This window comes from Triticum aestivum, chromosome 2B, assembly GCF_018294505.1.
Source record: "Triticum aestivum cultivar Chinese Spring chromosome 2B, IWGSC CS RefSeq v2.1, whole genome shotgun sequence".
Lineage (NCBI taxonomy): Eukaryota > Viridiplantae > Streptophyta > Magnoliopsida > Poales > Poaceae > Triticum > Triticum aestivum.
In genome coordinates this window covers 685,801,388-685,873,476 of record NC_057798.1, presented here as the reverse complement: position 1 = coordinate 685,873,476, position 72,089 = coordinate 685,801,388, and the positions used below count along the sequence as shown (strand labels likewise).

At 46.2% G+C, this 72,089-nt stretch overlaps 2 protein-coding genes across 5 annotated transcripts; both read left to right on the top strand.

Annotated features, from left to right (window-relative positions):
• The first annotated feature begins 28,590 nt into the window (after positions 1 to 28,590).
• On the top strand, positions 28,591 to 31,390 carry LOC123046717 (ubiquitin). Of its 4 annotated transcripts, none has more exons than XR_006422570.1 (4): positions 28,591 to 28,744; positions 29,167 to 30,024; positions 30,842 to 30,905; positions 31,147 to 31,390. XR_006422570.1 is itself a non-coding variant. In XM_044470140.1 (4 exons), the coding sequence occupies exons 1-4, from the start codon at positions 28,642 to 28,644 to the stop codon at positions 31,148 to 31,150; spliced, it is 303 nt and encodes a 100-aa protein (XP_044326075.1). In that variant the 5' UTR covers positions 28,591 to 28,641; the 3' UTR covers positions 31,151 to 31,390. The 4 variants fall into 4 exon arrangements, 1 of the variants encoding a protein (XP_044326075.1); XM_044470140.1 differs by having other exon boundaries at positions 29,167 to 29,298; XR_006422571.1 differs by lacking the exon at positions 30,842 to 30,905.
• Positions 31,391 to 50,506: 19,116 nt separating this feature from the next.
• LOC123039392 (ubiquitin-like) lies at positions 50,507 to 55,158 on the top strand. Its single transcript, XM_044462586.1, has 4 exons — positions 50,507 to 50,637; positions 50,993 to 51,203; positions 54,778 to 54,844; positions 55,111 to 55,158. Exons 1-4 carry the CDS (start codon positions 50,535 to 50,537, stop codon positions 55,156 to 55,158), a joined length of 429 nt encoding a protein of 142 aa, XP_044318521.1. The 5' UTR covers positions 50,507 to 50,534.
• Positions 55,159 to 72,089: the final 16,931 nt, after the last annotated feature.

Below are 72,089 nucleotides of genomic sequence, written 5' to 3'. Positions count from 1 at the left end.
AGGATCTATCACACCCGATCATCATGTGGTGCTTCGAAACGATGAACTTTAGCAACGGTGCACGGTTAGGGGGAACACTTTCTTGAAATTATTATAAGGGATCATCTTATTTACTACCGCCGTTCTAAGTAAACAAGATGCATAAAACATAATAAACATCACATGCAATTATATAGTAGTGACATGATATGGCCAATATCATATAGCTCCTTCGATCTCCATCTTCGAGGCTCCATGATCATCTTCGTCACCGGCATGACAGCATGATCTCCATCATCATGATCTCCATCATTGTGTCTTCATGAAGTTGTCACGCCAATGACTACTTCTACTTCTATGGCTAACGCATTTACCAATAAAGTAAAGTAATTTACATGGCGTTCTTCAATGACACGCAGGTCATACAAAAAATAAAGACAACTCCTATGGCTCCTGCCAGTTGTCATACTCATCGACATGCAAGTCGTGATTTCTATTACAAGAACATGATCTCATACATCACAATATATCATTCATCATTCATCACAACTTCTGGCCATATCACATCACATGACAATTGCTGCAAAAACAAGTTAGACGTCCTCTAATTGTTGTTGCATCTTTTACGTGGCTGTAATTGGGTTCTAGCAAGAACGTTTTCTTACCTACGAATAACCACAACATGATTTTTGTCAACTTCTATTTACCCTTCATAAGGACCCTTTTCGTCGAATCCGCTCCAACTAAAGTAGGAGAGACAGACACCCGCTAGCCACATTATGCAACTAGTGCATGTCAGTCGATGGAACCTGTCTCACGTAAGCGTACGTGTAAGGTCGGTCCGGGCCGCTTCATCCCACAATACCGCTGAAGCAAGAAAAGACTAGTAGCGGCAAGCATGTTGACAAGATCTACGCCCACAACAAAATTGTGTTCTACTCATGCAATAGAGAACTACGCATAGACCTAGCTCATGATGCCACTGTTGGGGAACGTTGCAGAAAATAAAAAATTTCCTACAATTTCACCAAGATCCATCTATGAGTTCATCTAAGCAACGAGTGAAAGGAGAGATGCATATACATACCACTTTGTAGATCGCGAGCGGAAGCGTTAAAAAGAACGGGGTTGAAGTAGTCGTTCTCGTCGTGATCCTATCACCGGAGATCCTAGCGCCGAACGGACGGCACCTCCGCGTTCAACACACGTACGGTCAGCGTGACGTCTCCTCCTTCTTGATCCAGCAAGGGGGAAGGAGAGGTTGATGATGATCCAGCAGCACAACGGCATGGTGGTGGATGCAGCAGAACTCCGGCAGGGATTCGCCAAGCTGCTGCGGGAGGAGGACGAGGTGTAGCAGGGGAGGGAGGCGCCAAGACACAAGGGTGCGGCTGCCCTCCCCCCTGCCCTCCTTTATATAGGCCCCCAGGGGGGGCGCCGGCCCTTGTAGATCCAATCTCCCAAGGGGGCGGCGGCCAGGGGGGTGGAGTTCCCCCCAAGGCAAGTGGTGCGCCCCCCCCCACCTAGGGTTTCCAACCCTAGGCGCAGAGGGGGCCCAAGGGGGGGGCGCACCAGCCCACTAGGGGCTGGTTACCCTCACACTTCAGCCCACGGGGCCCTCCGAGATAGGTGGCCCCACCCGGTGGACCCCCGGGACCCTTCCGGTGGTCCCGGTACAATACCGGGTGACCCCGAAACTTTCCCGATGACCGAAATAGCACTTCCTATATAGTTTTCTTTACCTCCGGACCATTCCGGAACTCCTCGTGACGTCCGGGATCTCATCCAGGACTCCGAACAACATTCGGTTTGCTGCATACTCATATTCATACAACCCTAGCGTCACCGAACCTTAAGTGTGTAGACCCTACGGGTTCGGGAGACATGTAGACATGACCGAGACGGCTCTCTGGTCAATAACCAATAGCGGGATCTGGATACCCATGTTGGCTCCCACATACTCCTCGATGATCTCATCGGATGAACCACGATGTCGAGGATTCAAGCAACCCCGTATACTATTCCCTTTGTCAGACAGTATGTTACTTGCCCGAGACTCGATCGTCGGTATCCCAATACCTCGTTCAGTCTCGTTTCCGGCAAGTCACTTTACTCGTACCGTAATGCATGATCCCGTGACCAGACACTTGGTCACTTTGAGCTCATTATGATGATGCACTACCGAGTGGGCCTAGTGATACCTCTCCGTTATACGGAGTGACAAATCCTAGTCTCGACCCGTGTCAACCCAATAGACACTTTCGGAGATACCTGTAGTGCACCTTTATAGTCACCCAGTTACGTTGTGACGTTTGGTACACCCAAAGCACTCCTACGGCATCCGGGAGTTACACGATCTCATGGTCTAAGGAAGAGATACTTAACATTGGAAAAGCTCTAGCAAAACGAACTACACGATCTTGTGCTATGCTTAGGATTGGGTCTTGTCCATCACATCATTCTCCTAATGATGTGATCCCGTTATCAACGACATCTAATTTCCATATCAGGAAACCATGACTATCTGTTGATCAACGAGCTAGTCAACTAGAGGCTTACTAGGGACATATTATGGTCTATGTATTCACACGTGTATTACGATTTCCGGATAATACAATTATAGCATGAATAAAGACAATTATCATGAACAAGGAAATATAAATCCTTTTATTATTGCCTCTAGGGCATATTTCCAACACCTTGTGGGGGGGGCACACCAGCCCACCCGGGGCTGGTCCCCTCCCACACTTGGCCCATGCAGTCCTCCGGGGATGGTGGCCCCACTTAGTGGACCCCCGGGACCCTCCCGGTGCTCCCGGTACGTTACCGATAAAACCCGAAACTTTTCCGGTGACCAAAACATGACTTCCCATATATAAATCTTTACCTCCGGACCATTCCAGAACTCCTCGTGACGTTCGGGATCTCATCTGGGACTCCGAACAACATTCGGTAACCACATACAGACTTCCTTTATAACCCTAGCGTCATCGAACCTTAAGTGTGTAGACCCTACGGGTTCGGGAACCATGCAGACATGACCGAGACGTTCTCCGGTCAATAACCAACAACGGGATCTGGATACCCATGTTGGCTCCCACATGTTCCACGATGATCTCATTGGATGAACCACGATGTTGAGGATTCAATCAATCCCGTATACAATTCCCTTTGTATAGCGGTATTGTACTTGCCCGAGATTCGATCGTCGGTATGCCGATTCCTTGTTCAATCTCGTTACCGGCAAGTCTCTTTACTCGTTCCGTAACACATCATCCCGTGATCAACCCCTTGGTCACATTGTGCACATTATGATGATGTCCTACCGAGTGGGCCCAGAGATACCTCTCCGTTTACATGGAGTGACAAATCCCAGTCTCGATTCGTGCCAACCCAACAGACACTTTTGGAGACACTCGTAGTGCACCCTTATAGCCACCCAGTTACGTTGTGACGTTTGGTGCACCCAAAGCATTCCTACGGTATCCGGGAGTTGCACAATCTCATGGTCTAAGGAAATGATACTTGACATTTGAAAAGCTTTAGCATACAAACTACGATCTTTGTGCTAGGCTTAGGATTGGGTCTTGTCCATCACATCATTCTCCTAATGATGTGATCCCGTTATCAATGACATCCAATGTCCATGGTCAGGAAACCGTAACCATCTATTGATCAACGAGCTAGTCAACTAGAGGCTTACTAGGGACATGGTGTTGCCTATGTACCCACACATGTATCTAAGTTTCCTTTCAATACAATTATAGCATGGATAATAAATGATTATCATGAAGAAGGAAATATAATAATAGCTAATTTATTATTGCCTCTAGGGCATATTTCCAACAGTCTCCCACTTGCACTAGAGTCAATAATCTAGTTCACATCGCCATGTGATTAACACTGATAGGTCACATTGCCATGTGATCAACATCCAAAGAGTTTACTAGTTTCACTAAACTAGTTCACATCACCATGTGATTAAGACTCAATGAGTTCTGGGGTTTTATCATGTTTTTCTTGTGAGAGGGGTTTTAGTCAACGGGTCTGCAACATCCAGATCCGTATGTACTTTGCAAATCTCTAGGTCATACCGTAAATGCTACTTCCACGCTCCACTTGGAGCTATTCCAAATGGTTGCTCCACTATATGTATCCGGTTTGCTACTCAGAGTCATTCAGATAGGTGTTAAAGCTTGCATCGACGTAACCCTTTACGCCGAACTCTTTATCACCTCCATAATCGAGAAACATTTCCTTATTCCTCTAAGGATATTTTGACCGCTGTCCAATGATCGTTCCTGGATCATTCTTGTACCCCTTGACTGACTCATGGCAAGGCACACTTCCGGTGCGGTACACAGCATAGCATACTATAGAGCCTACGTCTGAAGCATAGGGGATGACCTTTGTCCTTTCTCTCTCTTCTGCCGGGGTCAAGCTTTAACTCTTAACTTCATACCTTACTACTTAGGCAAGAACTCCTTCTTTGACTGATCCATCTTGAACACCTTCAAGATCATGTCAAGGTATGTGCTCATTTGAAAGTACCATTGAGCGGTTTTTGATCTATCCTCATAGATCTTGAAGCTCAATGTTCAAGTAGCTTAATCCAGGTTTTCCATTGAAAAACACCTTTCAAACAACCCTATATGCCTTCCAGAAATTCTACATCATTTCTGATCAACAATATGTCAACAACATATACTCATCAGAAATCCTATAGTGCTCCCACTCACTTCTTTGGAAATACAAGTTTCTCATAAACTTTGTATAGACCCAAAATCTTTGATCATCTCATCAAAGCGCACATTCCAACTCCGAGATGCTTACTCCAGTCCTTAGAAGGATTGTTGGAGCTTTGCATACTTGTTAGCGTCTTTCAGGATTGTCAAAAACCTTCTGGTTGTATCACATACAACCTTTCCTCAAGAAAACTGTCAAGGAAACAATGTTTTGACATCCTATAATGCAGTAACTGCTAATCCAATTCCAACAGACTCTTAGCATCGCTACGAGTGAGAAAGCCTCACCGTAGTCAACTCCTTGAACTTGTCAGAAACCAACTTTAACGACAAGTCGAGCTTTCTTAATGGTGATACTTACCATCATTGTCTGTCTTCCCTATAAAATCCATCTTTATCCAATGGCCTTACGACCATCAAGTATTTCTTCCAAAGTCATGGATCCTCTCTCGGATTTTATGGCCTCGAGCCATTCGTCGGAATCCGGGCCCACCATCGCTTCTCCATAGCTCGTAGGTTCATTGTTGTCTAGCAACATGACCTCTAAGACAGGATTGCATACCACTCTGAAGTAGTATGCATCCTTGTCGACCTACAAGGTTCGGTAGTGACTTGATCCGAAGCATCATGATCACTATCATCAGCTTCCGCTTCAATTGGTGTAGGTGCCACATGAACAACTTCCTGTGCCCTGCTACACACTGTTGAAGTGATGGTTCAATAACCTCATCAAGTCTCCACCATCCTCCTACTCAATTCTTTCGAGAGAAACTTTTCCTCGAAAAAAAGACCCGTTTTTATAAACAATTACTTTTGCTTCCGAATCTGAGATAGGAGGTATACCCAACCATTTTGGGTATCCCTATGAAGATGTATTTATCCGCTTTGGGTTCAAGCTTATCTACCTGAAACTTTTTCACATAAGCGTCGCAGCCCCAAACTTTTAAGAAATGACAACTTAGGTTTCTCCAAACCATAGTTCAAATGGTGTCGTCTCAACGGAATTACGTGGTGCCCTATTAAAGTGAGTGCGGTTGTCTCTAATGCCTAGCCCATGAACGATAGTGGTAATTCGATAAGAGACATCATGGTACACACCATATATATATCCAATAGGGTGCAACTATGATGTTCGGACACACCATCACACTATGGTGTTCCAGGCGGTATTAATTGTGAAACAATTTCCACAATGTCTTAATTGCGTGCCAAAGCACGTAACTCAGATACTCATCTCTGTGATCATATCATAGACATTTTATCCTCTTGTCACGATGATCTTCAACTTCACCCTGAAATTACTTGAACCATTCAATAATTCAGACTTGTGTTTCATCAAGTAAATATACTCAGTATCTACTTAAATCATCCGTGAAGTAAGAACATAACGATATTCACTGCATGCCTCAACACTCATTGGACTGCACACCTCAAAATGTGTTACTTCCAACAAGTTGCTATCTTGTTCCATTTTACTGAAAACGAGGCTTTTCAGTCATCTTGCCCATGTGGTATGATTTGCATTTCTCAAGCGATTCAAAATCAAGTGAGTCCAAACGATCCATCTGCATGGAGTTTCTTCATGCGTATACACAAATAGACATGGCTCGCATGTCTCAAACTTTTCAAAAACGAGTGAGTCCAAAGATCCATCAACATGGAGCTTCTTCATGCGTTTTATACCAATATGACTTACATGGTAGTGCCACAAGTAAGTGGTACTATCATTACTATCTTATATCTTTTGGCATGAAAATGTGTATCACTACGATCGAGATTCAATGAACCATTCTTTTAGGTGCAAGACCATTGAAGGTATTATTCAAATAAATAGAGTAACCATTATTCTCCTTACATGAATAACCGTATTGCGATAGACATAATCCAATCATGTCTATGCTCAACGCAAACACCAAATAACAATTATTTAGTTTTAACACCAATCTCGATGGTAGACGGAGCAGGCGATGCTTGATCACATCAACCTTGGAAACACTTCCAACACACATCGTCATCTCACCTTTAGCTAGTCTCCGTTTATTCTGTAGCTCTTTTATTTCGAGTTACTAATACTTAGCAACCGAATCGGTATCTAATACCCTGGTGCTACTTGGAGTACTAGTAAAGTACACATTAACATAATGTATATCCAATATACTTCTATCGACCTTGCCAGCCTTCTTATCTACCAAGTATCTAGGGTAATCCTGCTCCAGTGGTTGTTCCCCTTATTACAGAAGCACTTAGTCTCGGGTTTAGGTTCAACCTTGGGTTTCTTCACTGGAGCAGCAGCTGATTTGCCGTTTCATGAAGTATCCCTTCTTGCCCTTGCCCTTCTTGAAACTAGTGGTTTCACCAACCATCAATAATTGATGCTCCTTCTTGATTTCTACTTTCGCGGTGTCAAACATTGTGAATACCTCAAGGATCATCATATCTATCCCTGATATGTTATAGTTCATCACGAAGCTCTAGCAGCTTGGTGGCAATGACTTTGGAGAAACATCACTATCTCATCTGGAAGATCAACTTGTCGTGGTTCTAAGTCTGACAATAGAATGGGGGGTAAGTATGGAAAGGCAAGGTCCTAGCTATGGAGTAGTTGTACACACAGGTGTTTAGCGAGTTCAGGCCCTTCTCGGAGGAAGTAACAGCCCTACGTCTCGGAGCCCGGAGGCGGTCGACTGATCTCTGTGTATATGAGTTACAGGGGTGCGAACCCTTCTACCAGTGGAGGGGGTGGCTTATATAGAGGACGCCAGGACCCCAGCCAGCCCACGTAGAGGAGGGTTAAAGTACATTAAGGTCGGGCGTTACTGGTAACGCCCTACATAAAGTGTCATCATGACCATTAAGACTACTTAATTACAGACCGTTTGGATACAGCATAGATCCTGAACTTTTGATGGTCGAGTGCGTCTTCATGGTCGAGTGTCTTCTAGCCGGTCAAGTGGAGTCTCCGTTGGTCGAGTGGAGCTTCTCTTGGTCGACTGGAAGGTAGCTTCATCTGATGATGTGCTTGGGTATGGTATCCTAGATAGGTCCATGACCCTACCCTAGGTACATAACCTCATCATTAGCCCCCGAATGGATCGAGGTTCGAGTGAGGAAGGAGTTGACGATTTTCTCCGACTTATTTACTGTACTTTGATTATGTCGTATCTTGGATCGACGATTCTTCTTTCGGCGTTGGCGTCGACTTTTACTTCAGTCGCCTTGATCCATTCTTATCTTTTGTCGAGTGAACTTTTGAACTCTGGTGAACTTCCGAGCGACGGATCGCGGGAAGGATATCGTCTGACAGATTGATCTGCTGTTAGCGGATTTTGCGGGATCTGAAATTTGGGAAGCGCGCGAAGCGGGGCGATCCGCGGCAATCGGGCGGGATAAGGCATGGACGCCTCGATTTCCGCGCCGCCTTTTTCGCCACGTATCGTACGTGTGCGACTGTTTTGGGATGTGACAGATCTGCTCGGACCCACTCGTCAGCCACTCGGAAGCGCCCTTATATAAAGCGTCGGGGAAGAGTTTTTGAACAGTGCCTCCCCATTCTCCTCTCTTCCCTCTCTGCCTTCGCCCACGGCGCCTGCTCCTACCTCCGCCTTATCCACCTCTCGAGAGCTTCGCCGGTGATAATGGTGAACGAGAAGACGGCGGCTCTAGAGCGCGCGAAGAAGGCGACGGCGATGGGGCAAGCGAAGGGGAGACCGTCCAGTCGGGGCGGATCTTCGTCGAGGTCCCGCCTGCCGAAGGGTTGGGTCCAAGGGGATTGGATCCGCTCGACCATCACTGAGAAGGACCTCAACGACCTGGCCAATGAGGGACTGATCCCCCACGGGTCAGCGAGGCTCCCGGGGTCCGAGTGTCAACCGCAGCCGCAGGAGGGTGAGTGCGTTCTCTTAGCCACTCAGGTAGATCGTGGTTTTTCTCTGCCGCTGAGTGTGTTCTTCCGTGGGTTTCTGAATTTCTTTGGGGCGTAACTCCACCATTTCAATCCCAATTCCATCGCCTATCTTGCTGCCTTTGTGTCCATGTGCGAGAACTTCCTGGGTTGTCGACCGCACTGGGGTCTCTTCAAGCATATATTCACCTGTCGGTCGCAGACAGTAAAAAAGGCGAGTCCGGGTGATGAGAGGACCAAGGTTATTCAGATGTGCGGGGGTCTTGGGATTCAGTTGAGGAATAAGAGCACTTTCTCGGCCATGACCCTTCCTGAGTCGGTCAGAGGGTGGCAGTCGACTTGGTTCTACTGCCAAGACGAGTCGATGCCGGGGCAGTCGACTGGTCTCCCTCCGTTCTCCATGGACCGAGTGGACAAACCGTCTTCTCTGAAGGTGCTTCCTGAGGAGAAAGCCGAGGTAAAAATGTTGGTGGAGCGCATGGTCCAACTCGTTCGGGACGGAGTGACGGGCATGGATCTTCTGGAAGTCTTCCTTAGGCGGCGCATCCAACCGCTCCAGTACCGAGGCCACCCGATGTGGCTGTACTGCGGTACTGAAGACACCACTCGAGTCCATCCAGAGGCAGTCGATGATGCCACGCTGGAGAGGTGGGTGACCGCCATCACAGGGAACAAGGATAACCCACAAGGAGCGAGGAGGATCCCGCCACTCGACTGTACCTATACGCCGGACAAGGTATGGCCGCTTATCTCCGAGTGTAATTTTGTCTTATCCATTCTGCTTTGCCGCGAATTGGTCGATTGATCTTTGTTGTCTGACAGGCCACCACTGAATTGTACTCGATGCCCAATGGGGCGCAGACGCCGACTGAGGAGGAGGAAGGAAGCGGGGGCGAAAGCCCGGAGGAGTGGGATTCGGATGCTGACGATGACGACGAGGGTGATGACTCTGGTGAGGAGGAAGAAGAAGAGGAGGAGGAGGAAGTTGCACCTCCCTGCTCGGAAAGACGCTCGAAGCTTGCCCATGATCCAGCGACTGAGCGGGGTAAGGGGGTCGCAACCGCTTCCCAGTCGACCAAGCGCCCTCGGACCACTTCTCCGGCACCGACTGAGAAGGCTCCGAAGCAATCTCGAGTGGCCCCGTCGAAGCCTGCAAAGGTCTTGCCGAAGATGAAGATGGTGATCCCCACTATCTCAGGGTAATGGTAGTTTTGAGCTTTCCTTGTTTCATGAATTTGTTCTTGGTCGACTCATGGGCCAATCGACTGACTTTTGGAACTGCAGCGCTGCTACTTCCGACACTTCGGCGAGAGCCAAAGACCACGAGATGGAGGATGCTGCAACCTCGAACCCTGGTATGACTCCTGCGTTGCCGTTTTCAGTCGACTGACTCATTGTCTCTAATTTTGATTCTTTCTGCAGTTTCATCTAACATTGTTATTGACCTTCCTGATGACGACGACGAAGAACCACCACGGCCGAGGCAAGAAAACGTCTGCTGGCAAGGCGACTCAGGATGTGCCGGCACCCGAGACGTTGGTCATGGAGGGAGACAATGTCACTCGACCCACCGTAACCTTCATGGTGCCGTTGATGAGTGCTCGCCCTTCGTCGTCGAGTGCTGCTCAACCCTCGCTTTTCTCCACCTACCCCGTTCCAGAAGACCAAGCCAGTGCTGCTAAAGAAGCGATACGCCAGGCGGGGGTCATGATGGAGCAAGTGAAGGCAATTCGAGAAGCCAGCCAGGCAGCCTATGACGCCAGTTTGGCACTCCAGAGTAATGTTCAGGTCAGTCTCACTGCCTGTTCTTCTTTCTGAAATTCCTAGAGTCTATCCTACACCCACTGGGTGTGTGTCGATTGAAATTCCGGGTTAGTGGGGGCACGCTGAGTGCACCCACTGGGTGTAGTCCCCAAGGCTATGGTGGACTGCTGGCAGTCGACCATAGTCTTTATGCTTTGAGTTTTTCTTTACTCGACAAGGTCGAATAGATTCATAGACCGGTGGGGGCACGCTGAGTCCACCCACTAGGTGTAGTCCCCGAGACTGTGGTCAACTGCTGGCAGTCGACTATAGTCTAAAGAACATTGCCTCTTTTTTTTTGTTGGTCGACTGGTCGACTCTTGATGAAACTAGTGGGGGCACGCTGAGTGCACCCACTGAGTGTAGTCTCCGAGACTATGGTCAAATGTTTGCATTCGACCGTAGTCTTAGAAATGCTATGATTTTTCTTTACTCACTCGGAAGTGAATTGTCTTTGACGTCTGTCGATTGATTCTTCATAGAAATCATGTGACCTTGCGGCTCGTTATACTGAGTTGGAGAACAAACACATTCAGCTCGAGCTCGATCTGAAACTGGCCCAAGAGAACTTGACGAAGGCGAAGGAGGAAGCTAAAGGTATGCTTGGTGAGGCCTTTGACGACTGCCTTTGCCTCTCACTTGTTTCCGAATCTAATCTCACTGTAACTTTGTAGGCAAAGTGAGGGACGCCCTGAAGAAACAAGAGCTCGACTTGGCTGAGATGCAAAAAACCGCTTTAGAGAAGACCAGGCTAGCGGATGAGAAGCTGGCTTCAGTGACTAAGCTTGAAGAAGAAAACACCAATCTGAAAGCTGCTCTTGATGCTGCCAACCAGGAGGTCACTCGACTGAAAAGCGACAAGACCACCCTGAATGACAAGGCCAGCGAGTTGAAGAGAAAGAAGGATGATCTAGAGGCTTATCTCGATGGACTCACCAAGAAGTTGTTCCTCATGCTTGAAGGTAATCCTTTGTATCAAACAAATATTTTAATTGTAACCTCTGACTGTTTGTCTTGACTCGGTGGTTGTGCTTGCAGAATTTTGTAAGAACTTTGAAGAGGAGACTGGTCGACTGGAAGTAAACCTGGACCCCATCAACTCTCCTGTGAAAGATGAAGTCGCCATGAACGTGCTCCGACTTGAATCTCGTGTTGCTGCCGTCATCGATTATCTCGCAAGGCTGAAGGTCGCAACTTCCCGCATCGACACAACACACTGGCCAAGAGAGACACTCCAGAACGACCTCGAGTCTCTGATGACTCGACTGAACGAGGTCCCAAGTCGAGTGCAGGAGTGGAAGAAGTCTTCGGCTAGGTGCGGCGTGGATGTTGCTCTGTCTCTGGTCCGCGTTCACTGCAAGGATGCACGAGAGTACAAGGTGGTGGCTCTCAGGGTGGCCAACACCAAGAAGCACGATTTCAGATCTTTCATGGAGACCTTCATTGCCGCTGCCACTCGGATTGCAGATGGAATTGATCTGGACGAGTTTGTGGCACCTTCCAGCCCTCCACAGGAGGGGTAAAAAACTTCTGAGCTTGATACTTTAAATTTGCCTCGGTATGCCGAGTGAGTTTTGTAACCGACAAACCTTAATAGGCCTAGCGCCTGAGCACTTTCGGTTCCGCTAGGTGTTATCCGAACTTGGGTTCGTCGCTGAATATGTTTGCATTTGGTTTGAGGCATCTTTTGCAGGTTAAAGCGAAGCGCTTATTGCCATCGACTTGTCCCCCAATTCACTTAGGCGAGCACTGGGCTGCAGCTAAGCCCCCGAGTGGGAGGTCTGCTCTCCACTCGGTAGGATTTCAGAAACTTAGGCGAGCACTGGGCCGCAGCTAAGCCCCCGAGTGGGAGGTCTGCTCTCCACTCGGTAGGATTTCAGACACTTAGGCGAGCACTGGGCTGCAGCTAAGCCCCCGAGTGGGAGGTCTGCTCTCCACTCGGTAGGATTTCAGACACTTAGGCGAGCACTGGGCTGCAGCTAAGCCCCCGAGTGGGAGGTCTGCTCTCCACTCGGTAGGATTTTTGAATTGGTGGCGTAGATCAGAAGGAGAGGGTAGCAGTCGACCTGCACCTCATCCTCCTTGCAGAACGCATGTTGTACTTGTACTTAGGCGAGTTCTTGGACTGCAGCTAAGCCTCCGAGTGGAAGGCTGGCTTACCACTCGGTAGAATTTTATTTATCTTAGGCGAGTACTTGGACTGCAACTAAGCCTCCGAGTGGGAGGCTGGCTTACCACTCGGTAGGATTTTATTTATCTTAGGCGAGTACTTGGACTGCAACTAAGCCTCCGAGTGGAAGGCTGGCTTACAACTCGGTAGGATTTTATTTATCTTAGGCGAGTACTTGGACTGCAGCTAAGCCTCCGAGTGGAAGGCTGGCTTACCACTCGGTAGGATTTTATTTATCTTAGGCGAGTACTTGGACTGCAGCTAAGCCTCCAAGTGGAAGGCTGGCTTACCACTCGGTAGGATTTTATTTATCTTAGGCGAAACGGATTTCGTAGCTAAGCCTTCGTGTGGGAGACTGTCTCGCCACTCGGTTAGGATTTTTTTTACAGACTTGGGCGAATCGGATTCGCAGTCAAGCCACCCACTGGGGGATTGTTTTATATGGACAAAAGCAATAACAATCACTGGGAAAACTATAAAGCTCTTGTCTTTGATAAATAAACTACAGGAGTACTTTTATTACAACTCATCCGAGTGAATACTTAAGTGTAAAAGGGGCGGAGAAGCTCCGCGTTCCAAGCTCGGGGCTCGTCGATCTGATGCTCGACATTGTAAAGACGGTATGCTCCATTGTGAAGAACCTTAGTGACGATGAAGGGACCTTCCCAAGAAGGAGCAAGCTTGTGTGGTTTCTGCTGGTCCACTCGGAGAACTAAATCTCCTTCCTGGAAGGCTCGACTCTTCACGTTTTTGGCGTGGAAGCGACGCAAGTCTTGTTGATAAATGGTCGATCTGATCAGAGCCATCTCTCTTTCTTCCTCTAAAAGGTCGACTGCGTCCTGCCGCGCTTGTTCTGCTTCAGCTTCGGTGTAGAGCTCGACTCGGGGAGCGTTGTGGAGAAGATCACTCGGCAAGACTGCTTCAGCTCCATAGACCAAGAAGAATGGAGTTCTTCCAGTTGACCGGTTGGGTGTGGTCCTTAACCCCCAAAGCACCGAGGGAAGTTCGTCAACCCATGCACCCGCCGCATGCTTGAGATCACGCATCAAACGGGGCTTCAACCCTTTGAGAATCAAACCGTTGGCTCGTTCTGCCTGTCCATTCGACTGTGGATGGGCGACTGAAGCATAGTCGACTCGTGTGCCTTGAGATGTGCAGAAAGCTCTGAATTCTTCAGAATCGAAGTTTGACCCTTTATCAGTGATGATGCTGTGCGGGACTCCATATCTGAATATCAGTTCTCGGATGAAGCTGACAGCGGTGCCAGCATCGAGGTTCTTGATGGGTTTGGCCTCAATCCACTTGGTAAACTTGTCGACTGCTACCAGTACATGTGTGAAACCGCTCCTTCCTGTTCTAAACGGGCCAACCATATCCAAACCCCATACAGAAAAGGGCCAGACAAGTGGTATGGTCTTTAAGGCTGAGGCGGGCTTGTGTGACATATTGGAGTAAAATTGACATCCCTCACACTTGTCGACTATCTCCTTCGCCATTTCATTCGCTCTGGGCCAATAAAAACTAGCTCGGTATGCTTTGGCCACGATGGTCCGAGAAGACGCATGATGGCCAAAGGTCCCCGAGTGGATGTCGTTGAGAATCATTCGACCTTCCTCCGGTGTTATACATTTCTGGCTGACTCCAGTCGCACTTTCTCTGTATAACTGACCTCTCATGACGGTGAAGGCTTTGGACCGGCGGACGATCTCTTGGGCTTCTTCTTCATTCTCGGGGAGTTCCTTCCTCAAAATATAGGCGATATAGGGCACTGTCCAATCGAGAGTGATGACCAAAATTTCCATGATTAAGTCGACCACCGCTGGGACCTCGACTTCAGTCGGATCTGTGGCGCTTTTAGGCTGCGGGGCTTCTTCAGTGAAAGGATCCTCTTGAACCGATGGTGTTTAGACATGTTCCAAAAACACGCCACTCGGAATGGCTTCCCTCTTGGAACCTATCTTCGCCAAGTCATCGGCTGCTTGATTTTTCAGTCGAGGAACGTGATGGAGTTCTAACCCTTCGAATTTCCTTTCAAGCTTCCACACTGCATTGCAGTATCCAGTCATGGCTGGGCTTCTAACGTCCCACTCCTTCATCACCTGATTGACCACCAAATCTGAGTCGCCGTAAACCATAAGGCGACGGATGCCGAGTGAAATGGCCATGCGCAACCCATACAACAGTGCTTCATATTCTGCTTCATTGTTGGAGGAATCAAAGTGGATCTGGAGCACATATCTGAGCTTATCTCCTCAGGGAGAAACCAAAACTACCCCAGCACCAGAACCATTTAACATCTTAGAGCCATCAAAGAACATGGTCCAATGCTTCGAGTGAACTTGAGTCGGCTGCTGCTGTTCAATCCACTCGGCAAGGAAATCTGCTATAGCCTGGGACTTAATGGCTTTCTTTGCCTCGAATTTGATATCAAGGGGAAGGAGTTCAATCGCCCATTTAGCCACTCGACCAGTTGCATCTCTGTTGTGCAGAATCTCTGACAATGGTGCGTCGCTGACGATTGTAATGTCATGATCAGAGAAATAATGGGCAACCTTCTTCATGATCATGTAGATCCCATATACGAGCTTCTGATAATGAGGATATCTTTGCTTCGATGGGGTCAACACTTCAGAGAGATAATACACTGGGCGCTGAACTTTGAAGGTTTTCCCTTCTTCTTACCGCTCGACCGTAAGTACTGTACTGACGACTTGTCCTGTAGCTGCAATATAAAGCAACAGAGGATCTTTGCTGATTGGAGCAGCAAGCACCGGCTGGGTGGAGAGCAGAGTTTTTAACTCGGCAAACGCTGCATCAGCTTCTGGAGTCCACTCGAACTTGTCTGCCTTCTTCATCAGTCGGTAAAGGGGAAACGCCTTTTCACCGAGGCGAGAGATGAATCGACTTAACGCGGCCAAGCATCCAGTAAGCTTCTGGACATCGTGCACACGCACGGGGCGTTTCATTCGGAGTATGGTGCCAACTTTTTCTGTGTTAGCATCGATTCCTCGTTCGGAAACGAGAAAACCGAGTAACTTCCCGCCAGGTACTCCGAATGTGCACTTTGAAGGATTGAGCTTGATATCATACCTCCTGAGATTGGCAAATGTTTCAGCTAAGTCAGTCAACAGGTCGGAACCCTTTCGTGACTTGACCACGATATCATCCATGTATGCTTCCACATTCCGACTGATTTGAGTGAGTAAACACTTTTGAATCATTCTCATGAACGTGGCTCCAGCATTCTTGAGGCCGAATGGCATGGTGATATAGCAGAAGCACCCGAATGGGGTGATGAAAGTTGTTTTGATTTCGTCGGGCCCATACAGACGGATCTGATGATACCCGGAATAAGCGTCTAGAAAAGACAATCTCTCACACCCTGCGGTCGAGTCGACAATTTGGTCGATGCGAGGGAGAGGAAAATGATCTTTCGGGCAGGCCCGATTGATATGTTTGAAATCAATGCACATACGAAGGGAATTGTCCTTTTTGGGAACCATAACGACATTGGCGAGCCACTCGGAGTGGTATATATCTCGGATGAACTCTGCTGCAAGGAGTCGAGCCACCTCTTCGCCAATGGCTTTTTTCTTCTGAACGGCGGATCGTCGAAGATGTTCTTTAACAGGTTTTGCCTTTGAATCGACTCTAAGGTGATGCTCAGCCAGTCCCCTGGGAACACCTGGCATGTCAGCTAGCTTCCATGCGAAGATGTCCCAGTTCTCACGGAGGAACTGGGTGAGCGCTTCTTCCTATTTAGAGTCGAGTGTAGTGGAAATATGGGTCGGAGCTGCATTGGGGTCAGTCGGGTGGATGTGAACTAGCTTCGTCTCCCCAGACGACTGAAATGCTGACTCTGTGGCGAGCTTCTTGGCCCGCAGTAAATCACTCGGATATGCGTTCTTCTTGTATCCTTCCAGCTCTATTACTGTTATCTGGTCATCCGCAATCTTTGAGCCTTTCTGGAAATACTCTTCTGCTTTCTTCCGGTTACCAGTGACAGTGATCACACCTTTGGGGCCAGGCATCTTTAACTTGAGGTACACGTAACATGGTCGAGCCATGAAGCGGGCGTAGGCTGGTCTTCCCAAGATAGCGTGGTAGGCGCTTTGGAAATCCACGATTTCAAATGTCAGCTTCTCTTTGCGGAAATGCTTCGAGTCGCCGAACACCACATCCAGAGCTATTTGGCCGAGTGACTCAGCCTTCTTTCCTGGGATGACTCCGTGAAAACTCATGTTGCTGGAACTGAGCCTGGACATCGGAATGCCCACTCCCTTGAGCGTCTCTGCATACAGTATGTTCAACCCGCTGCCGCCATCCATCAATACATTCGTCAGTCGAGTGCCTTCGACGACCGGGTCGACCACCAGTGCTTGCCTCCTAGGGGTGGCAATATGAGTAGGATGGTCCGACTGGTCGAAAGTAATGGGAGTTTGCGACCATCTCAGATAGTTTGGTGTTGCCGGTGCGACCATATTGACTTCACGGTTGATCACTTTCAGTCGACTTTTGCTCTCTACATCAGCAAAAATCATCAGAGTGGAGTTGACATGAGGGTACTCTCCATCACTGTCCTGCTTGTCCTCAGCCTTGTCCGACTCCTTCTCTTTGTCCTTCGGCTATTTCCCTTGGAACTGCTGGATTAAGAGTCGGCACTAGCGAGTGGTATGTTTTGGGTAGATGAAGTTACCCTCTTCGTCTTTCTTCGTGTGGATATGACACGGCAGGTCCATCACATCATTACCCTCCTTATCTTTTACCTTCTTGGGGTTCCAAGATCCTCTGGGCTTCCCTTTAAATTTGCCCTGTGTCATGGCTAGAGCCTCTCCAGGAGTTGCTAGCTCGGCCTTCCGCTTTTGCTTTTGACTGGAGTTTCCTTTATCCGACTGACTCGGTTTGTACTTGCCGCTCCAGAGTCGGTCCTATTCTTCGCCGTTGGCATACTTGGTGGCTATTTCCATCATCCGACTCAGGGCCATGTCTCCAGTTCGACCAAACTTCAGGCTCAACTCTCTGTTCTTGACGCCATCTTTGAAGGTGCAAACCGCTTGATGGTCCGACACATTCTCTACAGTGTGATGCAAAGTGATCCACCTCTAGATGTAATCCCTCAGTGTTTCACTCGACTTTTGTACACAAACTTGTAGCTCAGTCAATCCAGCAGGTCGCTTGCAAGTTCCCTCAAACGTCCTGACGAACACTCGAGAAAGATCTTCCCAGGTGTAAATGCTGCTGGGAGCCAACTAATTCAACCATGCCCTGGCTGAACCCTCTAGCATAAGTGGCAAATGTTTCATGGCCACCTCATCATTACCGCCACCAATCTGAACAGCCACTCGGTAGTCTTCGAGCCAAGTTTCAGGCTTAGACTCTCCGGTGAACTTACTCACCCCAGTCACCAACCTGAAGTTGGGGGGTATCACTGCGGCTCTGATCGCTCTGCTAAAACATTCTGGACCTGAAACATGGACTCGGCTGCTTGTGGGCACATCTTTGTCATGACCACCTCTATGAGCTCTGTTTCGGTCAACTAAACCTTGCACGATGATGGATCTCGCGTCAAAGTCTGGCTCTCTGGGGTCGACTGGAGCTCTCCGCCCAACACTGAGCTGACGTATGTCATCTTGCTGCCGATGGGCGTTAGACCCACTTCTCGGAGGAGGAGTGGGCCTTCGACGCCTGTCATCACGATCAAATCGGTCATCATAGTGGTCTCACCGGCCTTCACGTCCTATGCACCTCGGAGGCGACCTTGGACTATGAGCCGACTGAACAGTATTCGCAGCGACAGATCGACTGTGAATCCTGTTACGTGACTGTGACACAGCTGAATTCTGATCTCCTGCTGCCCGGAGCAAATCTCTGATCTGCATCAAGCCTCTTCCAGCCTCTGACCGAGAGGGCTGAATTGACTCCGCTATGCGGGCTGCAGCTGCCAAATTCTGAATTGGGGTTCGATATACCTGAGTTGGTTGCAGAAAGAGCTGACGTCGATTGGAGTTAGTCGCTCGTTGACGCGCGCGCTCGTCGAGTGCTTGCTGAAGGTTCTCCAGTCGAGTGCGTTCAGCCAGGTTGGCTAAATGCGCCTCTTCCAGGGCACAAGCCTCAGGTGTTTCTCCTGCTATGGGAGTATGCAGGGCATCCATGTTCCGGCGGTAGAGTTCTTCTCTCTGCTGGGAAGTGAGCGGCTCGGGTTGGTACTCTTCATGGGCTTGAGCGGGGTTGTCCTCGTCGTCCATCCCATCGCCGCGGGGGAAACCGGGAGGACTACGGGGCCTGTTGACCATCAGGACCTCCGCCGCTGGGTCACTGCTATCACACTCGGATGCAGTCCCTATGGAGCCAGTCGAACAGGCTGTAGAGAGATTCGTCGGGCTCAATTGCCGCGACTTGGGTGGTGGCGGATTGGCGAGCCACTGCGTGCCTCACCCATCGCTGGAGCCTCGACCGACCAGAGCGCTTGCGTTGGTGGGAGACAGGGAGGGAGGACGGCGCAGGAGTCGATCGGTATGGAGTCGACGGCTGTCGCAGCAAGACGCCGCGGACACACGCCCGAAAGTGCGTAGTCCCGCGGACGGGGAGCGCGTCGATGTCGAGTGGTGCCTCCTGGAGCCAAGCGGAGTCGTCGGCGATGAAAATGAGCGCACCGAGACGGATCTCGTGGCCCTCGACCAGTGCTCCGCCGGAAACCATGATGAAGGCGATCGGACAAATTGCAACTTCTCCAAAAAAAGTCGCTAAGACACCTGCCCCATGGTGGGCGCCAACTGTCGTGGTTCTAAGTCTGACAGTAGAATGGGGGGTAAGTATGGAAAGGCAAGGTCCTAGCTATGGAGTAGTTGTACACACGGGTGTTTAGCGAGTTCAGGCCCTTCTCGGAGGAAGTAACAGCCCTACGTCTCGGAGCCCAGAGGCGGTCGACTGATCTCTGTGTATATGAGTTACAGGGGTGCGAACCCTTCTACCAGTGGAGGGGGTGGCTTATATAGAGGACGCCAGGACCCCAGCCAGCCCACGTAGAGGAGGGTTAAAGTACATTAAGGTCGGGCGTTACTGGTAACGCCCTACATAAAGTGTCATCATGACTATTAAGACTACTTAATTACAGACCGTTTGGATACAGCATAGATCCTGAACTTCTGATGGATGAGTGCGTCTTCATGGTCGAGTGTCTTCTAGCCGGTCGAGTGGAGTCTCCCTTGGTCGAGTGGAGCTTCTCTTGGTCGACTGGAAGGTAGCTTCGTCTGATGATGTCCTTGGGTATGGTATCCTAGATAGGTCCATGACCCTACCCTAGGTACATAACCTCATCACAAATCCCACTCGATTCAAGTGATTGTTGCACTCAGACAATCTGAGCACAAGCTCAATGATTGAGCTTTTCTCCCTTAGTTTGCAGGCTAAGAAAATCATCGGAGGTCTTATACCTCTTGACATGGGCACGAGTCTGAAATCCCAATTTCAGCCCTCGAAACATCTCATATGTTCCGCGATGTTTCAAAAACGTCTTTGGTGCCTCAACTCTAAACCGTTTAACTGAACTATCACGTAGTTATCAAAACGTGTATGTCCGATGTTCGCAACATCCACAGATGACGTTTGGGGTTCTGCACACTGAGCGGTGCATTAAAGACATAAGCTTTCCACTGATCGCATAATCGCTACTGTCAACTTTCAACTATATTTTCTCTAGGAACATATCTAAAATAGTAGAACTAAAGCGCGAGCTTTTACATAATTTGCAAAGGGCTTTTGACTATGTTCAGGATAATTAAGTTCATCTAATGAACTCCCACTCAGATAGACATCCCTCTAGTCATCTAAGTGATTACATGATCCGACACTAGGCCGTGTCCGATCATCACGTGAGACGGACTAGTCATCATCGGTGAACATCTTCATGTTGATCCTATCCTCCATACGACTCATGCTCGACCTTTCGGTCTCTTGTGTCCGAGGCCATGTCTGTACATGCTAGGCTCGTCAAGTTAACCTAAGTGTTTCGCGTGTGTAAATCTGGCTTACACCCGTTGTATGTGAACGTTAGAATCTATCACACCCGATCATCACGTGGTGCTTCGAAACGACGAACTTTCGCAACGGTGCACAGTTAGGGGGAACACTTTCCTGAAATTTTAATGAGGGATCATCTTATTTACTACCGTTGTTCTAAGCAAATAAGATGTATAAACATGATAAACATCACATGCAATCAAATAGTGACATGATATGGCCAATATCATTTTGCTCCTTTTGATCTCCATCTTCGAGGCTCCATGATCATCATCGTCACTGGCATGACACCATGATCTCCATCATCATGATCTCCATCATCGTGTCTCTATGAAGTTGTCTCGCCAACTTATTACTTCTACTACTATGGCTACCGGTTAGCAATAAAGTAAAGTAATTACATGGTGTTTTTTCAATGACACGCAGGTCATACAATAAATTAAGACAACTCCTGTGGCTCCTGCCGGTTGTCATACTCATCGACATGCAAGTCGTGATTCCTATTACAAGAACATGATCAATCTCATACATCACATATCATTCATCACATTCTTATTGGCCATATCACATCACATAGCATACCCTACAAAAACAAGTTAGATGTCCTCTAATTGTTGTTTGCGTGTTTTACGTGGCTGCTATGGGTTTCTAGCAAGAACGTTTCTTACCTACGCAAAACCACAACATGATATGCCAATTGCTATTTACCCTTCATAAGGACCCTTTTCATCGAATCCGTTCCGACTAAAGTGGGAGAGACTGGCACCCGCTAGCCACCTTATGCAACAAGTGCATGTCAGTCGGTGGAACCTGTCTCACGTAAGAGTACGTGTAAGGTCGGTTCGGGCCGCTTCATCCCACAATACCGTCGAAACAAGATTGGACTAGTAACGGTAAGCATATTGAACAAAATCAACGCCCACAACTACTTTGTGTTCTACTCGTGCAAAGAATCTACGCAATAGACCTAGCTCATGATGCCACTATTGGGGAACGTAGCAGAAATTCAAAAAAATTCCTATGTGTCACCAAGATCTATCTATGGAGAAACCAACAATGAGGGGAAGGAGAGTGCATCTACATACCCTTGTAGATCGCTAAGCAGAAGCGTTCAAGAGAACGGGGTTGAAGGAGTCGTACTCGTCGTGATCCAAATCACCGGAGATCCTAGTGCCGAACGGACGGCACCTCCGCGTTCAACACACGTGCAGCCCGGTGACGTCTCCCATGCCTTGATCCAGCAAGGAGAGAGGGAGAGGTTGAGGAAGACTCCGTCCAGCAGCAGCACAACGGTGTGGTGGTGGTGGAGGAGCGTGGCAATCCTGCAGGGCTTCGCCAAGCACCGCGAGATATGAGGAGAAAGAGAGGTAGGGCTGCGCCAACAGGAGAAGAACTTCGTGTGTTGGACTGCTCCTTTGCCTCCACTATATATATGGGGAGAGGGGGGGCTGCGCCCCCACCTAGGGTTCCACCCTAGGGGCGGCGGCCAGCCCAAGATCCCATCTGAGGGGCGGCCAAGGGGGGGAGAGGGGAAACTTGCCCCCCAAGTTAGGTGGGTGCGCCCCCTCCCCAAACTCTAGGCGCCTTGGGCCCTTGTGGGGGGGCGCACCAGCCCACTTGGGGCTGGTCCCCTCCCACACTTGGCCCATGCAGCCCTCCGGGGATGGTGGCCCCACTTTGTGGACCCCCGGGACCCTCCCGGTGGTCCCGGTACGTTACCAATAAAACCCGAAACTTTTCCGGTGACCAAAACATGACTTCCCGTATATAAATCTTTACCTCCGGACCATTCCGGAACTCCTCATGACATCCGGGATCTCATCCGGGACTCCGAACAACATTCGGTAACCACATACAAACTTCCTTTATAACCCTAGCGTCATCGAACCTTAAGTGTGTAGACCCTACGGGTTCGGGAACCATGCAGACATGACCGAGACGTTCTCCGGTCAATAACCAACAGCGGGATCTGGATACCCATGTTGGCTCCCACATGTTCCACGATGATCTCATCGGATGAACCACGATGTCGAGGATTCGATCAATCCCGTATACAATTCCCTTTGTCTAGCAGTATTGTACTTGCCCGAGATTCGATCGTCGGTATGCCGATACCTTGTTCAATCTCGTTACCGGCAAGTCTCTTTAATCGTTCCGTAACACATCATCCCGTGATCAACCCCTTGGTCACATTGTGCACATTATGATGATGTCCTACCGAGTGGGCCCAGAGATACCTCTCCGTTTACACGGAGTGACAAATCCCAGTCTAGATTCGTGCCAACCCAACAGACACTTTCGGAGACACCCGTAGTGCACCTTTATAGCCACCCAGTTACGTTGTGACGTTTGGTGCACCCAAAGCATTCCTACGGTATCCGGGAGTTGCACAATCTCATGGTCTAAGGAAATGATACTTGACATTAGAAAAGCTTTAGCATACGAACTACGATCTTTGTGCTAGGCTTAGGATTGGGTCTTGTCCATCACATCATTCTCCTAATGATGTGATCCCGTTATCAACGACATCCAATGTCCATGGTAAGGAAACCGTAACCATCTATTGATCAACAAGCTAGTCAACTAGAGGCTTACTAGGGACATGGTGTTGTCTATGTACCCACACATGTATCTGAGTTTCCTTTCAATACAATTATAGCATGGATAATGAACGATTATCATGAACAAGGAAATATAATAATAACTAATTTATTATTGCCTCTAGGGCATATTTCCAATAGAGAGGCAGCCAAGGGGGCGCCCCAAGTAGGCCGAATCCTACTTGGGGTCCTCCCCAATTCGGCCTCCCCCCTTTCTTATTTTGCCGGAGAAGAAAGGGAAAGGAGAAAAGGAAGGGGGGCCGAACCCCCCTTGTTCCTTCTCCAATTCGGCCTCCTACCTAGGGAAGGGCGGGGCACCACCCCTTGTGGGCTGGTGTACTCCCCTCTTATGGCCCATATGGCCCATATCTTCTCCCCAGGGGTTTCGGTAACTCTTCCGGTACTCCAATATGTACACGATACCTTCCGGAACACTTCTGGTGTCCAAATACTATCGTCCTATATATCAATCTTTACCTCTCGACCATTTCGAGACTCCTCGTCATGTACGTGATCTCATCTGGGACTCTGAACAACAATCGGTCACCAAATCACATAACTCATATAATACAATATCGTCATCGAACGTTAAGCGTGCGGACCCTACGGGTTTGAGAACTATGTAGACATGACCGAGACACCTCTCGGTAATAACCAATAGCAGAACCTGGATGCTCATATTGTCTCCCACATATTCTACGAAGATCTTTATCGGTCGAACCGTTATGACAACATACGTTATTCCCTTTGTCATCGGTATGTTACTTGCCCGAGATTTGATCGTCGGTATCTTCATACCTAGTTCAATCTCGTTACCGGCAAGTCTATTTACTCATTTTGTAATACATCATCCTACAACTAAATCATTAGTCACTTTGCTTGCAAGGCTTCTTGTGATGTGTATTACCGAGAGGGCCCAGAGATACCTCTCCGATACTCAGAGTGACAAATCCTAATCTCAATCTATGCCAACCCAACAAACACCTTAAGAGATACCTATAGAGCATCTCTATAATCACCCAGTTACGTTGTGACGTTTGACAGCACACTAGGCATTCCTCCGGTATCCGGGAATTGCATAATCTCATAGACGGAGGAATATGTATTTGACATGAAGAAAGCAATAGCAATAAAACTGAATGATCATAATGCTAAGCTAAGAAATGGGTCTTGTCCGTCACATCATTCTCCTAATGATGTGATCCCGTTTATCAAATGACAACACATGTCTATTGTTAGGAAACTTAACCATCTTTGATCAACGAGCTAGTCTAGTAGAGGCTTATTAGGGACACGGTATTTTGTCTATGTATCCACACATGTACCAAGTTTCCGGTTAATACAATTCTAGCATGAATAATAAACATTTATCATGAAATAAGGAAATATAAAATAACAATTTTATTATTGCCTCTAGGGCATATTTCCTTCAGTATGCTTGCCACCTTCGATCTTGGTGATCCTGAAGATGGCGGGTAGGGGCGCTGTGCTATGGGCGGGGCGCAGCGGCGGGTCTGCGTGGGCTGGCGCTAGTGGCGCGGTTTCTCGTCGGAGTCGGGTGGTTGCTCGGCGTCGGCGTCGGTCGCGTGGTGGTGGCTACTCGCGCACGGGCCCGATCTGGGCCTGGGCGGGCCTGCAGCCGATGCGTGGTTCTGGCGGCTGCCTCGGAGCTCGCTTGGCGTGTAGAGGCGTGGTGGTGGCAGTGGTGCTTAGCGGTGGGAGCTGGGTGGCAGGGGACGGCGGGCCTCGCCAGATCGGGACCGCTGGGCGCAAGTGGTGGCTGCGGATCTGGCTCTGGCCGGTCCGGCGGCGCCGCCTGTAGGGGCCACCGGTGTGCAGGTGTTTGGGCAAAGGTGGAGGAGGGACCAGCGGCCGACGTGGCGGCTCTTGGGCTTCGGGGCGCGGCCCCGGGTGTGGTGGTGGCGGCTTCGGCCAGGAGGTGGTGCGAGTCTGGTCACGGTGGATCGTGGGATCCCATGGCCAGAGTGAGGTCGGCCTCGGCAGGGGTGGTGGTTAGTGGGCAGCGGTCGGTGGTGGCAGGTGGGCGGCCCATCTCCGGGAGATCCTTGCTCCAGTCTTCACCGGAGCCGACGACGGCGGCGCCCACGGGTGCCGCGATCTTTCTTGGAAGCGTCGTCGTGGAGGTGCTCCTTCTCCCCACGGCTTGGGCTCCGGAGGGAAACTTCAGATCCGCTGGATCGGGTGATGGAGGCGTCTTCGCGTTTTTCTCCCCCTTGGGGGCATCGTCTCGGAGCCAGCAACGACTGAGAGTCTGGAGGATGATGGCATCTTCGCCGTCGATGGTGGCATCTTCATCGCGTGGTTTGCTGAGGCGGGCGTTGGTTTCTATTTGGCAACGATGATGGCATCGAGAAGAGCTTGGATCGCGGCGTGGTCTTCGGTAGTCGATTCTTCCCGGCGTGTCCGAGGTGCTCTTTTGGGCACGGTCAGCGCAAGTCCTGCATATTTCCCTTGTGTCGCTCGTCGTCTATGTCGAAGCTGTCGGTTGCTTGCGCGTGTGGCCATCTGTTGGCATGTGCCATCGTGGCTTTTGTTCATGTCAGTGGCCAGGTTGGCCGGTGGTGCCCATGTCATGTGGGATGTGTTGTATCGGTTTTAGCCCGGTTTTTCGTTAATTAACCGGACAACTCTCTTCTTCTTAATCAATGAAAAAGACAAGTCTTTTACCTCATTTTAAAAAAACATGTGGCAAGTAACAGTAGATTGTGGCACTCGATTCGGAGGTACATCGTCGTACTATAGGGAGATGGATTTCTTTAGGTGCTGCCGCTTCTGGTACTCCATTCACCTGTTTTTTTTTTTTGAGAAATCTCTCTCCACCTGGTTTTGTTGTTTTTTTTTGTCTTCCATTTTTTATTTTTTCATTTTCATTTTTTATTTTTATTTATTAATATATTCCTTTTGTTTAAACTAAATATATATACTTTTGATAAATAACCAAACATTTCTTAAACATGTAAAAACTTTTAAGAAAAACTTTTATGGAAAAAATAGGCGAATCTTTTTTCAATAATATGAAGATTTTTTGTGAACACTTAAAAGTTACAAGAATATGTTTTAGAGGTCTGGACATATTTCTGAAATTACACATTTTTTGAAAAATACATGAAGAATATTTAAATTATATGTATATTTTGGAATGCTTGAGTACTTTCTTAGAAGTACGAGCTTTTCAAATTACTCAATATGTTCCTTTTTATTCCACATACAAGATTTTTTCGAAGTCAAACTTTGTAGAGTTTGACCAAATTTATATGAAAAATATCAACATCCAAATACTAAATTTATATAATTTGAAAATTATTTGCATGATGCATCTATGGATACTGATTTGGTATCTTTAATGTTGATATTTTTCAACGCATGGTCAAACTTTATAAAGTTTGACTTTAGATTAATCTTGTACGCGGAGTAAAAAACACAGTAAATGAAAACCTTTTTAAAATATGTGGACACAACTTTTAAAAATAAAAAAGTTTAGAAGTACATGAATATTTAATATTTGATATGTGCAAGGTTTTTTATAACAAACAAATACTTTTAATTATTTTATTTTTAAATTATTAAGTATATTATATATTATTTTAGCCGAAATAACTAATTCAGGGGCACCACTTTCAAAGGTTATCATAAAACTTCCCTGGTAGCTAGCGCAACTTGTTATCACAAGACAATTTTGCTGGGGGGTTTTCTGGTCGCAAAAAAAAGGGAAGTTGTCGTATTGCTTTTTTCATGAGATCAAAATTCAAAACAAAATATCTTGTCAATCAAGCGTCTTTTGGGTAGACCCCTTTCTCATTTTTCTTGGCTGTTTTTTACGGCTTTGTTTCTTTTTATTACTCTTCTATTTTTTGCAATTTACGGCATGTTCTTTTGTTTTTGTTTATTTTCTCGGTTTATGCTCGGATTTCATTTTTTTTCTTCAGATGTTCTCTTGTTTTTGTTGTTCTTATTTTAATTTTGTTCTATTTTTGTAGTAGACATGAACATATTCCAAGTATGCGATAATTTTTTTCCAAATACATGAGTAACATATTTCTATTATATGATGAAAAAGATTCAACATATGATGCATATTTTCATATACACGGTGACCATTTTTCAAATACATGATCACATTTTTCCAACAACAATATATTTATTTATTAATCCTTAAAAATGTTTTAGTGAAAAAATGAATGGATAAATAAATAATGTAGTACTAATTAGTTAAAAAGTGTACAAATATAAGATTGAATGGGTATATGGAACGTACTTACATACTTAGGCATTCAATGCCATATAGTATGAGTTTCCATAGCTCACAAGGCTATCATGCCCTTCTTAACAAAGAAGTTCTAACTCACACCAATTTTATTTTATTTTTTGCGGAAAAACTTTCAATCTATTCATCTTCAATCATGGCAGTACAACGAACACCAGAAATAAAAATTACATCTAGATCCGTAGACCACCTAGCGTTGACTACAAGCACTGAAGCGAGCCGAAGGCGCGCCGCCGTCATCGCCCCTCCATCGTCGGAGTCAGGCACAACTTGTTGTAGTAAACGGTCATTGTTAAATGCAGTAAACGGAAACTAAACACATAAGTAATATGTCAACTTTTTTTGCTGTGATTCTTTTTCGTTGTAAAAAAGAGCGTCTATTAGTCAGTTGCCCGAAGAAAGTTCAGGTTTCAGTTGATTCCTCCCCAGCGTCTTCTCCTTCCTCCCTCTTCTCCTGCACCTTCGTCTTCCTGTCACCGCCATCGACCCGCCCTTCGGCACCGGCATCGTCCCCCATGACTTGCCGTTGGCTTCACTGCCTTGCCACCTGTCATGCCCATGCCGCCTCGGCCATCCCTCTAAATGCCCCTTCTCCAGAGCCCCCCCCCCCCCCCTCTCCTTTTTGGCACCGCATCATACCCGCATCCCGTTAAGCTCCACCTCACTGTGGCTGTGATGTTGCGATCAACCGCATCATCCATGTCGTTCTGCGTGGTGCTTTTTGCGCCTCGCACGGAATCGATTGTTGCCTGAAAATCGAAAGAATAGCAAATGTGGAAAAAAATTGCAAGACTTTTTTTTTTGAGATTTTGTTAATTGCAAGACTAAAATCACTAAATGGCCTTGTGGGCCATTTGTTCTGAATGGACCCGTTCAACAACTGTCCAGGTTTTTATATGGGACAGTATTGCAGCCGGCCAGAAGCCCAGCCACCGCAGCCCCGACCGAGTCGCGATCTTCTTGGCGGCCACGCCTCCCGTTTCCACTTTTGCAAGCTAGGGTTCTGAGGCTTTCCGTAGCGACCCCGTTGCCTCCCTCGGCTTCCTGCCTATATAAGGACACCACGCATGCAGCGGTGGATACCAACACCAAGCACAACCCGGCGAGAGGAGAGCGAGAGCCATCAAGGACACGGCAAGATGCAGATCTTCGTGAAGACGCTGACCGGGAAGACCATCACGCTGGAGGTGGAGTCCTCGGACACCATCGACAACGTCAAGGCCAAAATCCAGGACAAGGAAGGTACATATATGTGAACGAATCACTACCCCACCTCTTCCGTCTAGTCGCCGGCTGATCGTACGTCTTCAGCAGCGTTGCATGGATCTTGCATAGTGTTTAGTTACTTTAAAACCCGCCTAGTGTGTCTCTTGTTTTGATTTTACCATGCGCACCTCTTTAATTAGTTCATAGCTAGCATCCTCCATGTTGTCTTGTTCAATCACGGTCTGAAACAGAGCAGGTCGACGTGTGTGATGTGTCTCTTTGAGCTAGATAAAGACTTTTCTACTTATCCGAGGTTAGATAGGTTTGGATCGGCTTGTTGCTTCTTGTGCGCTAACCTGTGGTAGGCGTAGGACGTACATAGACCAGATTGGTTTATCATCTCTCTCTGGATGTACTCCAGGGACGTACTAATTGTGGAAGTTTCTGTTTTTCTGTAGGTATCCCGCCCGACCAGCAGCGCCTCATCTTTGCAGGCAAGCAGCTAGAGGATGGCCGCACTCTCGCCGACTACAACATCCAAAAGGAGTCGACGCTTCACCTGGTGCTGCGCCTCCGAGGAGGCAGCAGAGGTGGATGTTGGCGCCCCCTCCTCGCAGTGCCGCTCTTCTTCTTCTACCTCGAGCTGCCTCGCACAACTCTCTCTTCTCTCTTCTATGATTTTTCTCAAGAACACCTGAACGCACACTACACACACACATACACCAAGGAACAGACCATCCGCTAGCTTTGCCGAGAGGCTCCGTCCTTGGTGAATACAGTGGCTACATGTTTCTGCTCTGGCCCTCACGGCCTCCTCTTCTTTCATTAACTCAGAGTGCAACATATCATATAATTTTTTTCCTATACACAGGGGACTCAACCCACGCACGCACTAGCCAGCCACATCTCCGGGAAACTAATCCCAGTACGCACGTTCACCTCCACCTCGTGGAGTCGCTCGATGCTGCCGGGTCATCCGAAAATCAAGGAAATATTTCCTTGATTTTCTGCATGGCATATTTCCTATCATTTCACAACCTCCAACCGTCCACTACCATGCACCGGATGACTGAATCACTCAGTCCATGCGGATCAACTATCCTATCTTTTAGCTAGCTCACCAACTAACCTATGCATGCAGCTAACGACTAACTCAGCCATGCACCGGCTAATACTCACACAATGTGTACAAATGCACGTGCACTAAGTCACATGTCAAGATTATTCCAACAGTGGATACCCCGAGAACCTTGAGCCCAACCGTACCTCCGCATCCTTGCTCAAAAGTACAATGAAAACAAACTGGTCTGCCGCAGGTATGCACTCCAAGTAACAGAACCTTTTCTGTTAGTACCATTATGGTTGTTGTTTTTCTCCTGTTTCATGGATCGGCGATCTCGGACTCGGAGATTGTAGAACTATAGATATATGTGTTGTGTTGTTTAATAGAGGCGATTATGCTTTTCGTTACATCTTGGTGAAACGTAGATTTGAATTGCCAAACAGAGGTTGATCGATCTCACCTTCAATCTATCATCTCCTTTCTTTGCTTTGCAGTCATAGTTTCAAACTGAACAGCGTCTTTGGTTTGCTTGCGATAATGGCTGATTTCTGTGAATAATGGAATTACCTAGATGGTTGATATGCAGATGATTAATTAAGATGTGCATAGTACTCCCTCGAAACTGTAAAAGCTTTGACAGAGTTGTCACCAAGGTTTTGGTTACCGAATGAGGCAACTTTACCGAGGGGGACGGGTAAACGTGGTTACCACGGTTACCGGGAAATACCGAGAAATACGTTTTATAGTTGAATTTTAAATTCAAATAAATGAATGAACGAACATTCGAACCAGAGACCTGTCAAAACGTGAACTAGGTTGCTACGAACACGTTAGAATCAACTCTCATGGCATTAATTAGATCCTATGCACTTTACTACAAATGGAGCATTTAAATTTAAAATTTTCAAAAAGATGGTATTTTTTGCTCGGTATGAGGATTTATCAAGGGGCACGGAAATATGCGGTAACCATGGGAAATCTTAAAATTTCGACGGTAACCAAAACCCAATGCTTAAATTGAAGTCACTGATTAATTATTAGACTTGTCTCAAATAGTCACTGCCTTGTAGGTGCTATGCACGCCTACCCGCCAGGGCCACCAACTGCCGTAAGAAGTGTGGCCATAACAATCAGGTGAGGAAACCTTATTTCCCCGTGTTATTGAAGTGCTTTACCCCTTTACACAGAGGCGAACATATATATTGTTTGGTCTTAATCTTTTGAGCGATATGTCACCATTGCATGCTTAGAATTGTTCTTGGTTACTATTGTCAGCTTTGTATAATGTTGTTGTGCAAAATAATTACATATAGATGATAACTTAAACTGAACTACTTTTGTTCCTAGTAATAATTTTTCTTACCTTCTCTTTCAGCTAAGGGAAAAGAAGAGGTTTATGTCCAAGTTTGCCAATGCTTCCTAAACGTTGGAAATGATGATGAATCAACCGTCTAGTGCCATATATTGGAGTTTAAGTTCTGTCCCTAGTTTGAAGTCATGTTGGATTTTGCTGAATCGTCTAGTGTCGTCATATATAGTGGAGTCTAAGATTTGTCCAGTTGATAGTCCTGTTGGATTTTGAACCTATGTATGCTTTGGAATAAATTATCTATCAAATATGTCTCTGGGTTGCAGGCTCAACCCCTCCATCCATGTTTGGCGCTCCACTTGTGTGGACGTTTATCCTTATTTTCGCCCTCACCTGATTAGAGTGCCCATCTAATATTAAGTACGACAAATATCATTGAACCGTGCCGACGAAAATTTATAACTAATCTAGTTGAGCTTGACATGAGGGCCGGCCCACGGGAGCTACATCATACACCTATTTCATACACCATCACTCCATCTCTTTTAAATTGTATTTTCTTCAAAATGCATGAAAATTCTTTTTAAAAAACATGAATATTGTTTTGAATCACCCTTTTTCAAAATTACAAACAATTTTTAACATTTTAAAACAAGATGTTTTTTAAAATCCATAAACATTATTTTAATACATAAAACTATACAAACATTTTTCAAAAGGCATGAACACATTTTAAATTACACAACCATTTCTTAAACGCACCTGCACTTTCTATCATGCTCATTTCTACTTCAAACATATTTTTGTGGGTCCAGGAAAATAACCCCCATGCTCAATTTCTTTCCCTAACCCTCTCTTCCTTTCCTTCAAAATTCTCTTTATTTCCTAAAGAGATAAAGAGAGAAATTAAAGGAAAGGGAGAGAGGGCAGTAGTGCACAGCCCATCCGGCCTATCAAGGCCAGTCGCACCCACTCCTAATCCCCAAAACCTACGCGGCGACTATTCACGCGCACACCAATCCACGGGATCGAACCTGCCCCTACGGGGAAAACACATGCCGCGCCAACCAATACACCATAGTCCCTTTCCTGAGAAGAACTAGGGCGCGTAGTACTTGATGCTATTCGAGCCGTTTTCTTCGGGATTTTTTTCTTTTATTTTGTTTCTTCTCCTTTTTACTCATTTTTTTCATTTCGTTTTTATTTGATTATTATGTTATTTTTTTGCATTATTCTATTTTTTTGGTTTTCCTTTTTCTTCTCCATCTTTTGTTTGGTTTTGTCTTTTCTTCTCTATTTTTTATTTTTTATTTTTTATTTTCTTATATGTTTGTTTTCATTTTCACTCTACATTTTCGTACATGTCAAAAACATTTTTCGTAACAAGTGATCACATTTTTTGTATACACGATAAACATTGTCCCAACGCTATTTCAACATTTTTCGAATACCTATTCAACATTTTAATAGTTATTCAACATTTTTAATACTTACTAGCAAATATGCCCGTGCGTTGTAACGGAAGACAAAAAAATATGGCGAGTGATACGCGCCGGTGCACCGGCCGAAATTTGGGCCGGTCGCACCAACAACGTCCGATTAAACACCAGGCAGCCACACGATTAACTCTCCTTCCTCTGTCAGATGTCCTTTTCTTTCAGGAAAAAAAAGCTTCCATCGCGCTGCCATGGACTGGTGACACGCCTGGCCTCGAAGCACCGCCCGGCCGTCTCGCCTGTTGCTGCCCTCACCGCCGGTCGTCGTCGTTCCTACAGGTCGCCGTCGTCGCCGTTACCGGTGGTAGCAAAAACGCTCGCCAGATGTAACTTTTGTAGTCGCCGGTTGTAGCAAAAACACCATCCGTCACTACCAAATGAAGAAGTCGATGTAGAAATGTAGCAAGTTCCAGCAAAAAATAAATCTGGTTCCAGCAAAAGAATCACATCAGCGGCGAGGCACGTCCGGTTTCAGCATAAATCACAGGAACAAAATCAAAAGAAAGTAGATGTAGCAAAAAAAGTAGCATGTTCCAGCAAAACATAAAGCTGGTTCCAGCAAAAAATCGTCTGCGCTGAGAAGGCGCATCCTGTTCCAGCACCGATGAACGCCGGTTCCAGCAATTTTTGTGGCTGTTGTAGCATCGTTGATGCCTGGTTCCAGCAAAAACTTCACCACACCAAAAATCACCGCCTCGTCGCAGCACCGGGCTCAGCCGGTTCCAGCATCCTCCGCCACGTTTTCCAGCATTTCGCCACCATGGTTGCAGCACCCGTCGGCGTGGTCACTGCTGGAAGTTGCATCTTCCAGCATCTATCTCTCTGATGCTTCCATCATCTGAGCACCGTGGATCCAACATCTGCAGTCCACGGTTGCAGCACCCCCTTGTCCCGCGTGATCACAGTGCCCATGGTGGGCAGCGCCATGCTCGGCCGGTTGCGGCATCGCTGGACGCCATCTCCAGCACCACCAGTGGACACCGTCTCCAGCTCTAGTGGACGCCCCCGTCTCCAGCACTTGCTCCGCCACGCCGCCCCAAGGCCACCACCACGCAGTGGTTAGCAGCACCGCACCCCGTCGAAGCCATGAGCATGGAGAAGGTGGAGGCCATGTCCTCCCCCTGCCCTTGAGCAATGACGGGTGAGAGCTGATTTGAGATCCATGGGGAAAAGGAGGGGAGGTGGGAAATGAATGGACAGGAAGGCTCGTAAGGGGATAAGGAAAGGAACAACAGCGGTGTGTGGGCCTGTTTTGACGCGTGGAAGGACGTACCGCGTGACGTGGAGATGGAGACCGGTCGAGCGTTTGTGCCGGCACGCCGATTACAAATATTTTCCAAAAAATTTATGGCTAACCAAATAAGTATGAGTCAGTATCCTGATATATGAGCGTCGCGATGTCCACGTGATTACAATGCATTCGACGTGGTAAATCCCAAGGCTATGAGTTTGCCAGTGCATGCCACACTTGTCATTATGTTGCGCAAAGGAATGTTTAAAACTTTAAAAGCAAATCTCGTTGACCACGAACTACTCCCAACGCGAAGACATATAAAGACTTTTGAAAAACTAATTAAATCCTAAACATAAAATACTTTTGAATCAGTGAACAGTTTTTCGAATCGACAAACATTTTCTTTTGAAATTTTTTATTTTCTCAAAAAAAATCATGATTATTAGTTTTGTTTACAAAAAATTAAATGCGTGAACCAGTTTCGAATTCATTAACATTTTTTGACTCAACAAACATTTTTTGAGTCGATGGAATTTTCTAAAAAATTGGGGAACAAATTTTAAAAAACAAATATTCATTTTTATTTTTGTGAACATTTTCTGAAATGTCATGGACATTTTTTTTCAGATTCCTGAATATGTTTTCAATACACGGTCATTTTTTTCAAAATCATGAACTTGACTTTATTTCGCAACCATTTTTTCCAAATTGTGACTTTTGAAAAACTAATTAAATCCTAGACATAAAATACCTTTGAATCAGTGAACAGTTTTCTGAATCGACAAACATTTTCTTTTTAAATTTTTTATTTTCTAAAAAAAATCATGAACACTAGTTTTGTTTACAAAAAAATTAAATGCATGAACCGGTTTCGAATTCAATAACAGTTTTTGACTCAACAAAAAAATTGAGTCGATGAACTTTTTAAAAAAGTGGGGAACCAATTTTTAAAACAAATATTTATTTTTATTTTTGTGAACATTTTCTAAAATGTCATGGACATTTTTTTCAGATTCCCGAATGTGTTTTCAATACACGGTCATTTTTTCAAAATCATGAACATGACTTTATTTCCCAACCATTTTTTCCAAATTGTGATTTTTTTTCTATAATTTTGCGAACATTTTTGCAAAACCACCAACATTTTTTGAATCTGTAAAATTTTTATGATTTTCTAAACATTTTTTGTATTCACATTTTTTTATGATTTCTCAAACATTGTTTTTTGAAAAGTCGCAACTTTAGAATATAAAAATCCCGAATTAATTTAAAGAATAAAGAAGAAAGAAAACAGAATGAGAAAAGAAAAGACAAAAAAGTAAAATGAAAAAAAAGGGGAGTGAAGCCCGCACATGGGTAGGACATGCGTGAGAATAGAAAGATAAAAAAGATGTGGAAGCTGGCGATCAAACCACGATCTCGTCGCTAGCGGAGTGATCGCCCAACCACTCTGCTGCCCGTTGTTCTGTGACTTCTACTCGTCGCGGCCCTATAAAATAACCAAGGGGGCGGCGAATTTTGTCCGAAAAATTGAATCGTTTTCACATTTACGGGTGGCATTGGTGGGTAATTTGGACGACCAGAAAGCCAATTTGCTTTATTATTAGGTAAAGATTCAACATTTTCAAATACTTTTTCAACATTTTTCATATACTTGTTCAACATTCTTTAATACCTATTTCAACATTTTTCATATACCTATTCTAGTTTTTTCTTTTTTTAATACCTATTTCAACATTTTTCATATAGTTGTTCAATATTTTTAGTACCTATTTCAACATTTTTCATATACCTATTCTTTTCTGGTTTTTCTTTTTTTTCATCCTACATTTTCTTATATACTTGTTCAACATTTTTCAAATACTTGTTCAACATTTTTTCAATACTTGTTCAACATTTTTTATATACATGATCAACATTTTTTTCAAATATTTGTTCAACATTGTTTTCAAATACTTGTTCAACTTTTTTTTGAAATACGTTTTCAATATTTTTTTCAAATACCTATTTCAACTTTTTTCATATACCTATTCAACATTTTTATGTACATGGTAAACATTTTTCCAAATACTTGTTCAAAATGTTTCCAGATACATGTTCAACACTTTTCAAATATTTTTTGAATAGTGCTTTTGTAATATATATTTGGAATATCTTAAAGTATAAACAAAAATAAAAAATAAAGCAAAAAATGAAAACAAAAAACATGAACAAAAATGAAACCAAAATCAGGCAGGTGTTTCCGCGTGCGTGTGCCGGCCCAGCTGGCGTTCCATTCAGCGAGGGGTCGCTCTCCTCTCATTGAATGCGAGAAGATTCGAGAAATAGGGGTGCCCCGAAACCTATAATCTTAGTGTTCTCTTTGGGCTCGTCTCTCCCTCGCACTGTTCAATCGCCGCCACATAGACACGAAGCCCGCACATACAGCGCATGCGCCCTGCTCCTCCTCGTGCCACACACCACCGGCCATCTCAAACGGCGACCATCGGCCAGCCCTGCGTCGCCGGAGTACTTCGTGGTTCCTCCGCAGCCTTGCCTCCTCGTCCTGCCGTGACCACAGCACCCTGGTCGATTCCTATGATTTGCATATTATCGTGCTATTTACGTAGAATTATTCGGGGTATGTTTTCAACAAAAAAAATTTCCACGCGGTCAAAGTTAGACAAGATTTGTACCTAAATTATCATGTTTGTGGTTTATATATTATCATACTATTTATATAGAAGATATCACAGGGGAAGTGTATGGATGAACCCAGGTACATATGAACCCGTTTAGAAAAACACATTTCTAAATGCTAAAAAAAATCTGAAAAAGGTTGCACGGGTACGTCTTATTGCGTACATGAAGTTCACGGAAAAATAACTTTTTTATGGCCCGTGCAAAAAGACAAAAAATTATGTCGTGAAACACTATTTAAAAGCACTAAAATTTGTCTTTTTGCGGAGACAAAACAAAAAGATTTTTTTCCACAAAATTTTGTGCCGCACGCACACGTTTGTGAACATGTATGCATGATATGTTCTTTTGAATTTTTTGACATTTTAAAACGTGCTTAAAATGCTATTTTTAAAAAAAAGTGGGTGCATATGCCCATGCGTGCAGGGGGTGCCCTCTCATATCATGGGTGCGTCTTCAACAACTTTTTCCTCATGTAAAAGTTATTGTGGTGTTTGTACCTAAATTATCAGGTCAGCGGTGTGTATATTACCATGCCATTTTGCACATAAGTTACTGAAGGTACATTGTTAACAACATTTTTCCACGGGTCAAAGTTATCACGATGTTTATGCATAAGCTATCTAGTCTGCAGTGCGTACATTACCATGCTCTTTATACAAAAGTTACAGTTTGTATTCAACAATTATTTTTCACCGGGCAAAAAGTTGCCATGGAGTTTGTATGTGGGTTATCAACTTTATTATGCATATACTGCCATTTTACTTGCACAGAAGTTACCAGTTTTTCAACAATTTTTCCTCGGGTCTAAAGCTACCGTGACATTTGTACGTGAGTTATCAACTCTGTTATGCGTATATTACCATGCTATTTACATAGAAGTTACCAAGGGCTATGTCTTTTAAAACTTTTCCCCCATGTCAAAAGTTACCGCGACATTTGTACAAGAGTCATCAGCTCTGTTGTATGTACATTACCATACTATTTACGCGAAAGTTATCGGGATATGTTTCAATAATGTTTTTCTCTGCGAACCAAGCTGTTGTTGGATGGTTAGAGGGACAGTTGTATCCTCAGCCCACCAGGGTTCAAGTCCTGGTGCTCGCATTAATCCTGGATTTATTTCAGGATTTCCGGCGATGCTCTTTCAGTGGGAGGAGACGTTCCCATCGACGACGAGGCGCCTACGGTGATTTCGTAAATCTCAAGATGATATGTTGGCTCAGTCTCTCGAAGGTGCTCATAGGGGTAGGGTGTGCATGTGTCATTCATAGGGGTGAGTGTATGCACATATGTATGAGCGTCTGCGTCTGTATTGTGTCAAAAAAAAACTCTGGTTCAAAAATACCATGATGTTTGTACCTAAATTATCAGGGATACAATGCGTAAAATTATCATGCTATTTACATGAAAGTTACTATGGATATATTTCAACAACTTTTCTCTCTAGAAACAAAAAATATCACGATGTTTGCCATGTAAGCTATCATGTCAAATAACATGACGTTTACATAATAAGCCTACTAAAAAGTATAGATGAATGGTCAATGGTCAAAATAGTAGGTTGTTCTTGTCATTGAACTAGAATGAAAGTGTAGAACACCAGCACAATGTTGGCTCATCCGATTCTATCATTAGAGCAGATGAAAAGCTTTCTATACTAGTATGAGACATGTGATATATTATCTCGATTTTCTTTCAACCATGCAACAACAAAGCATAGTCCGCTATTGCTGCAGCTCACATTGGTGGAACCAAATAGGGGTCGGGCGTTGCTCCGGTATGAGATTATGTGGGAACGACATCCCGCGCTATCCGAAGTTGTGGCAAGGAACTGGGCGAGGAGCAATCCTGCCGGCGACCTCGCGGCGGTCCGAGTGGCTCTGCATGAAATGTTGAAGGAGCTCCGGGCATGGAGTAAGGAGCACTTTGGCCAGGTGACACAAGAAATTGAGAAATTACGAGAGGAGTTGGCTGATCTACAGCTTAGGGATGCCGACCGTGCTGAGATCCGCCAGAAAATGTTTCAACTGGATGAACTTTTGTATCGTAAAGAGATGATGTGGCTTCAACCGTCACAGATTACGTGGCTGAAGGAGGGTGAACGCAACACTGCGTACTTGCATCGGAGGGCTGTTTGGCGCTCACGAAGGAACTTTATTCAGAAGCTACGACGACGGGATGGTACTTGGTGCTCATCCCCTTCTGACATGGAACGAATGGCGACATCATACTTCAAGGAAGTTTACACCAAGGATCCAACCTTATCCCCGGACAGTGTGCTGGAAGGAGTTCTGCCGAAGGTGTCTGTAGCTATGAACGACAGGTTGTGCGCCCCTTTTTCTGAGGAGGAGGTGTCGGATGCTCTTTTTCAAATAGGACCGTTGAAAGCACCTGGAACGGATGGATTTCCAGCAAGGTTTTTCCAGTGTAACTGGTTAGTGTTAAAATCTCAAATTATTGCAGCGGTGTTAGAATTTTTTGTCTCTGGTATTTTGCCTGAAGGTGTTAATGACACGGCAATCGTCCTTATACCGAAAGTTCCTCACCCCAAAGAGCTCAAGGACTTTAGGCCGATCAGTCTTTGCAATGTTATTTATAAAATTGTGTCAAAATGCATGGTTAACCGGCTTAGGCCGCTGCTCTCAGAGTTGATATCGGAGAACCAAAGTGCTTTTATCCCGGGCCGGCTTATCTCGGATAATTCTATCATTGCCTTTGATTGAGTTCATCACATACAAAATCTGAAGGGAAACAGTAATGCTCCATGTGCGTACAAGCTGGATTTGTCGAAGGTCTATGATCGTGTTGATTGGGACTTCTTGGAGAAGGCGTTAAACAAATAGGGGTTCTCAAATCAATGGATTTCTTGGATTATGTCATGCGTGAGATCAATACGATATTCTGTCAAGATTAATGGGAAGTTGTTGGAGGTTTTTACATCTTCGAGAGGACTTCGACAAGGTGGCCCATTGTCTCCTTTCTTATTTCTCTTTGTTGCTGATGCTCTTTCTGCTCTCCTGTCAAAAACAGTGTATGAAGGAAGCTTGATAGGAGTGACCATCTACCGTGGTGCACCGGTGATTTCTCACCAGTTATTTGCGGATGATACCTTGTTTTTTTTGAAGCTTCTGGCCAGCAAGCGGACATTGTTAAAGGTTTGTTGAACACTTATTCCTCGGCGACGGGTCAACTTATTAATCCCGAGAAGTGTTCCATCCTTTTTTCTGGAAACTGTAATGTGTCAGTGGTGGAGGAAATCAATAATATCTTGGAGGTGCAGCAACAAGTGTTTGAACCAAAATACCTCGGTTTGCCGGTACCTGAAGGTAGAGTGCACAAGGGCGAGTTTGAGACCCTTTAGGACAGGCTAAGGAAAAGGCTAATTGATTGGAGTGAACAATATGTCTCTGTTGGGAACAAGGAGATCCTCATCAAGGTCGTGGCACAAGCAATCCCAACATACGTTATGAGTGTGTTCCGACTTCCTGCTTTGGTGTGTGATGATCTTACAAATATGATGAGGCAGTATTAGTGGGGGGTGGAGAACGGGAAGAGGAAGATGGCATGGCTTAGCTGGGAGAAGATGATGCTTCCGAAGGCTATGGGAGGTATGTGTTTTCGTGATATGAGGGCCTTTAATCAAGCTTTGTTGGCCAAGTAGGCTTGGCGTCTCCTGGACTGCCCGGACAACTTGTGTGCTCGTTTGTTGAAGGCTAAATACTACCCAAGGGGGAATTTATTAGACACGGCATTCTCTGCTAGTTCTTCGGCGGTGTGGAAATGTATTATTCACGGACTTGATCTTGTGAAGAAAGGCATTATTTGGCGAGTAGGTAATGGTACTCTAACTAAAACATGGAGAGACGCTTGGATCCCTAGAGGACATAATTTTCGGCCAGTAACTCCCAAGGGGAATTGTCGATACAATTCGGTGGCTGACTTCTTGGATGAGCATGGTGCATGGAATGTGCAGCGGCTCAGGGAACACTTTTGGGACTTGGATGTGTGGGAGATTTTGAAGATTCGCACATCTCCTAGGAATGAGCAGGATTTCATTGTGTGGTTCCCTGAAAAAAGTTGACAGTTTACAATTGTAGTGCTTACCATCTCGCAACGGATGTTCAGTATTCGGTACATTTGAGTTCTTCCAGTGGCAACTCCTCCGGACGGAGGCCTATCTGGCAGCATATTTGGAGTTCTCAAGTTCCGTTGAAAATGAAGATTATGGCTTGGAAGGCTGTTTCGGGTGCCCTTGCTACAAATGAGTGCAAGAAATATAGACACATCTCAATTAGAGATGGATGTCCGTTATGTGGGAGAGAGAAGGAGACGAGCTTCCATGCTCTTGTATCATGTGATCATGCGAGCAGAATTTGGACACACATGAGGCTGGTATGACGTCTTCCTAGCAATGATGTCTTACATGACACAGGACATGACTGGTTGTTAAATGTTTTTGCAAACTGCGATGATCAAATGAGAGATTGCACGATCATGCTGATATGGCGAATTTGGTCTTTGCACTCAGACCTCACTCATGGTAAAGAGGTTCCCCCGTTGTCGGCGACATCAGACTACCTCCAGAGTTACATGAATTCCCTCAACCTATGTGGCAGATTTTCAACAGAAGAAATTCTTAAGGGGAAGATGCCGACAGTACAGGAGGCTCCACAAGTGGTTCCAAGGGCGGGCGCCCCTTTGGCTTGGCCGTGGCCATCGGCCGAATTCGCCGCCCTCTCGGTGGACGGTGCTTTCATGCAGGATGACGGGTCTGCTGCGGCGGGTATGATTCTTCAGCATCATGATGGGAGTGCAATATTTGCAGCATACAGGTGTATATTCAATTGCAACGACGCGTTGGAAGCGGAACTGCATGCGATCATGCAAGGCATGGCTTTGGCCGTGCAGCATTGTTCCATGCCAATTGTTGTGCAGTCAGACTCTGCATCGGCGTTGGCTGCATTGACTGAGGAGAGTTTAACCTGGTCAGCATATGGACACTTGGTGAAGGAGATCAAGCATCATATGGAGACTCGGGAGTTTGTTCCATCAAAAATCAAGCGTGAGCAAAATAGGGTAGCACATCAGTTGGCTTTGTATAGTCGTACGGAATTCACTACTGCTGTATGGATAAGAAGAAGCCCTTCTTGTATCGAGAATTTGGTGCCTCTTGATTGTAACCCTATGCACATGGAATAAAACTCTCTTTCTATCGCCAAAAACAACAACAAAACAAATGCGAGATGGTCAGTGCGGACTTCAGATGGAACGAGGTCGTGTCGTATAAAGCCACCAAGTGAACTGGGCTGTGACTCTTGCCAAGCGAACCAGACTGTCACTCTTGCCAGGGTGCAGAAAATCCGGTTCAGCGATTAGAACGTGGGTGTGCACGGAGGGAAAAGAAAATTGGAGGGCAACGAGGGCGAACGGGGAAGTGACTGATCTCTATCGAATGGTAGGCGAGTCGTTCGTATTTGTAGCGAAAGTTCAGTGATTCACCGATTAAATTTGTCGTTAAGCAACTACACACTAGAGAATTCAAGAAGAAGATAAGAAAAAAAAACTTTTTATATGCAGTTGAAAAAGGTTGAAAGCAATTTCCCATTTGTTTAGAAACAACCAGCGATATGCTGAGTTGGTTTGTGTGTCTCTTGTTCATGCTAGGGTTCCTGTAGGTGGGCTGGGCCACGTGCGGGGCTAAGTTGGATCCGGATCTCTTGCAAAAGATCGATTGTTCGGTCATTAGATTTCTCGTGTAGTTAAATAATTTATTTCCACCCTTAAAAAAGTTAAATAATTTATTTCCGTAATACAAACTTCTTAAATTTCATGAATTCTTTTTCAAAACATGTGAATACAACTTTTTAAAAATGATGAATATTCATTTCTTGATATGTGCATTTTTTTTGTAACAAACAAATATTTTTACATCTTTTACAACTAAATTAGTAATAAATATAAATATATTATTTTAACTGAAATCAATAGTTAAGGGACACCACTTGCAAAGGCTATGACCAGACCTCTCTGATAGCGAACGCCACTTTGTTGTCACCACAGTTTTGGTGGAATTTGTTTCCCCACAAGAAGATGGGAAGCCCTTGTAGCATGTTTTTTCGTGAGATCTAAAGTGAAAACAGATATATCTTATCAATCAGATACCCAAAATACAAACTATTTTCGCCGTTGTGTCCTCTCATTGATATTTGAAATAGATTCCAGATTGATAGGTTTCGATGAAATTTTAATCCAGACATAATTTGTACTCCAAAAAATAATAAACGTGCTTCCCGCGACAATATAGGTGTACCTCACACTCTAACATAGGTTTTTTTGGGATCCATGCTCTAACATACTAGGTGTGTTGCGTGTTATCTGACTCACAGCTCTCATAAAACGCTGCGGATTCTCTACCTTGCCATGGGCAAGGTAGAGAGCTACAGTACCCTGCCTTTGCCCCACACCCGTTGGATCAAGGGGGTCGGTCCAGATGGGGCGAAACGTTGTAGCACGCGCACTGTTCATGGTATTGTTTGACGGGCACTGTTCACGGTGCTGTCTGACGGGCATTGTTTGAATACTGTTCACGCTACTGTAGCACGGGTACTGTTCCATCAAATCTGATTGGTTCGTTCGTGATCCAACAGACGAAAGAGGGGGAAAGGCAGGGTTACTGTAGCTCTCTACCTTGCCCACGGCAAGGTAGAAAATCCGCAGCCTCGTAAAATAGGTGGGCAAACACCGAGGCGTTTTTCCAGTTTTCTAGGCTGTTCTACGGTTTGGTTTCCTTTTATTATTTTTCTGTTTTTTCCTGATTCAGGTCAAGTTCTTCGGTTTTTGTTTAGTTCTTTTGGTTTATGCTCGGATTTTGTTCTTCTCTTCAATTTTTCAGTTTTCCTTTTCCTTTTTGTGTTGTTCTTCCCATTTTTATTTTGTTCTCTTTTTATACACATGATATTTTCTGAAAATACACAGTGAGAATTCTAATATATATGATAAAACATTTTTTAAATACACGGCGAAGATATTTTTAATATATGAGGAACATTTTTCCAAGACACGATTAATATGTTCATATACATGGTGACCTTTTTCAAATACACCACTAGTAAAAAAAGGGTCAAATGTGAAGCACAATAGTGCCGGTTTGAATTTCAGCCGGCACTAATGTGTACATTAGTGCCGGTTCGTGGCGGCGATCAATAGCACCGGTTCGTGGCGAACCTTTAGTACCGGTTCATGCCACGAACCGGTACTAAAGAGGCCGTGTCAGCCTGCGGTCGGGATATGGCCCCACCATCACCATTTAGTGCCGGTTCGTACCACGAACCGGTACTAATGAGGTTATGGCAAGCTGTTTTTAGTCCCACCTCGCTCCCCTAACAAGCCTTTTACCATCTTAAATATGTTATTTCTCAAACTATCATAAGCACTTGGTCTTCATTGAACTCTATGTGTAGAATTTGTGGCCGCAATATGAGTCTTCATCGGTTTATAAATCGTTGATGACTCATATTGACAATTCAGATTGTACACACAAAGATCATTGATGATCAAAGTATTTTTGATGTTATAAGATCATATTGACAATTTAGACTGTAGAGAAATATAAGATCATGATCTAAATGCTCTTATATTTTTTGCGTTCAGTATGCACCAACTGCTAGGCGGGAGGAGCTGTTTAGTATCAGTTCGTGGCGAACCTTTAGCACCGGTTCGTGCCACGAACTGGTACTAATGAGGTTGTGTCAGGTAAGGCTAGCTGGGGCCGCACGAGCACCTTTAGTACCGGTTCATGGATGAACCAGTACTACAGTTTCTTAGTAAGCTGTTTTTTAGTCCCACCTCGCGAAGAGAGAGAGACTAGGAGCGGTTTATAAGCCCTGAGTGCAGAGACGATGAAGAAGAGGCTCAATGCTCACGTTGCTTAGCTTCAAGCCTTCAGGAATATGGTAGACTGCACGGAGCTATGTGTAGTGCAGTTTACACTATTCCGAAAGGCTTGAAGCAAATTAACGAGCATTGCACCTTTTTTTTATTTTTAATAACTTATTACAACTCCGGACTTCTTCTGTTATGGCAAAAACTAATTGCACGTCGGCATTTCTTTTTTTTAAACTTTGGTTATAACTCCAGACTTTGACCATCAAGTTTTGCAGAAAAGAAAAAATAGCAGGAAAAAAACTATAGCTGAAAAGAAAAAAACTATATAAAATGACCGTGAAATTGAAAATCACTACAAAATGAACTCTGAAAATGTTGAATTTGGCAAACTAGATGAAAAACTACTCAGAAATAAATAGAAGAAAATAAATATAACAGAAAAGAAAAACTATACAAAAAACTACGCAGAAATAAATAGAAGAAAATAAAGCAGAAAAGAAAAAAACTATAAAAAAATTGGGGCGCTGCCCTGTGGGCCTGCTAGGCCACGGGTGTGCAATTACAGGCCTTAAAGGCCCAACAGACTCACAGGGCAGCGCGCAGAATTTAGGCCCACAAGCCTGCTATATAGAGGAGTTTAAAGAGGTAGCCGCGACTGGGTTTATAAACCAGTGCGGCTGCCCTTCGCTCGGTGAGGTGGGACTAAACTTTGGGGTGGCAGCGCGAGGCCTTTAGTACCGGTTGGTGGCTCCAACCGGTACTACAGATCACCCTTTAGTATCGGTTGGAGCCACCAACCGGTACTAAAGGCTGCTCTTCCCGCCTCTTGGCCTGGCCAAAGTTGGCCTTTAGTACCGGTTGGTGGCTCCAACCGGTACTAAAGGCCCATCCTATATATATAGCACTTACGAAAATTTCAGTTACATCTCCCCACTTTCGTCTCCAACCTCTCGACATCGCCGCGCGCCGCTCGATCCCGTCGTCGCCGCCCGTCGCCCGTCGTCCGTCGTCGTCGTCGCTGTCCCCGCCGCCGCCCGTCGTCGTCGTCGTCTCGCGCCGCCGCCCTGAACGCCGCCGCCGTCCGTCGTCATCGCCGCGGTCCCGTACGTCGTCTCTCGCACCCGCGCGCCGGCGCCCCCGCCCCGTACGCCGCCGCCCTTGCCCCGTACGCTGGCGCCCCCGCTCGTACGTACGGGGCGGCGGCGTACGGGGCGGCGTACACACACATACACACATATACACACACTACACACATACACACACACACACATTTTTTACTTATTTTCTGTTTTCTGTTTTCTGTTTTTTAGAAAATTTAATTAGATATTAATTAGCTAGGTATGTGAGATTTGAACTAGTTGAATAATTAATATAACTAGTTTATTTTTAGTAAGAAAATTGTCAAACTAGTTTATTTAGGTATATGAGATTTGAACTAGTTGAATAATTAATATAACTAGTTTATTTTTAGTAAGAAAATTGTCGTATCTGAGATTTGATTATCTAATTAAAATATTATAGTTAGATATATATATTTGAACTAATTTATTTTTAGTAAATGCTTAGTTGAACTAGTTGAATTAATATATAGAACTAGTTTATTTTTAGTAAATGCTTAGTTGAACTAGTTGAATTAATATATAGAACTAGTTTATTTTTAGTAAATGCTTAGTTGAACTAATTGAATTAATATAACTAGTTTATTTTTAGTAAATGCTTAGTTGAACTAACTGAATTAATATAACTAGTTTATTTTTAGTAAATGCTTAGTTGAATTAATAGAATTAGTAAGTAGTTGAATTAATAGAATTAGTAAGTGTTTAATGTTTCGCCTAATATGAACATAGGAAATGTCGTCTGACGACGGAAATTTTTTTGGTATGTGCACATACTGTGAAGACGAGCGCGGCCAGTGCGACAGAAATTTCCTTGTTGATGGTAGGCGATTCAGCATCAAGCTGGATGAGACTTTCGAATTCGATACAGTAAGTCACAATGACAAGTCTGTTTTTGTAATTAAGCATGACTTATATATGCTTCATTTGCCTGACTTACAATTTTTAATTTTCACTATTCTACTAGCGCATCCCATGCCATGCAAGAATTTTTGTCTTGGATAAGATAGGTTTCAAATATATGGAAACTATGGAGGTAAAGAGAGCTTACCTGAAAACTGAGCATGATGGTTATACTTTCAACGTCAAAGTATACAATGCACACACATACACCTATTTTGAATACAAAACTTGGCAAGCACTATGCAAGGCTTATGCATTTGAGCCTGGTATGGTTATCACCTTTGATATTCGTCCGGAAGATGATATTGAAGGTAATAGAGACATATGGGTCGATGTGCAGACGCCTCCAGTTCTACCATTATGTGAGATCTTCTCAAATATATTTTTGTCTTTGATATTGCTTATTTCAAAAGTAACTGACAACTAATTTCTATTGACAGCTTATCTCCATTCAACCAAACATGTCCGGCGCTTGGTAGATAGGACCTTCTACTGTCCCGGAGCTGAACTAAACTGCGAGGAGATAAGTCATTATGTTTCATGGCTTGAGGATCTTCATACTGTCAAGACAAATTTTTTTCCTGCACTTGGAAATGTTAATACTCAAAACGTGCGACCAATAGTGATGGTATTGAACTACGGTCACATCTATTTAGGAATGATGGTAAGATATTTACTATTTGTCCTCAGTGCATATTTTGCATACATATTTTTTTAAAACTTTCATTGCTGAGTATATTAATTAAGTAGTATACGATGTTCTTCAACAGGGACTCCCGATGACAGTTGTGCCTCAGGGGATCGAGACTAAAGGTCAGATGTCAATTGTTAGCTTAAGGCCAAGATATCCTGCATTGCACATGAATGCATTCAGGATTTCTAGAAGCGATGAATGCTTAATAGTGAAAGATTGGAGGAAAATTGTTAATGATCGCAGAGAAGTACTAGGGGGCAGCAATGAGAAGCGCAGCCCACAATTAGGAGACAGGTTCATCGGCATGCTCTAGTATGATCAATCAGGAGAGCTATACATATTCTATGCTATTTTACCAGAGAGAGAGTAGCTAGCATGAGTGATTTCGCTAGTTCTTCATGCTGCTCTTAATTAGTACTTGGCCTTTCATGTCCGTGTTCTTCGTTCTGAACTTAAGTGATTTGCTTTTGTGGTGTTATATATGAACGCTTATAATATCATGACAATCATGTTGAACTCGATGATTGGTTCTACTAGAAATTCTATTTATATATATATATATATATATATATATATATATATATATATATATATATATATGCATAACGTTTACAATGTGTAGTATCGTAAAATACCAGCAAACGAAAAAGAATTAAAATGGAAACACAAAATTAAATGAAAAAGAAATCATAAAACTAAAAAACCCCAAACCTTATAGTACCGGTTGGTGTTACCAACCGGTACTAAAGGGCTCCAGGCCCCCGGAGCTGGCTCGTGCCACGTGGTTTCCCTTTAGCACCGGTTCGTGCAGAACCGGTACTAAAGAGGGGGGGCTTTAGTGACCACACTTTAGTGCCGGTTATGGAACCGGCACTAAAGGGCCTTACGAACCGGTGCTATTGCCTGGTTCTGCACTAGTGCACGATGAATATTTACTTAAAAATATAATTTTTCTTAATTCTTAAACATGCTTTTAACATCTTTGTTAAGAAGGGATAAATAAATAATGCACTAAGGAGTAGTTAATAAAAAGTGTATAAAAAGCTTATGGTCAATTAACGCTGGAAATCAAGAAGCTTTTGGCTCTTCAGGGTTTTGTTCCATTAAAGACAGAGCGTAGTCAAAATAGAGTTGCTCATAGTCTACCTAATATTGATCGAAGTGGGGGTAGCACCGTCTGTTTTGTTGCGCCATGTCCTAGACAACGTAAAGGAGTTTGTATTAGCAGACTATAATACTATTTCTCAGAAATAAAACCCGAGTTTCACCCACAAAAAGAAATAAAAATAAAAGGTGCATAAAATAGATGACTGAATGGGTATATGGAATGTAAGTACATAGTTAGGCCCAAACACACAATGCCATACATTACTAGTTTTCATAGTGGTCATACGACTATCATTCCCTTCTTACCAAAGAAGTCCTAATTCACACCGTTGATTGTTAAATGGGGGTAAACCAAAACTAAACACGTAAATAATATGTCACACTCCCCGCAAAAAGTAATATGTCACACTTTCTTGTGGTGGTCTTCTTAGTTCTATAAAAAAAGGCATATATTAGTCAGTTACCTCAAGAAAGTTCAGTTTCCATATTGTTCCTCCACCACACCCCCTTTGTCTTCCTCGCTCTTCCCCCGTTGCATTCGTCTTCCTCTTATCACCGTCAACCAGCCCTTCGGCACCGACCATCATTGTCCCCCATCACCCGCCGCTGGCTTTGTTGCCTTGGCCATCCCCCTAAATGCCCCTTCTCCAGCATTGATGATCCCTCCCCCTCAGGGACGGATCCAGCATGGGGCATGGGTGAACATACGTAAACCCAATTGCTTTTTGCAAAAAATAAATTATGTAGGTATATACATATTATATGATAGAAACACCAACCTATAGGCCCAATAGGCTCAGTTCAGGAGTAGCTCACTAGCCTGAAAGCAAGCCACGAAACCATCCAGCCCTGCATACACGCATGAAATGAGAGAGGCTCATGTTGTCGCCAGCCTATTTCTTCTTCCCACGGACGAGGTGGCGGCATGACCCTCTGTCAATGGTGAGCCACGACCGGGCGAGGAAGCCATCGGAGCTGGAGCCCCCCATGGTTTCGGCAGAGGATACGGGCAAGCCCCGTGGTGTCGTGCCCACCGCCGGCGGTGGGGGGGACGTAAATGGGATGCTGTAGCACAAAGGGTGGGAATAAATGTCACGGTCGCAGCCACTGAGTCATCGATGTAGGGAGTGAAGCGTACCAGTGCAAAAAAATTGGTTGCAATAACCTCAACCTCTAAACCTAAGGTGAACCCCCATCCAATTTTGAAACTACGGTAGTTGATTTGTTAATTCGATTCATTGTGAAATTCCCAACCGAATGTGTAGCTGCTATTCGATTCAGAGAGAAATAGGTCTAGATGACACTATGGAGTGAGGATCTGCTTGATTTCATTAGCAAAAAAGTTAACAAATGAATTGTCTTTGAATTGTAGGGCTTAGAGCATTCTTTGAATCATCTTTGAATTGTAAGTTGTAGATGACACTCGGTTAAGTTTGCACATTTTTAGCCTATGTATTTCATGGAGGAAGATTTGATGCATATCTCTTAACTTACACACTTCATTACTGATATGCATAGAGATAAGAGGTTTAGCTCTTGAATGATTGCTTGGTTACATTTATTGGGGTGGGGGGGGGGGGGTGTTCTTTTTTCAGTTCAAGGATGATGTTGTCATATCTCACTCTCAAGCTATGACAGAGAGTACGTGTTGTAGTTTATTTTCTTTATTTTGTAATTTCCTTATCTTTGAGATATTGTTGCTATTGTGAAATTTATATTTTGTGTTTGTGTTGCCGTTAACCAATTGGCTTCTTCATTAAGGTGCAATTATTTTTTGAACACCCACAATGTTAAATTCCTAGGTCCGTCACTGCAACCCCTCCCTGGCATCGCATCATACCCAGACCCATTAACGCCGCCTCACCACTATCGGTACTACTGCAGACAGCCGCATCATCCCTGCCATTCTACGTAGTGGTCTTAACATACTCGCATGGATTAATCAAGCCGAAAAACCTTGAAGAATGGCAAAGGCAACAAAACAAAATCAACTGCAAGACCAAAATCACTATATGGCCCTCTGGGCCATTTAGCGTGCAAGGTTTATATGGACAACGTTTACTCCAAAAAAAAGTTATATATGGACAACGCTCACCTAAAAAAAAGTTAATGGACAGCATGCGACTGACCGAAAGCCCAGAACCGCTGCCCTGACCGACCGGGTCGCGAGCTTCTTGGCGGCCACGCCTCCCTTGCTAGGGTTCCGGGGCTCGTCGTAGCGGCCCCGTCACCTCCCTCGGCTCCCTTGCCTATATAAGAACGTCCATCACGCAGCGGTCGATACCAACACCAAGTAGGCAAAGCACAAACCGGCGAGAGGAGAGCGACGAGACGGCAAGATGCAGATCTTCGTGAAGACGCTGACCGGGAAGACCATTACGCTGGAGGTGGAGTCCTCGGACACCATCGACAACGTCAAGGCCAAGATCCAGGACAAGGAAGGTACATATATGAATGTGAACGAATCACTAACTACACCACCTCTTCCCCTCTACTACCCTGCCGGCCGATCGTACGTCTTCGCCGGCGTTGCATCCGTTTGCTTCAAACCTAGCTTTGCATGTTGTTGCTCTTCTTGTTCTTGTTCTTGTTCTTCATAGCTAGCATCCTCCATGTTGTCTCTCTCTCTGAGCTAGATAAAAACTTTTCTGCTTATCCGAGGTTAGATAGCTTTGGATCGGCTGCTTGTTGGTTCCTCTGTGTTAACCTGCCGTAGGATATGCTTCTTGTTTGAAAAATCGATAGATAATCTGCATAGACAAATCTAATTGTGTGAGTTTGTGTTTTGCTGTTGTAGGTATCCCGCCGGACCAGCAGCGCCTCATCTTCGCCGGGAAGCAGCTCGAGGATGGCCGCACTTTGGCGGACTACAACATCCAAAAGGAGTCGACGCTTCACCTGGTGCTGCGCCTCCGTGGCGGCAGCCGAGGTCAATACCCCAAGAATCTCGAGCCCAACCTCCGCATCCTTGCTCAAAAGTACAATGAGAACAAACTAGTCTGCCGCAGGTATGCACCTCATGGATTGTGGCTGTAAGACAATAGGCTTTCGAGGGAACTGGCACAATCCTCTAGGGGTGGCTTATCACATATATATATAATGAGGTGGTATACAACGTTACAATATGCACATGTAAATACAGTCTAACACCCTTCCTCAATCTTAGCCACTTTCTAATGAATCTAGAAGGGTAAGATTGCGCCTGCAAGTCTCAAACTGTGGCAAAGGCAATGGCTTGGTGAAGATGTCAGCAAGTTGATCCTTGGAAGAAATAAACTTGATCTGTAGTTGCTTCTGAGAGACACGTTCACGCACAAAGTGATAGTCAACTTCAATGTGTTTCGTTCGGGCATGGAATACCGGATTTGCAGAAAGGTATGTAGCACCGATGTTATCACACCAAAGAACAGGAGGCTGTGATTGGGGTATACTTAACTCCTGAAGCAAGGACTGTACCCAGATGATTTCTGATGTGGCATTGGCCACAGCCTTATACTCAGCCTCAGTACTGCTATGCGAGACAGTAGCCTGTTTCCGAGCACTCCAGGCAATCAGGTTAGAGCCAAAGATGACAGCATAACCCCCCGTGGATCGCCTGTCATCTGGATTGCCAGCCCAGTCTGCATCAGAATATGCTGAAAGGCAACCAGAGTCAGACGGCCGAATATGCAAACCATGAGCCACCGTGAAACGAATATAGCACAAAATCCGCTTAACAGCAGACCAATGAGTGTCACGAGGTGACTGCAGATACTGGCAGACTCGGTTAACAGCATAGGAAATGTCTGGTCGCGTGATCGTCAAGTACTGGAGTCACCTCGTGACACTCATTGGTCTGCTGTTAACATGTTTTTGGAACTGAACAAAAATTTCAAACACATCAGATTTACGTTTGATAAGATAAAGCCAGGTAAAGCGGCTGTAAGCATCAACAAAACTGATATAGTAATTATGACCACTAACAGAAGTCTGAGCAGGACCCCATACATCTGAAAACACAAGTTCTAAAGGATGTTTCACCTCACGACTGGACTCCGAAAAAGGAAGTTGATGACTCTTCCCCTGCTGACAAGCATCACACATTGCTACATCTTTATTACTAGACACACTAGGAAGCTCATGACGACGCAAAACATGTCGGACAATAGGTGTGGCCGGGTGACCAAGACGAGCATGCCACTGTGACGGAGATACACGAACTCCACTGAAGACGCGAGCGACGCCAGGATGCTCCAGATGATAGAGACCTTGGCAGAGCTGCCCACTAAGAAGAATGTCCCTCGTGCCCCGATCCTTAATAAAAAGATCAAAAGGATGAAATTCACAAAGCACATTATTATCATGAGTGAGTTTAGGAACTGAAAGAAGATTACGTGTCACAGATGGAACTCGAAGAACATTGCAAAGTTGAAGACTCCTATTGGCATGTCTAGTGAGAAGTGATGCTTGACCAATATGAGAGATGTGCATAACTGCTCCATTGGTGGTGTGGATCTTGTCGGAGCCATGGTAGGGTTCACGAGTGTGAAGCTTCCCCATCTCACTAGTCAGGTGCTCTGTCGCCCCAGAGTCCATGTACCAGTGGGGATCAATGGAGTAGGACTGAGTGTGTCCCTGTGGCTTCTGCGGCGGCGAACGATCAGCCATGGCGACCTGACAAGCAAAGTTGTGTGTATCCTTCCCGTCATTGCCGAGACCAAGAAAACCCCGCTGGAAGCGCTTGTGACACTTCGAGGCCCAGTGCCCATCACGACCACAAAGCTGGCACACACGTGGACCGCCAGCCCCTGGTAGCGTCGCAGTAGGAGGAGGGGCCGAGGCGGGTGGTGGTGACTGCCCCGAAGGAGCCCTGGATGAAGCAGAGGAGCGACCACCCTTGGTGGCGGCGTTTGCCGAGAGGGCGCCGTTGCCCCTGGATCGGCGCGTCTCGACTCGTTGCTCAGCAAGCAGGAGGCGTGAAAAGACCTCGTGTGCTGGCATGGGCGTGGAGTTGCCCCTCTCATTGATGATCTCGACTAGGGCGTCATACTCCTCATCAAGACCATTGACAATAAACGAGTTGAACTCGGAGTCGGTGAGGGGCTGTCCAATGGAGGCCAGCGTGTCGGCGAGACTCTTGACTTTGTTATAGAACTCAGTGGCGGTGGAGTCAAGCTTCTGACACTCCCCAAGTTGGCGATGGAGCCCAGATACACGAGCCTGCGACTGTGCCGCAAACGAGCGCTCAAGAATAGTCCATGCCTCGTGGGACGTCTTGGCGAAGACAACAAGCCCAGCAACGGCCGGAGAGAGCGACCCCTGGATGGAGGAGAGGTTCGCCTGATCCTGCCCTGTCCAGACACGGTGAGCCGGATTATAGACCGGACCGTGCACGCTGTCAACCAGCGTAGGAGGGCAAGGGAGAGAGCCGTCGACATAGCCAAGCAGATAGTGACTCCCAAGAAGCGGAAGAACCTGCGCGCGCCAGAAGATGTAATTGTCCGACGACAACTTGATGGTGATGAGATGGCCGAAGTGAAACGGCGGCGGCGGCTGCGATCCCATCGAGGAGACTGGCTGAGGTGAGACCACCGTGGAGACAGTCAGAGGGGCAGCCGGCGCGATGACAGAGGGCGCGATGGCCGCGGTTGACGCCGCGAAGCCTGCCAGCGCAACGTCCTCCGCCACCAGCGGTGCAGTGGCCGAGGACGCGATAGCCGCGGTTGACGGGGCGGCGGCGGTGTGGGCCACAAGCGCCTGCCCGGGCGAAGTAGCAGCCGGCGGGAGCGCGAAGAGGGAGCCGACGCTCCGTGTCCCGAGAGGCGGCATCCAGCGGCCTCGAGAGAAGTGCCGCGAGGGAGGCCGGCAGAAAACCGGTGGCGATGGAGCCGGACGCAGCGGCGGACGTCATAGCAGTCGAGCGACGGCGACGGCGGGCGCGACGGCGGCGGCGGCGGCGGCCGCGGTGGTTTAGGGTTTTTAGGCGGAAGCGGACGTAACCTAGCATGATACCATGTAAGACAATAGGCTTTGGGGGGAACTGGCACAACCCTCTAGGGGTGGCCTATCACATATATATATAATGAGGTGGTATACAACGTTACAATATACACATGTAAATACAGTCTAACAGTGGCCTTTTGCTTTTTCGGAGATATGCTTGTGTAGATAAATCTGTCCTTGTTGTTTAAGGTGTAGATTTGGTTTGCTTGGGTTTGTTGCTGATTTCTATGAACAATGGAATTAATTAGATGGCTGATATGTACTCCCTCCGTTCCAAAATAGATGACTCAACTTTATACTAATGTTAGTACAAAGTTGAGTCATCTATTTTGAAACGGAGGGAGTAGATCATTAATTAACATGTGCATGGTTACTTTATGATCTAGTTTTAACATATTTATGTGTCATGCCAATCTAGTACTCTTTTTGAAGAAAAAAAATGTCAATCTAGTACTCAGGATGATTGTAAATACCTTGCTTTGGACATAGTTGTCGCCAATACTTGAATGGAAGTCATTCGTTGATTAATAGACTTCTCTCAAATAGCCTTTTGTGCTCGTAATTTGTGACATATCTAAGTTATTCTTCATTGCGTTGCAGGTGCTATGCACGCCTACCCCTTAGGGCGACCAACTGCCGCAAGAAGAAGTGTGGCCATAACAATCAGGTGAGAGAACCTTATTTCCCCGTGTTATTGAAGTGCTTTTACCCCTTTACGCAGAGGTTATCATATCACTGTATGTCTTGTTCTTGCCTTCTCTTGAGCAATATGTCCCATTGTATGCTTAGAGTTGTTCTTAGTTACTATATTTAGATTTGTCAAACTATTGTATGAAGTTGTCGTGCAAAATAATTCCATGCAGATGATAACTAGCTGAATTATTTGATTAATTGTTTATTTTTGTTCTGATATTTTTTACCCTTCTCTTTCAGATAAGGGAAAAGAAGAGGTTTATGTCCAAGTTTGGGAGCGATTCTTGAACATTGGAAGTGATGCTGAAGCAACCATATACAGTCATATATAATGGAGTTTAAGTTCTGTCCTAGTTTGAAGTCATGTTAGATTTTGCTAAATCGTCTAGCAGCATATATATTGGAGTCTAGTTTTGTCCAGTCCGGATTTTGAACCTATGTATATGCTATCAAATATCCATATTATACAGAGTTATTTATTTTGGGAGCTCTTTTTAGTAATGTTTGTTTTGAGAGATATTTACAAGCTGCTTGTATTGACACTCTGGTCTTTCAACCCCACCGTCACTTTGAATTTAGTGGGGCACTGTTTACTTATAGCCTCTACGAGTTGCAAGTGAATGGGGCCGGTGCGTGGTGAACGGAAGGGTTCATCAAGCCATTTCTCGCCTTAACCCCTAAACTAAATAGGAAGAGCGGTACTTGACTAATAGGGGGCAATTGCATTGCACCTGACTGTGAGGGACCTCTTGATACCTTATGTTCACTTCCTAACTAGTAGCCCACTATAGGATCTACCAGTCATTTCTTTTTCGGGTTCTCAAAGGCTCCAAAATATTCTTACCTGATGAAAAAAGGAACCCAATTACCCAAGCATGCCCATAGTAGACACCATTGGGGAAAGGAAAAGTGCCCCCAAGAAAGCATCATTCCCTGCATCTTCATTACCAAACACAGAAACACCTACTCGCTACGGTAGCCCTACCCATTAATGTTCGCGGCGAGTTCTGGTTCAAGCCACAAATACGACTCGTGCTTTGCTCGTCGTCTCTTGGTCTCCTTCGTTGTTGACCTCATCAAGCTAAAGAAATCCCAGAACTATCATAGGGATTATATATTTTTTGTTTACTGGAGGGAGCTTGAGATTTTTTGTTAATGGATGGTGGCGCTTCTCATTTGGTCCCAAGCACTGTATATTTATTCTTCAATGCAGAGCGTCGGCAATCTAAGTATTTGCTTACTTGCTGCAATCCATCCAGATCATGGGTGCGAAGAGTGATTGTTGAAGACCAGTGCAACTCATTCCCTGGATAATAAGGGTCCTACACTACAAATTACTGGTGCTACCCTGAACTGCTACATAAGATCACTAAAATTGCAACAAACAGAGTACCATTCTTCTGCTATTCTTGTGTTTTCTTTTTCAGTCAGGTTTTTGTTAGAGAATCAGATATATTTTTTCTGTAGAAAGTTCACACCACACAAGCGCGCGCACAGAGAGAGAGAGAGAGAGTACAAAAAAAAGAGGTTCTTTTCTCTGAGGTGCCTGTGCAAGCACCTGAGTTGTACATGGCCTTATTTGATGTTTTTCCTAGTTTGATGTCCACCTGAGTTGTACATGGCCAAAGAGTGTCAGGCATCACTGAAGTCTTTCTATCCGAGTGACCTGAAGACTTGTTGCACTTGAGGATCGTGAATCCTCCAGCCGGTTAGGTGTCGCGTTCTGAGCATCCAAGAGTCAATGTGGATTGCCGGTGAACGAAGTCTGTGAAGGTTTGGAAGTCTACCTCGAAGACTTACCAGAGTGATTGGGTGGGGACTGGGTGTCCTTAGCTCAAGGGGAATAAGGTGAAGACACGGTCTTCTGAGTTAAATCTCAGCCTCCCTAACTAGACATACAGTTGTCACAGCAACTGGAACTGGTCTACCAAATCCTTGTCTTCGTCAAGCTACCGGTTCTATCCTCTACCTTAATTTACAATTGTCCTCATGAAGTCATTGCTTGCCTGTCTGGTCTGTTTGACTTCACTCTGTGAAGACTATTATCTGTTTAGCTTCGTACTGTCTTTCTTTCTGATCCTGTCTACCTAGTTGCAGTTAGTCTGCGTGCTTTCATTGTGTTGTATGTTTGACTAATGTTTGCCTAGTGTAGTTTTCATTATTTCAACAACTTTTCTCTCTAGAAACAAAAATTATCACGATGTTCGCCATGTAAGCTATCATGTCAAATAACATGATGTTTACATAATAAGCATACTAAAAAGTACAGATGAATGGTCAATGGTCAAAAATATAGTAGGTTGTTCTTCTCATTGAACTAGAATTTTTTAAAGATCCAGCTTTTCGCTGGCTTTTCATTGATAAGAAGGAAGCAGTGGGAAAACAGAAGGTGATTAGTGGATCCAGCGGATCCGAGGGCTTGCCACAGACTGGCAATCCTCAAGCGACAAGAACCTATGGTTTACATTTCATGGTGGTTCCTCGAAGGGGCTCTCAATGCAGGTTGCACCCCACTAGTGCAGAACTGGGCTTTAGCGCCAGTTCGTAACGGCCTTTAGTACCGGTTCGGCAACCAGCACTAAAGAGTGGGGACTAAAGCCCCCCTTTAGTACCGGTTCGTCACGAACCGGTGCTAAAGTGCCACCACGTGGCACGAGCCAGGCCAGGGTCCGTGTAGGGCTTTAGTACCGGTTGGTAACACCAACCGGTACTAAATGTTTGGGGGGTTTTGTTTTTTTTTCCATTAATTTTGTGTTTTCCATTTAATTCTTTTTTGTTTGCTGGTATTTTACGATACTACAAATTGTACACGTTATGCATATATATAAATAGATTTTCCTGTACGTAGAACCACATATATATATATATAAATATATATCATCGAATGTCTCACAACCAACACCATTAATTATTTACACATACACACATGCATGTATACACATATACAATTTCTCCTACATGTTGCCTTGGTGCCTTCGGAGCACGATGACAAGTGGTTCATGGGGGCGGTAGCGGGTAACAGTATTCTCCTTTGGGATCTATGACCTGGTCGAGCAAAAATCCCGCTATTTCCTCTTGAAGTGCTAGTATGCGCTCCGCTGGTAGGAGCTGCTCCCGCACCTCTCTGAACTGTTAAGAAGGAGATCAATATGCATGTGTATTAGTTGTGTGACTAGATATCGATAATGGTGTGAATAGTATTCTGACAAAACGTACCCAGTCCTGTCTTTGAGATCTGCTCCTTCCGGACGTCATCATGCGAATGTTCTCGCAAACGTAGAATGCACATAGATCATTCCCCGACGCCTGCTTCAAGGCCTTTACGAGAATGGAATTGAATCAGATAATGATTAATCAAGCATGATAATTAATTAATGGTATTGAAATAAGAATTAAAGAGATGGTATCTAGCTAGCTAGCTAGCTAGTACTACTTAATTAATTACCTTTGGTCGATACCAAAATAGCTTTTTTGCCCATTTGCCTGGAGTCACCTTGATGAACTTTGCCCAAGCCCTGCCCACCGGCAAAGAAAATTAATAAAGGGGTTATTAAATAGTTCATATCAGGAAATGACGAACTAAATAGGCCGAGATATAGTTAATAATGATTGAAATTACCTGTTGACTATCCCCTTCACGATGGTGTAGTATTTTTCTTCTTTCAGTAGTGAGTCCAGTACTTCAACTGTTCATTTGTCAACTTTAATGTCTAACAAGATCTAGTGGAAACTGCATGCGCACACGTTTGCATGTCTTAATTAAGCGGGCATGTGCATAACACTAATCAACTACCGTAAACCCTATACACTTAATTATTAACATCTAGCTAGCTAGTAAGCAAAAACAAAATTTGTAGTACAAGACAGTATGACTCACAGGAAGTTGTAAGGAAGTAGTATATCTTCACTGGTATTGAGGCGCTTTAAGAACTCCATCATGCTTTCCTCTACACTATCTCGACTAGTTGAAAGATTCCATGTGTACTCATTAATGGTATTTGAGTCAATGAACCCAATGCCATAGTGTCCAGATTTTTTCATTTCATACATCTTCATCCTGCATATAATACCACAGAAAAGAATATATAGTGAGGATAGTTACATGTAATGATTGATCAAAAATTACAGAAAGAAATCACTTACAGACAATAGCAACTGACGATAGATTTGTTGAGTGCGTTTTGATTGTATAGCTGAAATAGTTCTGACTACTCAACGCACAGAGCTTTCTCATGGAAGTAATGCTCCTCCTTGACATTCACCATGAGGGACTCTCGATTAGAAATCTTGGTAATGTTCATGTACCATTAATGCAATTCATACATTCTCGTTGGGAGGTTCTTGACCTTGTCTGGCTCGACCGAAGGTTGGCCCCGAACATATTTCCGTTTTATTTCCTCCTCTCTAAGCGGAGACATGGGCTCAATTTCGAGGAGTTGTCCAACAGAGATCTTGAGCATTTCAGCCTGCATTATATGCTCCTCCGTTATTACCACATCGCCCAGTTGGGGAACTTTAATGGTTTGCCCACAATAATATTGGGCGCGCAGCCTCCTGTCATGTGTTGCTGGCACAAAAAGCGGGGGGATCAATTGCACCGCCTGTTCTCCCAGCTAGGAAACGGTTTTCCTGCATTTTTTGCCCGCTGCTTGTTGGCTCGAGCTCGAGCTCGCTTCCTTCTGTAGTCGTGATTGATGTGACTTCCTGATTTGGCGCTCATAGTCTGAGTCAACAGGCTTGGGAGCTGGTGCTCTAGCCATACGAACGAAGTGGTCAATCTTTTCCTCAGGCACTTTCTCCCTTGGCGGCGGTGCCGGTTTCGGTGCAAAATGGGCGTCCACTTGGGCCTGCACTATGGCTGTGTTTTGCTCCTCGGTCATGTCGTAAGGCCTCTGAGGAAGAGGAGCGAGGCTTGGACCATATTTATATCGCTTGTCTCCGCCTGTACTTCCTGAACTACCTCGACTCGTACCGCTACGCACCATAGCTGCGGCGTGTCTCTTCTGCGATTGCTGAGACGGCGGAGACACCTGACGTGGCTGAATTGGAGCAGGAGAAGTGGCCTAACGTTGTGCCGGACTTGAAGCAGGAGGTGTGGCCTGACATGGTGCCGGACTTGAAACCGGAGAAGTGGCATGACGCTGTGCCGGACTTGAAACCGGAGGAGTTAGCTCACGCGTTCGGGGACTTGGAGGAGGTGGCGGACTTCGAGGAGGAGTCGGCTCACGCGTTCGTGGACTTGGAGGAGCGGGAGTCTGCTGACTCGGTGGCCGACTTCGAGGAGGAGTCGGCAGACGACGCGGTGTTGGTGGACTTCGAAAGATGATGCAATCCTTTCTCCATAGGATGATACGATGTATGGCCTCTCCCAGTGTGCGCTCGTCTTCACCTCCAGGAATGTCAAGCTGTAGCCCCAAATATGGGTCCACCACTTCATCAACCAAGACACGAGCATAGCCCTCTGGAATCGGGGTGCAATGGAAGGTTGCTTCGGGGGTAATTGTAAAAGCAACACCGTCCGCCACCTTCATGGATATGTTCTTCATTTTGGAGTGTAGCTCACAGTTAGTGTTCTCTATGATGTCATCCATAGGGTATGTATCCAGCAGGGTGTTGCCCGGGGCAGAACCAACGCTGCTTCTCGACATGGATGGGACGGTGCTATCCAATGCTGGACGATCATCCGCTTGCTGCTGCCGCTGCTGAGACCCCCTTTCCTGGCTAAGTGAGTCGATCTGCTGGTGCTGTTGCTGGAATTTGAGTGCCAAGTCCGCATGCCTTGCTTCTAGGCCTTGAAGGCGTTCTACGTCCTGCTTCCTCTGATCCTCCTCCAGCTTCCTCTTCTTCTCCTCCTCCATCTTCTTTCTTGCACAGGACCTGTAGTCCTCGTTCCATTCTGAAAAGCCCTCATACCAGGGAATAAGGCCCTTGCCTCATGTTCTTCCCGGGTGTTCAGGATTTCCCAGGGCGCGCATAAGCTCGTCGTTCTCTCTTTTGGGCGTGAACACCCCCGTTCGAGCTTCTTCTATTACGTCAAGTATCTTTTGTTCGGCTCCTTTTAGACTTGCCTTTTGCGAAACTAGGCCTGTCTTCGGGTCCAACGCCCCCATGCCCATAGAACCAAGTTCTGCACCTGGGGGGCCAGCTCCTAGTAACTGGAGTGACCCCTGCATCCTCCATCTCTTGCTCAGACTTATCCCAATTAGGCATTCCACTGCATAGCCACCTGGACCCAGCCTATGGAACTGCGTCTTTTTAGCGGCATTGGCCTTATTTTTTATCGACCGTTCCTTAGATAATTCTGATTCCTTGAATTTCATGAAATCGGCCCAGTGTTCTTTTTGCTTCTCTAGTGTTCTCGTGAATTCTGGAGTCTTCCTTTCTGTAGCGAGGTAGTTGTCCCATACAGTTTTCTTGTGGGTGTTGAATGCAATTGCCATCTTCTTAAGAGCAGCGCCCTTGACTTTCTCCACATCTGCTTCAGTGAAATGATCTGGTAGGGTGAAATGTTCCATCAGAGATTCCCAAAGGACTTTTTTGGCTCTGTCGTCGACCCAAGTAACACCTGGACGTTTAGTCTTTGGCTCTTTCCATTCTTGAATGGAGATCGGGAGTTGGTCCTTCACAAGAACTCCGCACTGATGAGTCCACTTGTTCGCAATGTTCTTAGGCATGAGGGGTTCGCCACTAGGTTTGGTGGATTCGATGTTGTACTTTACACCCTCCTTCAACAATCTGCCCGGGCCTCGCTTTGTCCTGCTGTCTGTAGAAGCAGATTTGCTCGATCCGGAGGGCTGAAAGAAGAAAGATCGATTCGTTAATATATCTTTAATAAAAAACATGTGATGATCACCATGATGCCTGCTTATATAAATATACCTCGCCGGTAGTCTTTGTTATTTGAAGATCAACATTGTCTGTGTCATCATAAACATTGTCTGTTTCATCATAATCATAATCATAGTTCATGACTTCATCAGCTCGGTCGTCGAGATCGAATATCTTTTCATCACCCTCTCCGGTATTGTTCAGATATTGGGAGCCGTCATCTGCTTCATTCAGATCATCTAGCCTATGGGGGCTGCATATGATGTCGAACAATTCCTCTTCTCTCTCTCTGCCGGTATTGTCCGCCATAGCTTTTACTTATCTAATATAGAAGAAATATAAAACAATTTAGTATTCAAATTACAATGCATGGATGCAATCAATAAGGAAAAACTGAATCATATATATAGTACATAATATATGCATCGTCTCGATTAATATGTAATCTCGAATACATCATTGTCTTAATATATATAATCTCGAATACATCGTCTCGAATATTATATATCTAATACATCACTGGCTAGGTACCTAATAAAGATCGAGTACTACAGAAGAATCTAGGCCACTCGCGGTTCCTGGGGCGCGGGCGGTGGACACCCAAAGAGAAGGAACCATCACAGGATCATATCTCCGGTCATCTGCCCAAAGAACCTGCCAAGCATTGGAGAACCTCACATCCATAGCATCCATGTAGCGATGGACGTGCTTGTCCTCCTCCCTGACACGACGACGCACCACCTCCAGCGGTGCCGGCTCCCTCTGCACCGAATGTGGCCCACGCAAACGCCACCAAAGGAGATCAGGGTCGACGACGGGACCCGAGGCCGGGTTCCTCACCAAGCGGCGCGCCCCTCCAGGTAGCACCTCCCAGTGCCAGCCCTGCGGAGCCCAGTCCCGGACATGGGTCCTCTGAAGCAGGACGTCGTCGTGAACGGGGCGACGGTGAGGATGCGGGCCGGGCATATCGTCGAGAACAAATAATATAAGACCGCAAAAAGTAACATTTTTTAAATGATTGGATTGTGATAACTAAAATTATATATATATATATATATATATATATATATATATATATGCAAATTCTAACAATTTGACATTAATCTAATTCATCTAATTAACTAAAACTAATTCTAAAATTTCTAACATTTATGATTATATAACTAACATTTCTATAACATTTCTAATATTTATATAACTAAAAAACAGAAAAATTGCTAACATTTCTATAAATATTTCTATAACTAAAAAACAGGAAAAAAAATTATAACATTTCTATATAACTTACATTTCTAATATTTCTATAACTAAAAAACAGAATAATTTCTAACATTTCTAGAATTAAAAAATAGAAAAAATTCTATAACTAAAATTTATAACAAACAAACTAATGTGTGTGTGTGTGTGTGGACATGGCGGCCGGGGTGAGCTCACCAGCGAGGCGACGACGGGGCGGCGACAACGGGGCGACGGGACGGGGCGGTGACGACGGGGCGACGGGACGGGGCGGCGACGATGGGCCGGGCGGGGCGCGGCGATGGGGACGGGGACGGCCGGGGCGACAACATCGATGGGGGCGGCAACGAGGGGCGGGGACGGCCGGGGCGGCGACAGCGTCGATCGGGGCAGGTGGCTTGATTAATATTGAAGATATGAGTAGTACAAGAGTAGATCTACCACGAGATCGTAGAGGCTAAACCCTAAGAGCTAGCCTATGATGGTATGATTGTAATTGTGATCGGTCTTCTAAGGACCATCCTCTCCGGTTTATATAGACACCGGAGAGGGCTAGGGTTTACATGGAGTCGGTTACAAGGAAGGAAATATGATATCCGGATCGCCAAGTTTGTCTTCCACGCAAAGGAGAGTCCCATCCGGACACGGGTCGAAGTCTTGAGTCTTGTATCTTCACGCTTTGATAGTCCGGACGATGTATATAGTCCGGCTGTCCGGATACCCCCTAATCCAGGACTCCCTCAGTAGCCCCTGAACCAGGCTTCAATGACGATGAGTCCGGCGCGCAGTCTTGTCTTCGGCATTGCAAGGCGGGTTCCTTCTCCGAATACTCCAAGGTTATTTATCGAACACGTAGACCGTGTCCGGATCTGCAAGATGATCTTCTCACACCATCGTAGAGAGAATGATGCTTCAGCTGACAACTTTTAGATGACGTGATATGTCATTACAGCCAGGTCATTATTCGAACTGTTTTTCCCACAACCAGGCACTACGCGTATTGTGGGGCGGTTTCCTTGATACGTCTTGTCAACGCAGAGATCATGTCCTCTTATCACGGGATTCTCATCAATACGGGTATGGGTAATCCAACCGCACCGCTAATCGCGGTGAGTGGGAGGTGAGCGGGTTCCACCAGGCAAGTGGGGAGGCGCAAAAAGCCGTACTTCCTCTTATAAAGAGATAAAGTTTCTTCCTCTTCTCCCATGCTTTCTCCTTCCGCTAACGTATTCCCCTCTGCTCGAGCCCTAACGCCCAAGCCTTCTTCTTTTCTGTCGAAGAGAGGTTTTCCAAAGATGTCCGGATCCAGAGCAGGAGGCAAATGGACGGCCTCTACCGTCCGTGAGAAGGATATCAAGAAGCTCCGGGAAGCCGGGTATCTGGCCAAGAAGATCGGCCACCGCCTCCCACCGGCGGGACAGGTCGTCCCTACTCCGGAGCCCCACGAGAGAGTCGTGTTCCTTCCCTATTTTGTCCGCGGGCTCAGGTTTCCCCTCCACCCATTTGTCCGTGGAGTCATGTATTATTACGGGATTGATTTTCATGATCTTTCCCCCAACTCCTTCCTCAATATCTCGACATTCATCGTCGTGTGCGAGGCCTTCCTCCGAATTCCGCCTCACTTTGGCCTATGGCTGAAAATTTTCAATGTGAAGCCCAAGGTGGTAAGTGGCGAACACGCCGAGTGTGGTGGTGCCATGGTGAGCAAGATGCCCAAGGTCATTTGGCCGAAGGGCACCTTCAACGACTCCGTCAAGCAGTGGCAGCAGCATTGGTTTTATATCACCAAACCACATAGCAAAAAGTGGGCTGCAGCTCCTGAGTTCAGATCCGGAGCTCCACTGCGGCTCACGTCCTGGCCCAAGAAGGGCCCAAACTGGTCCTCGTCCGATGAGCTATCGCTGCTCCAGACGCGCGTCCGGAGCGCGGTTGATAAGGACGTCAAACTCGTCGATGTAGTCCAGGTGATGCTAGCTCGCCTGGTTCTACCTTGTCAGCGTCGAGCCTGCACTCTGTGGGAATTCGACCCGACTGAGCACCAGACCCTTCAGGAGCTCTATGACTCCTCCCACGAGGATATCTGGAAGGTGCTCTTTAAGTCCGGGAAATCATGGCCGGACTCCTCCGAGGATCGGGGGTATCAATTATCCCATTCTCCAAGCCCAGTAAGTTATAGTCACGCCCTGTCCGTCCATGCTTTAGTTGGTATGTCATGAAGGAGGTATTTTAATCGTGTTTCATCATGACCACAGGGATGGATTAAGAAGGTGGAGCGGATGCATTGTCCGGCCCCACTGCCGGAGGAACCATCCGACCTCTTCTAACGAGGATGCTGGTCCCCGTGCCTTATGAGGCGCCAAAGAAGGAGGACTCCAAGAAGGTCAAGAAGACCCGGAGTGGCCTCCGTTGCTGCGAGACTTCGGACGCTAAATCCGAGGACTCCGGCGACGCTCCCTCTTCCAAAGACGAAGAGGAGGAAGCAGTGGAGGACGAGCCTCACTCTGTAGGTGGGAAGAAGCGCGCGGCTTCCCCATCCCTGGAGGCCGAATCGCCCAAGAGGGGGATAGGTTCCCGTCCAGAGGCATCCCCCCCGGCTACCGACAGTGGCTCGGAGTGGGATCCCAGAGCCCAGCCCCTGGAAAAATCGTAAGTAACCGAATCCCTAACGCGCCTATGCATTCAGGGTCGTCTGAGTATAGTAGTTTTAACTGCCGCCATGTCTCGTACAGCCCGGTGAGACCCCCTGCCGGACAGTCATCGTTGGAGGATTCGTTGAGTTCGGATGCTGTGGCGAGCGAGACGCCTCCGGCGGCTCTTTTTCCGGAGTCCATGCGCGACACCGAGGTGTTGTCTCGAGGAGACCCCAAGCCAGATAAGGTCCTGGAGGCCTCTATGGCTCCAGGATCAGGCGAGAAGCCACCCTTCAAGGAGGGAGGTTTGCCTAATCTGCCGGCCACCTCTGTCTATGCAGAGCTGTCGGGCGGTCTATCGACAGCGCTGGAGAACACGTCTATCATCGATGAACATCAGACCCTTATGGGTGCGGTGGTTGGAAAGATTCAGTGTGCCGAAGGCGGGCTGAATGAGTCCTGCATTGGTCTTTTAAAGGCTTTTGAGGTATGGTTTCTAAGGAAACTTTGAGGAATCATCATGATATGAGTAGTAGCCCCTAATACACTGTCCGACGAGATGGAGCTGGGCAGGGGATCAAACCCTCTATTTTAATGGGAGCCTGTTGTTTGATGATATATACCATTTGTTTGAAAATAGGCGTCCGCGGAGAGGATGGCCGCTCATGATGCGGAAGTGTCTGAACTGAAGCAGAGCCTGGAACGGGCCAAAGAAGAACTCGGCCGTGTGAAGAAGCAATTAGAGGAGAAGCAAGGTATGTTTAAACATTGTCTTGCATTGGGCACAAACGAATAAGTGTGCCTATTGAAAAGTAACTTATGTTATACGCCCTAGGAGCGAGTGCCGAATATGAGGCGCTGAAGAAGGCGGCGACTGACGCCTACGAAAAGGTTGCCACCGAACATGCGCTTCGTGAAGAACATGAGGCCAGGGTCGTCGCAGCTGAGCGGAAGCTCCAGGAAGCTATGACAAAAAGTGAGAGCTTGGAGCAGAGTCTAGTAGGGAAAGAATCTGAACTCGCCCAAGCTCTTCAAGCCGTGGAAGATGCTCGAGAAGAAGCCCGAGGCGCTGCACGGGACATTCAGGAGGCCCGGAAGGTTGCGGCTGGTGAGGCCAGTTGTATTTATGGACATTATTACGTGATAGTATGGGGAATTCTAAGCGGCAAGCTGAATTCTTGATTTTACTGGGGCGTTTGCAGATCTACCTCGCAGCATATCAGATGCTACCAATTTTACCGGACCGAGAAAAGGGAGTCTGCAGGGAGGAACTTCTGGTCGCAGTATTTGGTGCTGAACTATCCGGTGCCTTTTATCGATCAGCTAAAGCAGTTGGTCGAACTGCACTAGGCGGCCGAACTAGCCATGAAGGACTTCATTATCCGGCTGTGGCCTGTAGAGCCAATTCCAAGCAGTTACTTCGGACTCGTAAAGCGGATTGTGGGCGCCTGTCCTCGGCTTGATTCAATCAAGCGATCAGTCTATATAGAAGGTGCGCGCATGGCGCTTGCCCATGCGAAAGTGCATTGGGGGAAGCTTGACGCGGAGATGTTGATAACTGAGGGGTCACCAGAGGGTAAGGAGCATCGCAAGCCCGAACTGTACTATGAGGGTGTACTGAAGGGAGCCCGCCTGGCGGCGGATAAGTGCTCCAAAGACATTATATTCCCCTGAGGGCATTCTTGCCAATATTTGTAATATGGTATAATGGCACGCTTATTATGTATTGCCTATTTTGTGTGAACATATGTTCTTCCCGTGCGGCTGTTTATTGTATCTAAATTCTGAGAGTTGGCCAGTCGTCGGCTTCAGCCCCCACGTGAGAAGTACGGGGGTGTTCGGGGTATTTCTGAACACTCTTTATCCCATGGTTGGGTCCTTTTAAGGAGGTGTTTCTCACCACGAACTAGGCAATCGGACTATATATGGCTTTACTACCCTCACTTAGCCATAGGAATTCGAGTATGGTTGGCGCAACCCCTAGTGTTCGTAAGGCCGAACTAAGGGCTCTATTGGCGCCTGATCAGAAGACCGATCCGTCGCAATCTGCATTTTATAGTGGCGTTATGCAGAATAAATCTTTAAGGATTTTACAACCTCTCGAATAGCTGACCAGCTCTCGCTCCATCATGACAATCGGTTTTCGGCTTTCTCTACTGAGGTGCTCGTCCGGCAGAACCGGGACACAATCGCAGTAGTTCTCCCAGTGCTACCTTAGTCGACGGAACGAAACGTAAGGTACCAAAACATGGGAGCCGGGCAAACCCAACCAATGACCCAAGACATGATTCGGAGCTGATGCATATAGTGCTATAAGTTTGGGGTGTTGAGCGACCGGAAAGGTGGTCGGACTTTTTAGTGCCGTACCGTGAAGTCCCTGGCATAGCCGGGCATAACACGAAGCATGGCTGCCGGTTTGTGGCGAAGAGGCGTCGATGATAGACGATGGCCGGTACGTGTTGTTTAAGTCTATGCATTGTAGTAGGATGATATGTCTATGCATGTGAGTGTGATTTATGATGATGAAAAAGGAATGGTTTTTGGCGGAACCTGTGATGGCCAGACTGGAGGGGGCTGTGAATGGATTGAAAGGGGATCTGAACTGCCTTCTACCTGCATGGTCCTGTCCTTTATGTGTCCGGGCCGATTCCACGCCGCCAATCCTGTTCTGCATAAAAGTTAGTTTGTGAAGGTAAATGTTCGGAGGCAGTCGGGCGTCCTCCCATGGTTGGTTTAAAGGTTCATGATCGGATCCTGGTGACCCTAGCCGCTATACCGGTAAGTAGCCCGGACTCCTCCATGGGTGTCCGGAGAGATGGTTGTTCTATCAAAATATTGATAGGCATGCACGACTTGCTACTCCGGCAGCTGTATGATTTCCGCTCTAAGGGCGGGGTTTCAGCCTTGTATGTTGGCCTAATGGTTTACCACGTGGAATCTAGTCAACATAGTTCATCCCGTTAGCATACGGTGGGTTGCCGTATGGGGGGGTGCGTCGATGGCGTGGTATATTTTTTGTTGGCTATCTAAGAACAACTGTTAGAGCGGTGGGCCAATGAACTTGGCCTTTGCACCAGACACCTTATAGAAGGTGGTTATTTGTAAGTTTATACCCGCAGGGGCTTTATGTATTATGGAGCCCCTAGACTACTAGGTCGAGGGGTACGGCAATTAAGTTGTCGTGGTTTGTATGATAGGGGACGATCGGCCGTACTGTTGTGCCCTGGGGGGTCTCTTGACTAGATGCCTACCTTCATTGTTTCCGGCATACGACCAGTCGCTTTGTTTTGGAGATCCGGCATTCTCTATTGGTATTTTTTGCCGTCCTTCTTGGAGTACCGTGTATTTCGCACGGTTGATCGAGTTTGTGGCTCGGGCCGAATAGGCTTGAGCCGTTCTTTGTCCGTTGACCGGACTGGGAGTTGCTGAACTTGGCACCAGCTTCCCTGACATGGTGTTTATGGCCCTTGCGCCGAGGCTTGAGGATGCCTCTTCGTGTATCCTTCTTGCTTTCTTGGACTATCGTGGTGTGCGGACGTCGGGTTGTGTGCCTTTGGTTCGCCTGCTTAGGTTGAGATAGCCAGTTGTGCCGCGTGTACCCTTTGTTAGGGCGGTCGAGTCCGTACACTTCGGTGGCCAGGATCTTGGTCCACCTATCCATGAGCAAATCCTGGTTGATTTTAAGCTGCTCTTGCTTCCTTTGCAGGCTCCTTGCCGTGGCCGTGAGTCGTCGCTTGAAGCGAATTTGTTCCACTGGATCTTCAGGCACGCTGAATTCGTCATTGCCGAGGCTTACCTCGTCTTCGGGTGAGGGTGTATAGTTGTCCCACTCCACGTACCCCACTGTGGCATGTCTGGCCTGTTTAAAGGTAGGCTGATTAAGGTTGTATTCCTCTTCGGCACCATCCGGATTGTTTTCATCTCCGGGGCCGGCATTGATGTGGCGGGGCTTGGAGTGGCGGCGAAGACACCCATGCTTTGCTTTTCCCTCTGAGGGGTTGTCCTCCGTTGCCTCGTCGCCATTGGCTTCCTTAGGAGTATCCACCATACATATATCGTATAAAGAGGTGGTTGTCCACCGCCCTATGAGCGGTGGCTCCTGTAAGTCTTCTGCATCGTCGTCCATACCGTCGATGTCTTCGTAGTCTAAGTTAAGCACGTCGGTTAAATCATCAATCGTGGCAATCAAGTGGGTGGTGGGTGGGCGGCGAATTCCTTCGTCACCTGCTTCCCACTCCAGCCGGACATAGTTCGGCCCAGAGTCCCCTGACAGAGAGAGAAACTTTAATGAGTTCAGCATGTCGCCAAAGGGCGATCATTGAAATATGTCCACAGCGGTAAACTCCATCGCCGGAGCCCAACCTGGCTCGGCTGGCTCGAGGGTGTGCGGACCGGAACCAACGATGAGTCTGGGGGTCCGGGGTTACATGTCTCCACAGAGGTGAGACATGTGTTTGGCTCCAACGCTTATGAGTATGCGGCCTGTGAGGCGGGGTCTACCCCTCCGTCCTTGGGAAACGCAATCTGTTTCGGATCTAGATCCGGGCTATTGCAGGGACAATGTTCCGAGCATTGTCCGACAGCAGGTCTAGGCTGCGCCCGTCGTGACTGTCCGGCGTTCCCAGCACAGGGCCGAATCCGTCGAAGATCAAATCTCCGCGAATATCCGCCGTGTAGTTCAAGTTTCCGAACCTGATCTGGTGGCCAGGGGCATAGCTGTCGATCTGCTCCAGATGGCCAAGCGAATTGGCCCGCAGTGCGAAGCCGCCGAACACAAAGATTTGTCCGGGGAGAGAAGTCTCACCCCGGACCGTGTTGTTGATGATTGAAGACGCCATCAATCCTTGAAGCGACGGCACAGAGGAACTCTCAATGAAAGCACTAATGTCGGTGTCAGAACCGGCGGATCTCGGGTAGGGGGTCCCGATCTGTGCGTCTTAGACTGATGGTAACAGGAAGCAAGGGACACAATGTTTACCCAGGTTCGGGCCCTCTCGATGGAGGCAAAACCCTACTTCCTGCTTGATTAATATTGAAGATATGAGTATTACAAGAGTAGATCTACCACTAGATCGTAGAGGCTAAACCCTAAGAGCTAGCCTATGATGGTATGATTGTAATTGTGATCGGTCTTCTAAGGACCATCCTCTCCGGTTTATATAGACAACGGAGAGGGCTAGGGTTTACATGGAGTCGGTTACAAGGAAGGAAATATGATATCCGGATCGCCAAGCTTGTCTTCCACGCAAAGGAGAGTCCCATCCGGACACGGGCCAAAGTCTTGAGTCTTGTATCTTCACGCTTCGATAGTCCGGACGATGTATATAGTCCGGCTGTCCAGATACCCCCTAATCCAGGACTCCCTCACCTCCATATACGGAGCCACCAAGGCGGAATCCTGTAGAACTGTGTAGTGTGCTTCAGTGAGAGAATGCCCGTCCATACATATTATTTGATGCCCTCCTAGCATGCCTTTTCCATCTAGTCTGCCCTTATGTCGCGATTCAGGAACACCAATCGGCTTAAGGTCCGGAATAAAGTCAATACAAAACTCAATGACCTCCTCATTTTCATGGCCCTTCGAGATGCTTCCTTCTGGCCTAGCACAGTTATGAACATATTTCTTCAAGACTCCCATGAACCTCTCAAAGGGGAACATATTGTGTAGAAATACAGGACCCAAAACGTTAATCTCTTCGCAAAGGTGAACTAGGACGTGCGTCATGATGTTGAAGAAGGATGGTGGGAACACCAACTCGAAACTGACAAGGCATTGCACCAAATCATTCTGTAACCTTGGTATGATTTCTGGATCAATTACCTTTTGAGAGATTGCATTGAGGAATGCATATAGCTACACAATGGCTAATCAAACGTTTTCCGGTAGAAGCCACCTCAATGCAACCGGAAGTAGTTGTGTCATAATCACGTGGCAGTCATGAGACTTTAGGTTCTGGAACTTTTCCTCTGCCATATTTATTATTCCCCTTATATTCGACGAGAAGCCAGACGGTACCTTCATGTTGAGCAGGCATTCAAAGAAGATTTCCTTCTCTTCTTTGGTAAGAGCGTAGCTGGCCTAACCCTGATGTATGTCGTCTTTTCCATGCATATGTTCCTGGTCCTCCCGTGCCTCTGGTGTATCATTTGTCTTCCCATACACGCCCAAAAAGCCAAGCAGGGTCACGCAAACATTCTTCATCACGTGCATCACGTTGATTGCGGAGCGGACCTCTAGGTCTTTCCAATATGGCAGGTCCCAAAATATAGATTTCTTCTTCCACATGGGTGTGCGTCCGTCAGTGTCCTTCGGAACAGGTTGTCCGCCAGGACCCTTTCCAAAGATTACCTTCAAATCCTTGACCATATCATGTACATCAGCACCAGTACGGTGGCGAGGCTTCGTCCGGTGATCCGCCTCACCTTTGAAATGCTTGCCTTCCTTTCTTGCGGGATGCCTGCTCGGAAGAAATCGACGATGTCCCAGGTACACATTCTTCCTACAACTATCCAAATATATACTGT

What these genes read in the sequence shown, in the direction of transcription:
- LOC123046717 (XM_044470140.1), top strand. Translation starts at nt 28,642, where the DNA reads ATGCAGATCTTCGTGAAGACGCTGACCGGGAAGACCATCACGCTGGAG. An exon ending in CAAAATCCAGGACAAGGAAG is followed by an intron (nt 28,745 to 29,166) that starts GTACATATATGT and finishes GTTTTTCTGTAG; the next exon opens with GTATCCCGCCCGACCAGCAG. An exon ending in CCTCCGAGGAGGCAGCAGAG is followed by an intron (nt 29,299 to 30,841) that starts GTGGATGTTGGC and finishes ACTGCCTTGTAG; the next exon opens with GTGCTATGCACGCCTACCCG.
- LOC123039392 (XM_044462586.1), top strand. Translation starts at nt 50,535, where the DNA reads ATGCAGATCTTCGTGAAGACGCTGACCGGGAAGACCATTACGCTGGAG. An exon ending in AACAAACTAGTCTGCCGCAG is followed by an intron (nt 51,204 to 54,777) that starts GTATGCACCTCA and finishes ATTGCGTTGCAG; the next exon opens with GTGCTATGCACGCCTACCCC. An exon ending in AGTGTGGCCATAACAATCAG is followed by an intron (nt 54,845 to 55,110) that starts GTGAGAGAACCT and finishes CTTCTCTTTCAG; the next exon opens with ATAAGGGAAAAGAAGAGGTT.